The sequence below is a fragment of the Impatiens glandulifera genome, chromosome 6 (genome assembly GCF_907164915.1).
Source record: "Impatiens glandulifera chromosome 6, dImpGla2.1, whole genome shotgun sequence".
NCBI lineage: Eukaryota > Viridiplantae > Streptophyta > Magnoliopsida > Ericales > Balsaminaceae > Impatiens > Impatiens glandulifera.
The window spans coordinates 54559152-54631240 of record NC_061867.1 but is presented as its reverse complement, the minus strand read 5'-3'; the positions used below and the strand labels follow the sequence as shown (position 1 = coordinate 54631240).

The window sequence follows — 72089 nt, the reverse complement described above, 5'->3', positions numbered from 1 at the left end:
CAAAAACGTGAAAACGTGTTAAACATGTTACAAACGTATTAAACATGTTACAAACATATTAAACGTGTTAAGAATATGAAAAATATGTTAAACATGTCAAAAACGTATTAAACGTGTCAAAACGTGCCAAATACGTGTGAAACGTGTCAAAAATGTGAAAAATATGATAAAAATGTGTTTAACATGCCAAAAACGTGAAAAACATATTAAATGTGTGAAACACGTGTTAAATGTGTGAAAAACGTGTGAAAACGTGTTAAACATATCAAAAACGTGTTTAAATGTTAAAAACGTGTTAAACGTGCCAAAAACATGAATACCGTGTTAAACTTATCAAAAATATGTTAACGTGTTAGTTATGTTAAAAACGTGTTAAACGTGCCAAAAACATAAAAAAACGTGTTAGGTTTGTCAAAAACGCGTTAAACGTATTAAACATGTCAAAAACATGTTAAACATGATAAAAACGTGTTATTAGTATGAAAACATGTTAAACATGTCAAAAACTTGTTAAACGAGCCAAAAACATAAAAACGTGTTAAACGTGTGAAAAACATGTTTTAAGTGTGAAAACGTGATAAAAATATTAAAAACGTGTTAAACGTGTGAAAAACGTGTTAAACATATCAAAAACGTGTTAAAATGTCAAAAACGTGTTAAACGTGCCATAAACATGAAAATCGTGTTAAACTTATTTAAAACGTGTTAAATATGTTTAAAACGTGTTAAACGTGCCAAAAACGTGAAAATCGTGTTAAATTATCAAAAACGTGTTAACGTGTTAAATATGTTAAAACGTGTTAAACGTGTCAAAAACGTAAAAAACGTGTTAAACTTGTCAAAACGCGTTAAACGTATTAAACATGTCAAAAACATGTTCAACGTGACAAAAACGTGAAAAACGTGCTATTAGTGTGAAAATGTGTTAAATATGTCAAAAACGTGTTAAACGTGTCAAAAACGTGTTAAACGTATCAAAAACGTGAAAACGTGTAAAAAATGTGAAAACGTGTGAAAAACGTGTTAAACGTGTTAAACGTGTGAAAAACGTGTTAAACGTGTGAAAAACGTGTGAAAAACATGTTATAAGTGAAACGTGTTAGTAATATTAAAAACGTGTTAAATGTGTGCAAAACGTGTTAAACGTATGAAAAATATGTTAAACATGTCAAAAACGTGTTCGACTTAAAGTTGGAAGATGATTAGTTTATATTGGATTAATAATAGAAAATTAAACTAAATTTATATAATTTGGGTAATTTGGGTAACCCTAACCCAACCCAAATTAAACTCAACCCATACTCAACCCAACCCATACTCAACCCAACCCATATTAACCAACCCAAATTAATATTTTGGGTTTGGGTTAGGGTTGGGTTTGGGTAAACCCATATTATGCTCACCCCTAACAACAATGTCATGTTATCTTAAATGCACTGTCCTGTTATTTTCTTAATTGCATTGTCATGTTTTATGAACTGCAATGTCTTGTTAGGTGAATAATAATATCATTTAACTGAACTGTCCTGTTATTTTTCTTAACTGCATTGTCATGTTTCATTTCTGCAATGCCATGTTTCATGACTGAAATGTCATGTTACTTGAACTACTTTGTCATGTTACTTGAACTACTTTGTCATGTTACTTGAACTACTTTGTCATGTTAGTGAATAACAATGTCATATTATTTTAACTTCATTGCCCTGTTATTTTATTTTAATTGTATTGTCTTGTAATTAAATTCATTTGTCATATTTTTTTGTAGTGTGAATAAAAAAAGGAAAGCAGTTTCACCACCTCCACCTCCCGCATCTTCCATGAATAAAAAAAAAGGAAAGCAATTTCTCCACATCCACCTCCCGCAATTTCTCTACAATGTCATAACATATTAACTGCATTGTCGTGTCTTTGTTTCAGTTGTGCTACTTGGGCAGGGTATTAGATTATAGTACAAGAAGTAAATTCAAGAGACAGTTCCCTATCTTGTCATGTTGGGATGACAAGATGGTATCTGAAAGAGTACAAAAAGAAGAGGAACATGGGGGATTCGGCCAAGGGAGGGTTGTTGATAGGATTCAGTTACCTACAGTGGAGAATGTGCATGATGTGGAGAATGAAACTGATTCGGAGAATGTGGAGAATTCAAGTGTTGATGCTTGGAAGAATGTGCGTGATACAATTGAGAACTTAACAAAGATCTCAACATGCAATTCTTCAAATGTTCAATCCATACATTCAATACTTCAAATATTGAATGCATACATACAAAATCCAAGCGCTCACAATGATGGTGGAAGTGACAAGCCTGAGCATGAGCCTGAGCCTGAGCTTGAGGCTGAACATGAGCCTGAGCATGAGCCTGAACCCCCATCCACTGCGTTATCAATCCCCATGGAAATAATACAAGCTATACCGTTGAATAAGAGAACTCCCCGTCTAAGGAGGAAACCTTTGAAGTTTAGAACTCCAGTGGCGAATGATGTTGTTAAGAAGGTGGCGAAAGATGTTCTTAAGCCGACAACGAAAGATTTTGTTAAGACTGGCAAAAAATGTTGTTAAACCGGTTTTTTGAAGTCTGTGATGAAGTCTCGCATTGCTGATGCACTCTCCACCCACAAGATGAAGTTGGTCACTATGCCGTGGCAAGATAACAGCAACTATGATGATTGTGGAGTGTATCTGATACTTCATATGGAGAATTACATGGGCAAGACCCATAATTGGAAGTGTGGCATCACACATGCCAATTCAAAGGAAAAACTTATTTGGTTGAGGAATCATTACGTGAACAGAATCTTGCACTCGAAGAATAATAATATCAACCTGTCTATTGATTTTAAATTATAAACTTGATACTTGCTTGTATGCTTTTAACTTGATATTGGGTTATCATATTTATAATACAGGATTTCTTGTTCATAATTCTGAAATGTCATGTTGTTTCAACTACAATGTCATGTTGTGTCGACTACAATGTCATGTTGTTTCAACTATAATGTCATGTTATTTTTATAAGTTGCAATGTCATGTTGTTTATAAACTGTAAACTGTTTTTTATTGGTTAATACTGTAAACTGTAATGTCATGTTACTTGAACTGCAATGTCATGTTACTTGAACTACAATATCATGTTACTTGAACTGCAATGTCATGTTACAAATTCGAACAGTGCTTAATCAAAATATTTATACAATTACTATCTACGTTGAATGTTGTCCTCATATGTATCGGCAACATGGGAAAGTTGACATGACAAAAGTGATGTGAATGAAAGTTGAGTCGAGACTGGATCATTCCATTGTTCTTGAGTCGATACTTGATCATTCAATTGTTCTTGAGTAGAGACATGATCCTACATTGAAAATGCAGAAACAATGAAATGAACAATAAAAATGAAAAAAATCCAGAAAATGCAGAAAATCCTAAGAACAATACAAATTCAAAAAATGACTCAGAATCCTCACTAGATAGTAAGCCACATCCGAGCAAAATAGATTGTCCATGATGATTAACCCCGACAAAGGGAGCAAAATGCATGTCATAGCGGTTTGTCAAATATGTTGTGTCAAAAGTTATGACATCCGAAAAATACTCATAAGCAGCCCTACATCTACCATCAGCCCAAAATACATTCTTTATCCGGGATTCCTCGTCTAGATCATAAAGATAATAAAAATTTAAACATCTACTTTGCATTCGGTTGAAATATTGACAAAGAGCTTCGGCATCACCATTTCCTAACCTCAACCTTCTAGCTTTCGAAATAAAATTTCTACAACTTCTCTCATCAAAGTTCAAATTCTCATATCCTCCAGCTTCAACCACAATAGATTGAAATGTTTTTGACAAAGGTATTTCAGCTACATCGTTTACTTCCAATCTTCTCTTCGCAATTGAATCTAGAATTTTGTGAGATCTAATATGTCTAGACTTTCCCGTGCTCAATATATGGTTGTGCTCAAGGTAGACACTAGTAATCTCAAATTCACACTCATTCCTAACAGCAACGTTAATCTTAGCCTTACAATTCGTCTTGATGGAAGGTTTAAGTTGTAAAATATTTTTTTCCTTTTGAAGTAAATACACCATTTTTAGCACATGCAATGGAAAACCACTTTTGCTTTCCATCTTGTCCATTTCTTGCTCCTAACTTACAAATGCTGAAACCCTTTGATTGTGCGTAAGCATTATAATACTCACGAAGTTCATTTTCAGAATCAAAAGTCATGCCAACAATGGGGATTTGAACATTGGGAGGGGATGATGATGGTTCACCCATGAAGCTGAAGAATAAGAGAGAAATTTCAGTATTAAAAACATGACATGACATTGCAGTGTTAAAAACATAACATTGCGGTTGAAAGAACATGACATTACATTTGAAAGAACGTGACATTACAGTTGAAAGTGTAATGTAACCGAAATTCAAAATACAAAAAATGAAAAAATATTAAAAATGAAAATTGTCAATTTTAATGTTGTATTAAGCTTGAATGTCATGTTTTGAAATAATAAACATGACATTCAATTTTTTTTAAATGAACTGCAGTTTAATAGACATTTTATTTTGGTGCAAAACATGACATGACATTGTAGTGTTAAAAACATAACATTATAGTTGAAAGAACATGACATTGTAGTTAAAAGAACATGACATTTCAGTTATATATAGTTTATGAACAAAACTAAATACAGTTCATTTCTCTTATTAAAAACAGAGAAAATAACGACATTACAATATTTTCTTGAACAATTAATAATGATACTTGGACAAATCTCTCTACATTTAGGGGTTACAAACTGGAAGCGGGAGATAGGGAGCGGACAACCGAATGGAGGGAGGTCGGAAATCGTAGTCGATGGAGAACGGACGGAGGTCAGAAATCGGACGGAAATTGCAGACGATGAAGGCGCTAGAGAGCGGACAACCGAAGATGAGAATGGAGAGAGGTCGAAAATCGTATTCGACGGAGAACGGACGGAGATCGGAAATTGGACGGAAATCGTAGACGATGAAGGCGCTGGAGTTTGTAGAATCATTAGATGATGATCTTGAGTGAGAGAGTGAGCGGTAAATGTGAAATTAATGGCGGGCTTTTAGGTGCTTCTGGGTTAATTTTTTTTTTTTTTTGGCCTACCTACGTGGCCGGCCACGTAGACAGTCGCTGGGAGAATCGCTCTCCCAGTAGCTGTCTGTATCATTTCTCTTCAATAATATTCTCATTATCACTCATAAATATCAACATTAAACAACACTATAGCGGATGTGCATTTCAACAATTAAATATATAAATAAAATATTAAAATTATTTCACATATTTAATTATTATTATCATTCAATGATCTCCTCTCTTTAACTGAGTTCTTAACATTTTATTTCGTCCAACCAACATTTCATATTTTTTTTATCCACTTAGCCGTATCCCCTCTATGTATTTTAGTGATATGTTTATAAAATCCTTAATCGAATTCTTACCATTAAAATTCAGCCAACTAACATCTCATAAAAAAATATTTTTGATCCGCTAGCCTTATCCCTTATTTGGTCAAATATCTAGCCATAACTATCTCCTCATTAACTGGCCAACAAATCACTTTATTTCACCCAATCATCTCCTCCTTAATCGATTTTTTACCATTTTATTTCGGTCAACCAATATCTCATAAAAAAATTCAATTCGCCTAATTTTATCCCTCTCTAAGGGTACTTTAGTGATAGATTCTATAGCACCCTTAACCGGCGTCTTACTATTTCATTTCGGCCAATCAATATCTGATATAAACAAAATTTTGATTCGCTTAGCCTTATCCTCTATAGGGTATTTTAGTTATAGATTTTATAAAACTCGAAGATCTTATTTTTGGTCAATTTTCTAACCCCAACCATTTTCTCCATTATTGACCAACAAATCCTCTTGTTTCCCAAAATTGAACTATTATCATTTTATTTCGGCCAACCAACATCTCATAGAAAACCATTTTCGATCCGTTTAGCTTTATCCCCTATAGGGGTATTTTAGCGATAGGTATAGAACTGAACGATCCTATTTGGTCAAATGACTGGCCCCAACCATCTCCTCCTTTACTAGCCAACAAATTCCCATTGTTTTACCCAATCATCTCCTCCTTAACCGACCTTTTACCATTTCATTTCGGCAAACCAACATCTCATAAAAACTAATTTTCAACCCGTTTAGCTTCATCCCCCTTAGGGGTATTTTAGTGATATGTTCTATATTATCCTTAATCGACATATTATCATTTCATTTTGTCCAACTAACATCTCATATAAAACTCTTTTCGATATGCTTAGCTTATCCCCATATAGGGTATTTTAGTGATAAATTTTATAAGAATTGGATGATCCTATTTGGTTAGATACTTTGCCACAATCATATCCTCTTTTAATGACCAACAAATCTCATTTTCCCCAAATTAAACTAATACCATTTAATTTCGGCCAACCAATATCTCATAAAAAATTATTTTCGATCATCTTCGCCTTATCCTCCTATAGGGATATTTTAGTGATAAATTATATGGGAACTGGACGATCCTATTTGGTCAAATGTCTTTCCTCAACCATCTCATACTTTACTAACAAACAAATCCCCTTGTTTCACCCAACCATATTCTCTTTAACCGGCCTTTTACCATTTCATTTCGATCAACCACATCTCATAGTAAAAAAAATCGATTCGCTTAGTCTTATACCCCTATAAGGATATAGTGATATATTTTATAAGATTTTTAACCGACCTCTTACCATTCCATTTGGCCAATCTGTATCTCATAGAAAAAACCTTTTTTTTACCTGCTTCGCCTTATCCCCTATAGGGGTATTTGAATTATAAGTTCTATAAAAACTGGACGATCATATTTTTTCAAATGTCTGACGATAACCATCTCCTCCTTTATTGACCAACAAATTCCCGTGTTTTCCCAAATTGAACTATTACTATTTTATTTTGGTCAACCAATATCTAATAGAAAACTCTTTTCGATCTGATTAGCCTTATTCTCTATAGGTGTATTTTAGTGATAAGTTCTATAAGAACTGGACGATCTATTTAGTCAAATGTCTTGCCTCAACTATCTCCTCTTTTACTAACCAACAAATCATTTTATTTCACCCAACCATCTCCTCCTTAATTGACCTCTTACTATTTCATTTTGGTTAACCAACATCTCATTAAAATATTTTTCGATCTACTTAATATTATCCCCTATACGAGTTTAATGATAGATTATATAGGTTCCATATGATCTTTAACCGACTTCTTACCATTTGATTTCGGTCAACCAACATTTAATAGAAAACAATTTTTCAACTCGCTTAGACTTATCCCCTGTAGGGGCATTTTAATGATATATTCTATAGGACTAGACGATCATATTTTTAGTCAAATGCTTTACCATAACATTCTCCTCATTTACTGACCAACAAGTTCTCTTGTTTCCCCAAGTTGATCTATTACCATTTTATTTCGGCCAACTTACATCTCATAGAAAACTTTTTCGATCCGCTTAGCCTTATCCCAATATAAATGTATTTTAGTGATAAGCTCTATAAGAATTGGATGATACTATTTTGTCAAATGTCTTGTCTCAATTATCTCCTCCTTAATCGTACTTTTACCATTTCATTTTGATCAACCAACATCTCATAAAAAATATTTTTCGATCTGTTTAGCCTTATCCCCTCCCTCTAAGGGTTTAGTGATAAATTTTATATGATATTTAACCGACTCTTACTATTTTATTCCGGTCAACCAACATCACATATACAACCTTTTTCGATTTGCTTAGTTTATCCCCATATAGGGGTATTTTAATTATATGTTCTATAAGAACTTGACGATCCTATTTTTGGTCAAATGCTTGACCATAATCATCTCCTCCTTTACTGACCAACAAATCCCCTTGTTTTTCCCCAAATTGAATTATTATCATTTTATTTCGGCCAACCAACATCTCATAGAAAACCATTTTCGATCTGCTTAGACTTATCCTCCTATAGGGTATTTTAGTGATAGTTGCTATAGGAACTCGTCGATCCTATATGGTCAAATGCATGGCCTCAGCCTCTCTTCTAGCCTAGCGGCAACAAGAGGTAGACATCCCCAGGCCTTCCTAAGGACTTGGGTTCGAGACCGTTAGACAACAAGTTCTGCGTCTGATTAAATGGTTAAGTGTGTTTGCGGGCTAAGTGATTAACCCGCGGGGATTAATCGCACTCCAAAAGAGCAGCGAAACCCAACGTTCTAAAAAAATGTATGGCATCAACCATCTCCTTATGTACTAACCAACAAATTCTCGTGTTTCACCCAACCATCTTCTCCTTAACCAACTTCTTATCATTTCATTTCAATGAACCAACATTTAATAAGAAAATATTTTTCGATCCGCTTAGATTTATTCCTCTCTAGGGGTAGTTTGGTGATAGGTTTTATAGGATCTTTAACCGACCTCTTACCATTTCATTTCGACTAACCAATATATAATAGAAAACCCTTTTCGATCCACTTAGCATTATCCCTCTGTATGGGTATTTTAGTGATATGTTTTATCGAAACTAGACGATCCTATTTGATCAAAATGTCTAATATCATATTCTTATTTACTAACCAACATATCTCGTTTTCTCCAAATTGAACTATTATCATTTAAATTCGGCCAACCAACGACATCTTATATAAAACTATTTTCGATTCGCTTAACCTTATCCCCATATGAGTAATTGTCATTTTAGTCTTATACCACCATACCTTCCACTAATAAAAAAACCCATTAATAGTAACCAAAAATAGTAACCGTGTGTTCAGCGGTTGATATTAAAGGGGTAATACCAACCGTTTTAAAAACCGTTGATATAAAGGGGGTCAATATCAACCGCTCTTAAAACAGTTGATATTAACTCATCTATATTAATGGAATTTTAAAACGGTTGATATTGACTCCACTCTATATTAACAGTTTCAAAAACCGTTGATATAAAAGGGTCAATATCAACCGCTCTTAAAACGGATAATAATAACTCATCTATATTAACGAAATTTTAAAATGGTTGATATTGACCCACTCTATATCAACAGTTTTAAAAACCGTTAATATTAACCACATATATATCAACCACTTTAAAAACCGTTGATATTAACCAAATCTATATCAACCATTTTAAAAACCGTTGATATAAAGGGGGCAATATCAACAGGTATTATAAGATTTATTCTGATATGTATTATTTTAAATTATTTTTTTTTATTTTGCATAATTTATTATAAATTTTGTTATATTATATTTTATTATTGTAGCAAAATGTTTGAATAAATTTTATTCTTTTAGTGAAAAAGAAATTATTCAATATTTTTATTAAAAGTTGTTATGAGAATTTATTTGTAATTTTTGAGTTATTTTTATTTATTTTATATGAGTAATAAAAGTGAGATAAGATAAAAAAAAATACACGAAGGAATATTTTCGTGTATATTTTTTTTAGGAAAAGTAAAAATAAAAATATTAATAAAATTTAGTGTTTATGAAAAATATAAAATATTAATAATTTTAATATTTAATAAGAATAAAAAAATACTATTAAAAAGGAGAAATTAAAATTTAAGATTTAAAGAAAAAAATTAATAAGTGTAGAGATTAGAGAAACTAGGAAAGATATATAATCATATATTTTTATTAAATTTAAAATATAATTAATAATTATTTATATAAATATATATGAATTTATTAATAATTAATTATATGAATTATATATATAATATAAATATTAAATAATAATAATAAGTAAAAAAACTAAAAGTTTATGATAATATATTTTAAATTTAAAAACATAATATAATTTCATATTTTATGTAATAAAATAAATAAATATATATATATATAATTAAATTTGAAATATTCATATTTATTTAATAAAATATACATATAAAATATTTTAAATTTAAAAATTTTATATAAATTAATTTGATTTGTTATTTAATAGAGTAAATATATATAATATTACCATTTTAAAAATAGTTGATATTAAATATTTTTTAATAATTTGAATTTAATAATTTATATTTATATATAATATTTAATAGTTAATATATATATATATATATAATATTTAAGTAATTAAATTTGTTAAAATATAATATATATATAATTAAAATAAATAAATAAATAAAATATCATTAAAATCGTGGGTTGTTATGCAAAATAATTAATTAATTAATTCTCCATCATCTGATAACTTCTCCTTTAGCTCGATAACTTCTTCTTTCCTCAATCACCTCTCTTCCCACAACCTTTAGTTTTATGACCTCGATTACTTATTCTCTCCTCAATTTCTCTCTCATCCCTCAACCTATGCTCTCAAATCCCAGCTATAACTCTCCTCCTTTAAATCAATGCTCTTAATTCTTTCCTCCTTTAAATCAATGCTCTTAATTCTTTTCTCATTTGACGTAAAATTATCATTGTATAATCAAGTTTTTGAAGTACATTAAGAAGTTGTTAAATAGATTAGATAGATTACTCCAACAATGTTTATATTATTAACTTTAATTTTTAATTATTTATGTTGTAAATGTCTTTAGTATACTAAATTTGGACATAATTAATTATAAAAAAGAGGAGGTAGTTAATTATGAAGAAGATGAAGTTTATGCTGAAGGAAGAAGAAATATATGATAGAAGATGAAGATCGAATTATTATTTTTTATTTTTTGTATTATGAATTTTTTTTATTTAAATGTAGTATTTGTTTGTATTGGAATTAAATTGTTTTAATGTTAATTTTGGAATTATATTTAAAAATTATCTTGTCATTTGAAATTTTGTATAAAATAATTAAATTTATTTTAAAGTGATTTTTAATTAAATAATTGAAATATTTTTTTTTATAAATGCGGAATAAAAATGTCAGCAACCATTATAATTAAGAAATTACAACCCCTTTTATAGTTCTTAATAACAACAGCTCACAAAACGATTGTTATTTTTGAGGTGTTGTTATTACTCAATGCTAACAATTTTTTTGTTTAATAACCGTTGATATTGACCTTTTTTACTAGTGTTCGATTTCAAATTCTCCATCCTCCATATATATTTCACCACTCAATTGTCATTTTAGACTTGTACCACCATACCTTATTTTTTAAAGATGCATCTCAATTCAAAATTTTCATCCCCATAAATAATAGAGTAATGATAGGGGAACAAAAGATTTGTAGCAATGAGAGCTAATTAGACTTGCTGACTAAGGGCATGCTTGGTACGTGATTTTTTTACTCAGGATTGGGAAAGGGAATGAAAGATGTTTTGTTGATGGTTTTAATTCCAGGATATTGATTTGATTCTCGGATACTCATGAATCATCCAATCCTCTGTAAATTGGGAGGAATGAATCTCATTCCCGGAGCATACACTTTCTCTCCCATTATCTCCACTCTTCTATTTTCTCTCTTATAATTATAATATCATATATATTCTATAATTACATTATACGTTATTTTATAATTATATTATACGTTATTTTATAATTAACATAATAATAAATTTTATTTATTTATAAATAAATAATTTCAAATATTTAAATAATATTAAAGAATCATTTAAAATAATATTTTAATAATAATTACAATAACTAATAATAATATAATTAATTTTATATAATTAATTTTATATAATTAATTTTAAATATTATATATTAATAATAAAATTAAAATTAATTAATTAAAATATAAAAGTATAAAACTAAAAATAAAATAACAATTTTATATAAAAAATATTAAAAAATTAAATATAAAATATTTTAATAATAATTATTATTAAAAAAATTATACCATGTTATAATACATTATTAAATAAAATATTATATTTAATTTAAAGTATATAATATTTGAACCACTTTGTCTTATATTATTTATATTTAATAGATAATTATTTATTTATAATTAGTAAAAAAATGAAATATTCAACATTTTTTTTGATTGTTATAAGTATTTTTATTTTAAAAAAAATATAATTAATATGAAAAAATATTAGATGTTTATATTTTATTAATTTATGTCACTTAAATATTTTATATATTTTAAATATGTTATAAAAAAAATAATATTTTATATTTTTAATTTAATAAAATAAAAATAAAATTAATCATAATTTTAATAACAAAATTATATTTATAATTTTTATCTTATAAATCCAAACGTTATCAATGGTAATGAGAATGATTAAAACTCTTAACCAAACACTACACTTTTATCAATTATATCCATTCTTATTCCACACATCTATCAATCCCAATCCTATTCTCATTCCTTTATTTGAACCAAACACCTCCTGTATATTTATTTTTCTCTTTTATTTTCATTAATAATTTTCTATCTTTTCTCTGCTTACATTTTTTTCTCTTTATCTATTAAATAGGAGGCATTCAATTAAAAAAAATCAATTATTATTATTAAAAAAATACATAATAATTTATCTCTTTAATTTTTATTATTAAAAATATTATTTTTTTAAATTATTGTACTATAAACACGCATTTTAATTATTTCTCTCAATAATTTATTTTCTTTTAAATATTGAAAAAATTAAAATTTATTTTTAATAATAAAAATAACTCAAATTAAAATAAATAATAATTAATTGTGTTAATTAAATTTTACATATTAAAAAATAAAAAATATTTTTTTAATCATCTATTAATTTAATAATATATTTATTAATAATAAAAACATAAAATTATTAATCATTTTAATCTTAAACTCTTAATTTTGTTGTTTCTATTACGTGATGATAGAAGACTTGTAAAAACTAGTATTGCTTGATTAACAAAAGACAATTTATGAATTATATTATGTTGTTTGATTTTGTAAAAATAGATGTTAGGATACATTTTGGACATAATTTTTTGGTAAATTTATTTTATTGATACTTGTGCAATTTATTAATATAAATGATTTATTTAAATATAACACAATTAATTATTATTTATTTTAATTTGATCTTTAATGAGATTGTGCAATTTATTAATATAAAATAGTAAATTAACCAAGTAAATGTTTTTAATTAAATACAACACAATTAATTATTATTTATTTTAATTTTAGTCATTTTTATTATTAAAAATTAATTTTAATTTTTCAATAAATAAAATAAAATAAATTATCGAGAAATAAATAATTAAAATACATGTTTATAGTAGAATAATTTTTAAAAAAAATATTTATAATAATAAAAATTAAAGAGATAAATTATTATGTGTTTTTTAATATTAATTTTTTTTTTTTATTAAATACGTTTTATTTTTTATTTAAGATAGAGGGAGAAAATGTAAGTAATGAGAAGAGATATAAAATTATTAATGAAAATAAAAGAGAAAAATAAATATATACTTAGAGCATCCCCATTGGTAGGTACAAATCTGATGTGGATAGAATTTGTACCTGGATACACTAATGGGGAGATGGGTACAAATGGAGAGAGAAAGATGAGTAGCAAAGATTTGCTACCGGGTACAAATGAGAAAATGCCAAAAAAAAATGGTCCCACCCCACTTTTTATGCAAAAAAAAAATAAACATTTAAAAATTTTAAAAAATAAACATTTAAACATTTTAAAAAATAAACATTTAAAAATAAATATGACTTTTTTTTCTAAAAAGTTAACATGTGTTTTTTTTAATTTAAACAAATTAATATAATTAAAAATAAAACAAGATTACTTGAATTATTGAATTAAAAAATATTGTATGAATTAGATGATGTGGATGGTGGGACTATAATTATACTTGAGATGGTTGGGGAATAGAGGTATAAATTGAGAGGTATAATTTATTTGTGATTTGGCTGATGATGTGGCACATATTTGTACCTATGTATGGGTACAAGGATGGGATGCTCTTAGTAGCGCGACAAATCTTTTGCTCACTTGTCATTACTTTAAATAATAAATATTCAATCCAAAATAAATATTATCTCAAATTCTAACTCACACATACCACCGCTATTATCATTTTTAGTCCTACCACCATACATTCTTTTTTCAAGCACCCAAATATACATATAACTAATTCATTTATCAAATTCTCACCCACTTATATCAATATACAACCACCATTGTCATACTCACTTTATATATGGTAAGTTTTTAACCATTTTTATTTGAAATATGTTGTTATATATATATATAATACAATGATATAATTATAAAATGATTAATATAAATATAATTATTATATATATATATAATTATTTATTAATATATAGATTATAAAATAATTAATAGATAGGTGGTTAATATATATATATATATATATATTAGTTATAAAAAAATAAAAATTTAAAATAATAATAATAATAAATCTAGTAAATATTAAAAAAATTAAAAAAATATGTTAACTAAATAAAAATATAAGAGTTAATATATAAGGATAACTCACATTTATGAAAGCATTACATATTAGGGATAAACTTGGAGAGTGGATAAAGATTTATCTGAACATTTTTTTTTGCTTTATTATTTTTATTATTTTGAATGCATTTAACATTTGTATTGAGCATAACAAAGAAAATATCTCACAACAACCATAACAAAACATCACAAGCCATACTAGGGCTTCAAAGGCCGATGAACGGGAAAGTCGATATTTGATGATTCAGTTGTTAGGTTTTTTTTTTTTTTTTTTTTTTTTTGAAATCTTTAATAAAACACAATATTGCTTCTTTTTTGATTATTTTATTTCAATGTGTTTAACTTATTAATTAACTAAGTCTTTTTTCGGTATTGATTATTTAAATAACCATAATAAAAAACATCTTATTATTTATTTTATCTTTTATTACCACTCAATATATTACCCAAAATATTAAATTACTATATATTTTAAGTTATAAATTTTTATTTTATTATTATATATCAATACTTTTAAATATTTTTAATTTTTTTCTTTTTATAAATCATTATTTTTTAAATAACAGGTTATTTGAATAACCGAATAACAACTGACCTTAAATTTTGTACATTGTACTAACTAAATTGTAAGTATTGTGTAAGATATTGTTTATAAATCAAATAATTATTTATCCGACTAATTTATAGGAACTATGTGTGTAAACTTTTTCATTTTACAAAAAAAAAATTATAACAAAATAGGTAAAAATAATTAATGTAATCAATTTTTTTACTCATTTGTCAATCAAAAATATTTATCTAATTCAATAACATATTTCATATAAAATGAAAAATAATATCACTTCACTTATATTTTTTCAATTAAAAAAAATATTGTGATTGTGATAATAATTGTGACAAAATATTAATTTTAATAATTTAAAATTTTAAAATTTTAAAATATAATATTTTATTTTATTAACCCATTGAACTATTTTTTTAAATTTTTTTTATGTTCCATTATTCTTGTAAAAAGTCATAAATTTAATTGACACAAGTTGATTTGAGACTATAAATATTTATAAATCAAAAAATTGGTTAAAACAATGTTTCAGTAAATATAATTTTATTTGAGATCAGTTATTAAAAACCAGGTGATGTGGTAACCCAATTTAATCGGTAAAAAAATAAAATAATTTATCTCTTTTCTCTCCTATTTTTTTTATTCAAGATGAGTTATTAAAAGTCAGATGATGTGGTAACCCAATTTAATCGGTAAAAAAATAAAATAATTTATCTCTTCTCTCCCCCACTTTTCTTTTTTCCTGTAATGTCGCGTCATTTTCTCTTTTATCATATTCTTGTTTATTATATGATATTATAATCATACAAGTTTATTTATATGTTTAATGAAAATACATTTTTTTTTTATTACAAAATAAATAAAAAAGAGTTAAATATAAATAAAAACTTTATAAAAAAGAAAAGAAAAAGAATTTAGTATAAGTGAGGGTTGTCTGAGTTCTTCCAATCGCTCGCTTCATCTTTGCTAATTTGATTTCTCTCTCTCTTTGTCGTCTGTGTGTTCTTCTTCCGACCTTAACCCTAGAAACTCGCTTATTTCGTCAATCATGCCGGGATTACCACCGGCCTTAGCTGGTCAGATTCGATATCTGCTGCTGAGTTTGAATGGATCGAACTCCGACGCCGTCTTTCAAGATCTCCTTCAGGTCACACTGTTAAAACTTCATATTACTTTATACAGGATATGATTATCTTTAATTAGGTCTTATTATTGATAAACGAGCTGAACTGATTAACTTCGTTACATGATAGACTATGCAACCCTAAATTGTTATCATTTAGTGTTTTCGACTCTGATTTTGCTAGTTTCAGGACTAATGTGGACAAGTGAACGAACATGATCAGTTTATACTATACTTTTGGTTTATTTGGTTTAGGATCATGATTATAGGCTTCACTTTGATGCACGTGTTTTACGGAAATGAAGGGTTTTTGTTGTACTAGAAACATTTCCCATGTACTTGATCGATATATTTCACAAGCTTTTGCAAATAAGGCTTGCATCTTGTAGGCTTATGTCTGAAAGCTTGCTTGTGGATATAACTTCTAAGTGGATTATGAAGATTTGATAGCTTAAACAGTTCTTTTATCTACTGCTATGATGTGATTCGGTTATGCTGTTGTTTTTTTTTGTCTCATTTTACTGATTTGTTCTGTATTTTGCAGTATGTTGAGTATGGAACGGAGGGAGGTGTACTGGTCCTTATGTCGTTCCTGCAGTATCTAAATATTTATGAAAAAGTGTTGAAAAAAGAACCATTGGATCCAGTGTTCTGTTCAATTTTTAAGCATATCTTAGATAAGCCAAATTTCAGTACAATATTGTGTACTTCACTAAGAGGTGAAGTGATTAATGAAGATTTTCTTGAGAATTTAACCAAGGCAATAGGGTTGTCAACATCAGAGAAAATTGGAGTTGGTCTTGCTTTGTCTGATTCAGGAAATCTAGATCATCGACTAAGTGGTAAGTGTATAAAAATCTCAGGTTGATGATAACACATGTTGGATATTTATAATGTCACTGTTGCTGTATTTTTCTTTATTTTGAGGGATTATTGACTGTTAGAGTTGATTTTCCACTGTGCAGGAAATAACTTATGCATTGCACAGATTGGAGAGTTATGTGCAGAGAATATGTCTCTTGGTTCAGCTGAGCAGATCCAGAGCATCTTTATGTTCCTTCAACGATCTGAGGGCCTTTCCAAGCATTTAGACTCTTTTATGCAGTTGCTGTCTCTGATGCAGTTCAAGGAAGATGACCAATTTATTTTGACTCCTTTAATGCCACGTGAATTGCCAAAGGGAAAGTTCTCAAGGTATCTATTTGCGTCTTTTGGATCTTTGTATGTTGATTTATATAAATTGGTTAAGATTCTTAGTTGATCTTCCTGGCTGCCTTCAGGAATTTGGATTTGTTTGATGAAGATCATGAAAATGATTTTGACACTCTTTTAGCTGAAATGGAGAAGGAGATGAGCATGTCTGATATCATGAAGGAATTGGGCTATGGGTGCACCGTTAGTGTGTCACAGTGCAAGGAGATGCTGTCTTTGTTCCTACCTTTGACCGAAGTTACTGTCTCCAGAATACTTGGCACAATCATCTGCACAAATACTGGACTTGATGACCATCAAAATACATTTCCTACATTTTGTTCAGCACTTGGCAGTACAACATCATCTGATCAGACAGTGTTGAACTCGTGGAATATTGATGTTTTGATTGATTCAATCCAGCAACTTGTAGGTTCAATGTTTATCTTGTATGTTATGCCTGTTTTAGGTTACCTTTTGTTATTGATTAAAAATGCTGACTGCAGGCTCCTAGAATCAGCTGGTCCGCAGTTATTGAAAACCTTGATCATGAAGGATTTTGCATTCCTAACGAGACAGCATTTTCCTTCTTCATGTCAATTTATAGGCGTGCATGTCAGGTTGGCCTTTTTCTTTTGTAAATTGTATTTGTACAGCTAAAATCTATTTCAAAATTTATCCTAGACTTGATATCAATTTTGCAGGACCCATTCCCACTCCATGCCATTTGTGGATCACTTTGGAGGAATACAGAGGGACAACTATCTTTCCTTAAGTATGCTGTGGTTTCTCCACATGAATTATTTACCTTTGCACATAGTGGGAGACAATTGGTAAATGATCCATCCTTTACACAAATCGCATTCTTTGATCATTTGCATCATATTTAATCAGATTTCCCTCTGTTATCTTAGGCATATGCAGATGCTTTCCAGGGGCACAAACTTCCTCTAGGACCTACAAATCATGCTTGGATATGTCTTGATCTGTTGCAAACTTTATGCCAACTAGCTGAAGTGGGACATGCTAATGCTGTTCGGTCAATTCTGAAGTTCCCTCTTGAACAATGCCCTGAAGTTTTACTTCTTGGCATGGCACACATAAATGTATCCCTTTTCATTATTGATATATTTTCTATTTCCTATTTTTGTGTTCTTTTAACTTATATTGCTTTCCATACGCAGACCACATACAATCTTATTCAGCATGAGGTGTCTTCTGCAGTGTTACCAGTGATACTTAATCATAGTGCAGGGGTTGGCATGGTTTTCCATCTGTGGCATGTCAATCCTTCCACTTTGTTGCGTGGATTTGTAGATGTTTACAGCATTAATCCAGACAACATGAGTAGAATTTTTGATATATGCCAGGAGCTAAAGGTAGGAATTAGTGTGTTTCATGCCCTTCCCCTATTATTTCATTCCTCTATAATTACATTTCTTGATATATCTTGGGTTTGATATTCGATGAAGAACTGATATGCGTCCATAAGGGTTTGCGTCTGAGCAGTGATGTTCAAGATGTGTTGTTCACTACATTTGGTCTATAGCTAATTATGGGCTCTTCTTATTTAACATTGAGGGTGATGATCTACCTTGCTTAGATTGACTGCTATTGATTACTAATTGTTGTTTGATAAAATGTTGCACGTGCTCCTTCTTGTAACTGTCTTGGGCCTCACTCGTATTGGGTTATCAAAATATATTCTCAAATAACCCACAATCTTGTCATCCATCCGCTCAACAATCACATCATTCAAATTATTAACCAAAATATATATTTTTCACTATATATTTATACCCTTCAAGTATTTTTTACCAAATAACCCACTTTTTTTATAACGAAAAGGGAACAAGGTTATTTTTGAATTATTCATTGATTATTCAAATAACCGGATTTCGAACGATCTCTTGGTGTCATATGATATGTCTCTTGTGGAAGCTGGTACCTTATAATCAATGTTTTATAGCTGCCTTACATTCCCGTAACAAAGAGACCCAGTGTATGATGTTTTACTGTGTATTCTGCAACCTCATATGAGCTATGTGCTTTAAGGTGTTACTATTGAGTCGGCTTTTAAAAAACTTCTGGGAGATTAGGTGTAATGTTGAATCATTTGTGAATACTATCATGAAACATATAATTGTTGTTGAGTTGTCCAAACTAGTTCTTCCTGCAGAATTTGCATGTTGGGCTGATCTTCTCTGAGATTAATGCATACTAATATTTGCAAGTACATTTCTTTGTTCAATCACAGATAATATCACTTGTGCTAGATATGGTTCCATTCTCTTTTGGTATCCGATTGGCTGCTCTTGCTTCTCGTAAAGATCTTCTTGATATGGAGAAATGGATCAAATCTAATGTAACCACATATACAGACCCTTTATTTGAGGTGAGGGTTACTGTTTATCTCCTTCTCCCTTGTCAGTCCTCAGAATAACAAATATATTATTGCTTCCAGGAATGCATAAGATTCATAAAGGAGCAGTTCAGCTCATATCAGGATGTATCTGCTGGAAACCCTCATCAGTCTGTTTCTCTTAGTAACCTTTACTCCGAGGCAGCTTCTACCATTTTCAAGGTATCACTTGTAAAATTTGATCTGCCTATTTATTACAAAGATGAACTCATATTTATGGACTGCAAAGAAGTCTCATTTTCACCACGGTCTCCTGATTGAATGTTTTGCAGGTCCTTCAAGATCAAGTACCGTTGAATGGCACGGACCTGCTAACCGAGGAAATTGAAATGTGGCTTACATCTTCTACACATTCTAGCTCACGCTTGAAGAACTCTGCACCCTCAGATTTTTCAACTGCGGATGGATTTGCAGACGACATTGAGATAGAGGCTAACTCTTATTTCCATCAAATGTTTTCTGGTCAATTGACCATTGAAGCAATGATCCAGATGCTGGCACGATTCAAAGAGTCTTCTGAGAAAAGGTGATCATTTTTCCTGAAACATTATTGTTATGATTCTTGGTCATGGCTGGGGGGTCCTAGCTTCCAACATTAAAAGAAAATTATTGTTATGATTATTTTTTTTGGGAAAAATTTGTTATGATTATTATTGTCTCATTTCGTGTATAGAATTGTTTGTTTCTTTTAGATCTCCTTTATTTGACATGTTATAGTAAGCTGGATTCTCACCACATGTTATTTTCTTTTATATTCTACCAGTTTGGTTCTTATATCCAATTAAATACAAGGCATATATTTTGGCTACCTTATCATGATTTCTAAAATTTAGATTCTCATCGTAGTAAAACTTTCGTTACTTTTGCTTACATATTTTTGCCTTGTCTATTGTGAGTGGATTTTTTAAAATAATTTATCTCTTGTTTCCTATCCATCAAGTTTTAGTAATATGAAAGTTCTTTGGCTATTCTTATGCCAAACCTTCTCATGGTATTGTCTTGCTCTTAACAAGCTATCCAAATTACTGCCTTTTTGGGCATTGCATTATCTTATTAAAAAACATTTTCAGGATTCATTTTCTTCTGAAAGAGTTTTTTCTTCTCTGTTGTTGTTGTTCCATCTTACAAGGGTTTATGTAGACAACACTTTACAAATTTGATCTTTAAGGTTGAAAGCTTTCCTTTGAAGTTGTTCTTTCTGCTGTTAGAGTCTTATGACTAGTGTTTTGCTTTGAACTGTTGACCTACTACAACTACTGATATGGCATATTAATGTTTGACAGGGAGCAATCAATTTTTGATTGCATGATTGGCAATCTATTTGAAGAATACAAATTTTTTCCAAAGTACCCTGATAGACAACTCAAAATTGCTGCAGTCCTCTTTGGTAAACCTAATCTAATTTCTTAGATTACATATTTACTTCTAACCATAGCTTTGACGTGGATTGTACTTGTGATACTTTCAACTATTTCTAATTGTGGGTTTGAGTCTTTACCACGGACTATTTAAAAAAGAAACTAGTTCTAATTGTGTCCTGTCAAAATATCTGCATGACTGCCCCCTCGTTGTAGAATTGAAGTTTGGGTATTAAAATTTATAATTTATAGTATATAGAATAGTGGTGGTTCTTTCATCCAGGTTTGCTTGGATGCACACTTAAATTGTCTTACACTCTTATATGCCAACTGTCTTTATTTCATTGTCAGTTTTGACCCTTTTTTTTTATTTGTGGATTATCTGAATACCTCTATTGTTTATTTTGAGCTGCCAGTTCGAAGGTTTATTGTATGAATGTGCTTATAAGTCAACAGGAGCACTTGTAGTGTTTGTTTTTTGTGGTAACTTAATTTTTATATACCTTGCTTTATGTCACAGAAAATCCAAGGCAACTTTAGAGCTCAAACTAACCGTATTGTAACATATTATATTTGCATAATTTTTGGCTGAATGTTTTGTGATAGTATTATTTTTGCATTGATATCCAGTTGATTATTACGTTCCTCCTTATTCCTACTGGTGTAGCTGTTAGTGGATATTCAGTCTAGCACACATCAACCTTGATATTATTTGCTAATTGTTAATTTTATCTGGATTTACTATTTTTTCTTCTCTTCAATGCTTACTTGAGAATACATTTTGAGAAACTGAAGTCTTCTGTTATTATGTTTTCTGAAAAGTCTATGTCTGGTTCTGCTTTATTTTCCAGGTTCTCTCATCAAACATCAGCTTGTATCTCATCTCACACTTGGCATAGCGCTCCGTGCTGTTTTGGATGCATTGCGTAAACCTGGTGAATCAAAAGTTAGTATATTGTGATGTAGTAAATGATTTGTTCCTCAAGTAAAACATGTCATTACGGTCTGTTCTTCTTTCCTTGCAGATGTGTATTTTTGGAACCAAAGCTTTGGAACAGTTTGTAGATCGTTTAATTGAGTGGCCTCAGTATTGCAATCATATTTTACAAATTTCTCATCTGCGTGCTAGTCATTCTGAGCTTGTTGCATTTATTGAAAGAGCACTTGCTAGGATTTCTTCTGGCAATGCAGACTCTGGAGGAGTGAATGCATCTGATCAACATGGTTCTTTTCATTCAACTGCCGCCACTGCAGAGGTGAATATTTGTTTATGGGTTTATGAGTACCCTGTTGTCATCCAGGGATTAATAATTTTTAGTATGTATTATCAGTGGAAGGAAAGAATTTTGACTATGGATAATTAGTTAAGGATGTGGAAAACCTCTTTTGGCAATTGATTCCAAATAGTTCAGACAGTTCTGTGCCTACCATCTTCCTGAAAAAAATAGCTCATGTGATATTTGAGTAGATTTGTATATCTAAGGTTATTTCTTACATTTTTAAGTTTTATTGGATTAGCTGCACTGTTTATGTGCTTCTATTTTAGGGATTGAAGGTTCAAACTTTGTCGAGGATGTGTTGCTCATTGAGTCTATTTTATAATAAGTGACTAGAATAATGAATTTCTAGTGGTCACATTTTGGGTTTGTAGTAGTCTTACTATGACAGTTTTTTTAAGACGGTTGCGCCTTTCCCTGTATTTTTTTTTTGAAAATCCTCTTCAGTCTTCATTATAGCAATTCCAACAAATTTCTTCTTAGATCTAGGCCACCCATAAAACTTCTTCATTCTTTATGGTGGCTAGATATTGGCAGGTGTTGCTTATCATGGCTAGGTAATTTCCACAGTTTTCATGAACTCGCAATAACTTAGAATAGTGGCCATTTGCAGAGTTGGTCAGAGCATTTTATTTGTATCACATTTTATGTAAGAAAGTGTAAAATCACGTACTTTAAAGTCGGTATAATTGATCTTTTGATATAACTAATGCGTACTTACAAGTTTAGTCTTAGAATCATATGGCCTTTTGATATAACTCATGTGTACTTTCAAGTTTAGTCCTAAAATCATATGGTCTTTGTACCAGGTTAGAGGACTAATTGCCACAATACATTTACTTACAAAATTACTTCTACAGCTTTCACATACTTATCCTTGCACTTGCAATATGGAGCGTCAATATTTCCCTCTCTAAACTGTAGTAGCTATAGCATTAATCTCTCTAGATTTGTGAATGTTTTGGGATCACCGTCTGATTTTTACTTTTCTTGGTTATTTTGATATTTAGGCTGATTTTGTTTTTAACACTTTCAGATGCCAAGTTCGTCTTTCCGATTAATTGGATCTGCAAGCACACAATCTTCATTGCAAATCTCTTCTGCCCTGCAACTTCAACAAAGAGATATAATCCCTCTCGAAGAGAGTCAAAAACTTTCCCTGGCTTCCTCGAATTTTAAGTCTCTCATACCTCCTCCTGGCCAACCTTCACCTTTGCCTCCCAGTGATGCTACCACTCAGAAGGTATGAGCTTGTTCCAACATATGCTATTTCAAATTATTCCATAACTTTTTGGATGTAAATTATGATACCTTCTAATTTATATTTTCTTGTTGTTTTCTTTGCAATTACAGAATACAACTACTGCTGCCACTATAGTGCCTTCATCAGTTGGATTTACACGTCCCTCTCGAGCAATTGCCTCAGCAAGTAATTTTCTCTCATGGTTTAATTTATCTTCATGTTCTTACATAGATGAATGTTTGAAGTAGATTCTCGGTTGAATTGGCCCCAGAGAAATGTAGCCCCTAATTTTTCCTTCACGGGTATATGTTTTGATTATGGTTTAAAACTTGTTCTGTATGAAATCACCACATGGTAGTCTTAAATTAAGTGGGTCGTTTATTGGGCTCTTTATTCTAAATTGTTGTGTCGATACTTTCACAGCTCTTTTTTTTTTCAAATCGAAGTCTCATGTGTCCTATTTCTCTGACATTTTTTGGGATTTGTTTCTACAGGATTTGGATCTGCCTTGAACATTGAAACGCTTGTTGCTGCAGCAGAGAGAAGGGAAACTCCTTTAGAGGTTTGATTCAGTTTTAGGGCGTGATGCACATATCCATTTATCTTTTTGTCTTCTTCAGAAAATCTACAAATGTCATTAACTGATTTATAATCGTCAAGTGCAGTATATTGTGTCAGCTATGTCATCTTTTTCCATTTATCATAATGTTTTCATCTTCAAATTAAGCTAACAAAAATAAGTGCTGTATTGTCCATCCACTTGTCTGTTCTATCTGTTAAACAGTCTGAGGGATTTATCCTTCTAGAACATTGACCTGTCTATGTACATCATTACAATCTTAAAAAGAGTTTATGGAAAGGTGTTAACAATAATCTAGGGAAGTTGCTTTCATGTCTGCGTGACGAACTGACAGTTATCAGTAATGTGGGAAATTAACTAGAAGGCAAGGTTATCACGATATTAGCATGTTTACCTCATTATCTTCTGTTAATTATCATCTCTGTTGTGAGAAATTTGTTTACTTCTTTAGGTATTTGTCTTCTGTTGGTTTAATAATTTCAAGTTTTTTTTCTACAGGCTCCAGCATCAGAAGTTCAGGATAAAATTTCATTTATTATCAATAATTTGTCTGTAGCAAATTTTGAATCAAAAGCGAAGGAGTTTACTGAATTTTTGAAAGATCAATATTATCCTTGGTTTGCCCAATACATGGTTATGAAGAGGTGAGAATGCACCTATGAATAATCGATTCTTTTGTTTATGAATTTCTTCTTCATGCATAAACATAAATGCATCATCATCTCACTTTTTCCAAAAAAATAAATGCATCATCATCTATTGTAATAACTTTAAGATTAGGGATTCTGATGAAGGCCTGGAAGACCTTAGACAAGGAATCTGATGATGAAAAGAGATTATTATAATGTTTAAAGAAACTGGATCAACACCTTTTTGCTGAGTAGATGTCCTAATACTACTTTTAGATTATATATATGCATAAAGGTAGGTTAGTTTTCATGGAGATAAAATTATGGTTGATTTTGAATGCAATAATTACTGATAGGTCTAATGTTGAAAATCTTAAGTCATGCAATCAAGTTGATTCTATTTTAAAGATTAATTAAGAAATCATGCAAGGAGGTGTCATATAGCAGTTTAGTATTTTGTGTTTTGCATGGTTTTATGGAAGGGTTGATATTACCTGGAAAAGTGATGAAATATCATTAGGAATGAACTAGTGCAAAAATTGTGAAACAGCCTGTATCAGTTAAATAAATTGGAATTCTTTGCTATTATTTTTATTTGAAGAATAATTGGAAAATAAGACAGCAAGTGCAAAATGAATAATAACCAAATGTTTTTTTTGCACTTTTCATAAATGAATTGGAGTATTTTAGTATTGAGAAATGTCATTTCATATCAATATGGAGATGGTTTTTGATTTGTTGAAGTTTCCACAAACAGTTCTATTGCAAACAAGATAATTTTCAGTTCTCACTAAGTTTATGAATGTAGGTAAAAGATTAAATATTTAACAAGCATTCAAATTGAATTTAAGTTGATGATCTCTTACAACTCAGATTTTAGGTAGTAATAAAGACCTAATCGCTTAGTTTAGAGCTCAGGAATGGGTTCCAGTAGGACACTGTTTCCATTGTGTCTTGAGTTGGTAAAGGCTGAGTATGATGCATATGGAAGCTAGTTAAGGACGGAAGATGTAGAATAGAAGTGCAAACATTAAGCTTATGGAGATTTTGTGAACATTGTTGTAGAAGTAGTAGAAGGGATTTACTGAGAGTTTACCTAGCTTTGTTTTAGAATCGTATCATTATACATTGACATTGAAGTGAAAATATTTATAAAAAATGGCCACTGTTTCCATTGTTGCGGTGAGCTGGTAAAGTCTGACTATGATAAATATGGAAACTGGTTATGGACTGAAGCTGTAGAATAGAAGTGCAAATATTTAAGGCTATGGAGATTTTGTGAACATTGTAGTAGAAGTAGTTGAAGAGGTTTGCTGATAGTGTACCTGCTTTGTGTTAGAATCATATACATTGAAGTGAAAGTATTTATAGAGAAATTTAAGTTGCAAGTCCAGTAAAACCTAAGCCACTTAGGAGGGGTTTTAGAATCATATACGTTGTGACAGACTTTTCCATTTCCTGGATCTGCTATTGTGAAATGGTGTGAACAAATTAGCTCAGAGAACAAGTTCAGAACTGGCCTGAGTTTTGTCCAATGCTTTACCAATTGGAAATAAAAAGTTTTTGTACAACTACACCATTTTGTTTATTTCAATTTAGTCGAGGTGCACGCAGCTAGCCTAGCCTGAACATTCTGGTGTTACAAAATATTGTGGAAGGGTAAAAGGAGTCCACAGTTAGGATCGAAGACATTCATTCAATTGTAGCAATCATGGATAATTGAGTGGACTTTTTGTTTGAACATAAGGCAGTCAATTATTGCTTTGGTATATTAGCTTTATTTTCTGTTGAATATCTTTGTAGGGCAAGTATCGAGCCCAATTTTCATGACTTGTACTTAAAGTTCCTGGAGAAAGTGAGCTCACCCTCTTTGAACAAAGAGATTCTTCAGGCTACATATGAAAACTGCAAGGTCTGTTCTATAAATTTATCATAAAGTACCTTGGTCAGTTTTTATGAAGGTTGCATTTAACCTGAATGAGTTTTTTCAGGTTCTATTGGGCTCAGAACTTATAAAATCCAGTTCGGAAGAGCGATCCTTATTAAAGAATCTTGGAAGTTGGCTTGGAAAATTCACAATTGGAAGGAATAAGGCCCTGAGGGCATGCCATATTGATCCAAAGTCTTTGATCATTGAGGTAATTCTTTCATTTATCTATTTATATTAAACTCATTGACATATGATTTAATTAAATTTAAATCTCTATTTTCTTTTGGTTATCTTAATTTGCCGTTCTTATGCAGGCATATGAGAAAGGTTTGATGATTGCAGTTATACCATTCACCTCCAAGGTCTGTTTAAATGAAGTTTTGAATTTACAGTTCTAGATAGTGCAGCATATAATTCTTCTTCTCTTGTTGCAGGTTCTTGAACCATGTCAAAACAGTGCAGCCTATCAGCCCCCCAATCCATATACTATGGGTATTCTTAAGTTACTTGCTGAGATTTATGCTATGCCTAATCTGAAAATGAATCTGAAGTTTGACATTGAGGTATCTATTTCATAATTTAGTGTTTGTTTGTCTTTGTGTGTCCTGCTTTTGTGACATGTGTGTCTAGCTATTTGTTAATGTGTTTTTCCATTTAAGGTGTTGTTCAAGAATCTTAGTGTGGATCTGAAGGGGGTGACTCCTACCTCTCTTCTCAAGGACATAGTTAGGCAAATTGAGGGGAATCCTGACTTCTCTACCAAAGATGTTGTAGCTCCACCACAATCGATTGTGAGTGAAGTCAAATCTAATGCTGTCTCTGCCTTGAATCAAGTTGAGCTACCTCTTGAGGTAGCAACGCCAGCTCACCCTGGTGGGCACTCTCACATGCTATCTCAGGTTAGTGCTACTGTTTTCATTGCTAACTGGCATATTCTATTGCATTGCTTGCGATCTCATATTCACACTCCAATATAGTTTGCTGCTCCTCCCCTCCATCTTACTGCTGGTGCTTTGATCGAGGATGAAAAGATGGCAGCATTAGGTTTGTCTGATCAGCTGTCATCTGCTCAAGGACTAGTACCACGTCAATCATCATTTTCAGTTAATCAGGTATGATTATGTTGCTCACCCTCGTCTACTAGATTACTCTATCTGAGCCCTTCAATGAGAATGCTATATTTTTTCAGCTTTCTACGCCAGCATCTAATATTGAGCAGCAAGTCATCGTCAACCCAAAGCTTCATACCCTTGGACTTTATTTACATTTCCAGAGGTTTAAACTACTCCAGTTCTCTTTGCTGTCTCTGTAGAAATTATGAAGTTTGTGTTACAATTGTATGTTTGTTGTTATAGTGTTGTTCCGCTCGCTATGGATAGAGCTATAAAGGAGATAGTATCTGGTATCGTGCAGCGTAGTGTCTCCATAGCCACTCAGACAACCAAAGAACTTGTTCTTAAGGTTTCTTCATGCTCCTTACTGTTGTTTGCAAGTTTGTTGGAATTTATTTCATGCTATTTTACTGTTGTTTGCAAGTTTGTGGAATTTATTTCATGCTATTTTACTGACAAATAACAAATGTTTATAGGATTACGCAATGGAATATGATGAAAATAGAATACGTAGTGCAGCTCATCTAATGGTTGCTAGTCTTGCTGGCAGTTTAGCTCATGTGACCTGCAAGGTTTGTCTAGAGATATGTTTTTACCTTCTTGTCTGATTAGATTATTATATGACTTTACTTTGAATTTCAAAGTTTCTGCCTCCCAACTGATTTCATTCTGTATCTTGCAATAGGAGCCTCTACGTGGTTCAATATCAAGTCAGCTGAGGAGTACACTTCAGGGTTCAAGTATCGGAAATGAACTTCTTGAGCAAGCTGTACAGCTTGTTACTAATGATAATCTCGACCTTGGATGTGCTTTGATCGAACAGGCAGCCACAGAGAAGGTTGCAACCGTTTCCTTTCTTATATGAGTATTTATGCTTATGGTTTTGTGTTCTATATTTAAATTGATTCTGAACTGCAGCCTGTATATATGACCACACATGACATTTTACATAATAAAAATATGTTAAAAAAATGAATTCAGCAATATTCAGAAGCAACAATTAGTAAAGTTCTGCCTTCTTTTGACTGAAAATCACATGCTCGTAATTCTCTGTTTCCTTACCAACCCAGTATATTCCCTCGCTAGCATAGAAACATCAAGGAATAAACTTTATTAGATATGTCTATGTTCACATAAATAAATTATCATTTCTCCAGATAGTTCGTTCTTGAGTTGATGTTGGTCCAAATATTAACTTTTCTTCTTCAAGACATTTTCTCCTCTCAAAGCCACTGTTTTTTTCATTACCTAATAACGTCAAATAGGTTAATCCCATACCTTATGACCATCACTGGAGATCTAATTGACAACCTACAATAAGGATCAATGAAGTAAACGATTCTGGGGAGTAGCTAGGAAGAGGGAGACTTTATGAATAGCTTTCATGGGTAAAATGTGATTTAAGCAGTAGACCACTGATGGCAAGGCATAATTCTTCACAGCAGTTCCTTCCAGACTTTAAAATGTGTCAACTATTAAACCTTGACTTGACCCAATTCATGTGAACATATCCTATATGACTAATGCAGGCAGTACTGACAATAATTGGACAGAAACTGGGCTTAAAATTGTAAGAACATCCTAATAAGTTGACAGAAAATGATTGCACCATTTCATGTATGGTTTGGTCATTTATTGGGTTTTTGTTTTTTTAACATAATGCAATTACTGTTGATCGTTTTGGAAAAAAAAAAACTGGCATAAAGGAGAAAATATTCATGAGAAGTGGCCAAAGTATAGTCATTTTATGGGTAATTAGGTTAAGTGATTTTTTTTATTTTACATTCTTGTACATAAGAGAAGTGTTCACCAAAAAAAGGACAAACATGCTTATATCAATTGGTACTGGGGTGCTTCTCTCTAACCCTATGAGAATGTTTGTGGTTGAATGGCTGTTTGTTTGCTAGAGTTATACTGATAGAAATATTTACATTAAGCAATATGGATTTTCCAATATGAAACTGTCTTTAACAAGATGCTTAAATCAATTTAAGTCCACTGGAGGATTATGGTTACTATGTTTTGTGATACCTGTTTTTTGCAACTTTGAAAATATACTTATATTCAGTTATGTAGCCTTTCCTACATGTTGGTCATAAACTTATCGATAAGGTCTGCTAAATTATCTTTTTTTTTGTTGGCGATGGTTTCTTCTCTTTTATAGGCAATTCAAACCATTGATGGGGAAATAGCTCAACAGCTTTCTATTAGAAGGAAGCATAGAGATGGTGTTGGTCCTGCATTTTATGATTCTGGTCTTTATACTCAAGGTCATACAGGTGGTTTGCCTGAAGCTCTCCGCCCTAAACCTGGCCGCTTGTCCCATTCTCAACAGCGGGTTTATGAGGTGACCCTAAAACTATCACTTTCTCCATATCACGGCTCTTGTTTATGCTGCTTAGTAAGTATATATATTTTTACCAATAGGACTTTGTGAAGCTACCGTGGCAGAACCAGTCATCCCATAACTCTAATACCCTACCAGTTGGTTCTTCAGCACCATCTAGCAGTGCTTCCATGTCCAAGTTATACAGTTCCGTATCAGGACAACTAAATCCAGGAATTTACTCATCTGGCCTGGGTAACTCTGGAGTTAGTTCACTTGTGCAGCCTCTAGATATTACCTCTGAGGAGATGGACTCCAGTGCAGTTCAGCTGCATAGGTTTGCTCCTAAATAATTATAGATCTTAATCTCACTTTGTGTTCCTCCTTTACCAATAGCGAATTCTGAACTTGTTAAATTTCGGCAGTGTTGCTAATATTGTATCCACCGATGGAGTTAATCAGAGTGATTTTGATGGTGATTCTGTCGTTGCTTCTTTCCCTTCAGCATCAGCTGCTGAATTGCATCCTATTGAACCTCCCATCATTGCGAAAGTAAAGATCAAATATGTTGCTTGACATGCTGCCATATATATTTTCTCTGTTTAATCTATAATCTGTTTTTTGACAGGACTCCGGAGCTCCTTTACAGATTTTGTCATCAACTACTGCATCTGACCGTGTTGTGAGCAGCTCCTCGGAACAGCTGTTGACTACTGGCGATGCATTGGAGAAGTACCAAATTATCTCAGAGAAGGTCTGAACATATATTCTTCCTTGTTATCACTGCGTTAGTTTTTCTGTCATCATTAATCAAAATTATATTTGCTTGGTTGTTTTTTCTTAATTTTAATGCCAGTGACAATCTAACATTATATCTTTATGGGTGAAAACTGCATACACCATATATAGAGTAGATATAACTTGATGAATGTCGCCCATATTTGTGTTAAATTTTTAGTACTTATGGGTTGAGCGGCGTAGGTGTTTTGAGTGTCCTTCGTTCTACCTAAGAATACTATATTTGGATTTATCTGTTATATATTTTACATCTTTGTATGTACATTGAGCAATAAAGTTTCCTCAATATGTTTTCAGCTTGAAGATATGGTGGCTAATGATGCTACAGAAGCAGAAACTCAGGTTATTTGTGCTGAACATTTTCTAATATTTTTCCTGGACTCATGAATTCCATGGTATATGAAAATTCATTTTATATATTCTCAGGGTATAATTGGCGAGGTTCCTGGAATTATTCTCAGATGTGTTAGCCGAGATGAAGCTGCATTGGCTGTGGCGCAGAAGGTGTCATTTTCGTTTCTGAAGATATGATTATTTATAGATGTTAAACTTCTGGAATTCTTTGTTACATATCTTTCCATGCTACAGGTTTTCAAGGGTCTGTATGAAAATGCATCTAATAGTGCCCATGTTGCTGCTCATCTAGCCATTCTTGCTGCCATTCGTGATGTCAGCAAGCTTGTGGTTAAGGAGCTCACTAGTTGGGTATGTGCTTGTTATTCTTAATTCTGCTTCTGTGTTTTTGTTACTGCTGCAAGGTATCTGGCATGTTCTGATAAAAAAACACAAAATTTAAAAAACAAAATGATAATAACATCTATTATTTAAAATTTTATAAAATTTGATAAAAAAATGTAAATCAGTAGAAATAGGTACTTTTGTGTTGAAGACTTGTGAGATTGGTGTGTTCTAGAGTTATGGACTGGAAGAAGTATGTAGTCTCTGTAAAACTAGTGTTTTGGTGGAACTTGTTTTCATAAGTTCAGTTTTACAGGTGATATATTCTGACGAGGACAGGAAATTGAACAAGGACATAACTGTGGGACTTATTCGCAGCGAGCTACTGAACCTTGCGGAGTATAATCTCCATATGGCTAAGCTTCTTGATGCGGGAAGGAATAGTATGCAGATCTTTTCAATCAAACTTTTCTCCAATTGTTATGTTTATAAATAAATACTTATGGCCGACTCCCTGTGATAATGTGCAGAGGCCGCTACCGAATTTGCAATTTCTCTTATCCAGACACTGGTGCATAGTGATCCTAGAATTATTTCTGAACTTCATAACCTTGTTGATGCCTTGGCTAAGGTATGTTTTTATTATGTGTGAAACATAGGGCTCAGGGCCTTGTTTGATGTGGGTTATGTGGTATTAATTTTATATAACCTACTATCCAATTAATAATCTACTCATCAATCACGTCATTCAAATTATAAACCAAAATACCCTCTATTTAAAATTAATATTTATACCCCTCTTTTTAACCAAAAAACCTGATTTTCTTTGTAACCTATATCAAACAAGTTTATTTGAAAAGAATCACTTGGTTTTTCAAATAACCCTATATCAAACACGGGATAGATGTTGTTGCTGTTAGGTCTGATTAATCATCCGTTTGCAGCTTGCGGCCAGACCTGGATCTCCTGAATCTCTACAGCAGCTGGTTGAGGTAGCTAGAAACCCTTCTCCAAATGCTCCTGCTATTTCTGCCTTCGGAAAGGAGGACAATGGCAGACAGATGCCTAGAGATAAAAAGGTATCTAGAATTCCGTCTAGAAATTTTCTTCAAGGTGTTGTCCAAATGTATGTAATGCATAACTGATTATATCAATCAGGCACTAGTGCATATCGTAGCAAACAGAGAAGATTACAGTGTTACAGAATTGTCTGAACCCGACCCTGCTGGTTTTCGTGATCAGGTGATCCCTTATTTGCATCTTACTTCTTTAATAAACATTTGTTAGCTGCTTGCATTTTTATTTCTGACACTTTAATTGCAGGCTTCTATGTTCTTTGCTGAGTGGTACAAGATATGCGAGCTTCCGGTTGTAAATGACGCAGTATCTTCACATTATGTTTTGCAATTACATCAAAGTGGACTTCTTAAGGGAGATGACATGTCTGATCGATTTTTTCGCTGTCTCACGGTATGTTGATTGAGATTTATTATACTTTTAGGGTGCACTCGATAAAATTAAAGATTTTGTATGTAAATTGATTTAATAAAATGTGGAACAGTGTAGGCTCAGTAGTTAGAGTGTCACCTTCCTTGCTTCCTATGCAGAAGGTTTACCGAATTAAGTAAAAATATTTAGCTTAATTTGAGATTTTAATAATAGTTATCAATAAATTTAATTATAATAAGCACCTAATCATGTAGATTAAGTGATAAATTGTCTTAACAAGCACTACCTTAATTTCTGATATTAATGATCTTTTTTTTCTTTTTCAAAATTGATTCAGGAGATCTCGGTATCACATTGTTTATCTTCTTCTGAAACAATGAGCTCTGCTCCACTGCAATCCCAGCAAGTCCAACCACTTTCGTTCCTTGCAATTGATATATATGCAAAACTCGTGTTCTCTATTCTTAAGGTTGGTGCATATGTCATTATGTCAGTTGTGTGCACAAGTTCAAGACCTTTTTGTTTTTCTAAGGCTAACTCATTCGCTTTCTGTAATTTTCTAGTTTTGCCCTGTGGACCAGGGATCAAATAATAAACTCTATCTTCTTCCAAAGGTATGTATCCTAAACCTGAAGCTCTTGTAGCATGGAGATGTAATTTATTTGGCTCTTTTTCTATCAAAAAATCCATTAATCATGAACTGGAAAATATTATGTTAAAATGAAATCACTTCCAATTTTACTTTCTACAACTTTCTAATGAGTCTGAAAAAATACTTGTTTTCAAATAGGCTCATTAAGTATGTTACTCCAATTTTACAGATCCTCTTAGTGACGGTGAGGATTATTCATAAGGATGCTGAGGAGAAGAAATCATCTTTCAATCCGAGACCATATTTTAGATTGTTTATCAATTGGCTGCTAGATTTAAGTTCAATGGAGCCTGTATTTGATGGTGCAAATCTTCAGGTGTGTTCTTTTTCTATTAACCTCTTATCCATTACTTTTATTAATTATTTTCAGTCTAAAGCTAAAGATTTCTCTTAAAGGTCTTGACTGCTTTTGCAAACACTTTCCATGCACTCCAACCCCTTAAAGTTCCTGGGTTCAGGTTTGTCAGTTATATTTGGAAACAGCAATTTAAGAGTGGATTATTTTTTTTGTCAAATTAATGGTCTTGTTTCTTTTTCAGTTTTGCATGGCTTGAACTTATCAGTCAGAGAAGCTTTTTGCCGAAGTTACTCACTGGAAATTCCCAGAAGGGGTGGCCTTACATGCAACGTTTGCTGGTTGATTTGTTTCAGTTCCTAGAGCCATTTCTAAGGACTGCCGAGCTTGGAGATCCGGTTTACCTCTTTTTCTTTCTTTTTGTTTAGGGGGTCAATTTGGTTGTGACAGCTGGTTTTAATGTTTTTTGATTTGTTTTATACAGGTACATGTTCTGTATAAAGGAACTTTGAGGGTATTGCTAGTTCTCCTCCATGATTACCCAGAATTTCTCTGCGATTATCACTTTAGCTTCTGTGATGTAATCCCTTCAAGCTGCATTCAAATGCGGAATATAATCTTAAGTGCATTTCCACGCAATATGAGGCTACCTGATCCTTCTACTCCAAACTTAAAGGTAGTTATACTTTCTGTTGCATTTTATCTTTTTGTTTTAGAAAAATATTTTAAGATCAAAAGCATGCCAATGACTGCAAATTAAGTGTTGAATGTTCACTGCTGAATGAGTTTAAGTACGTGAAAAATGAATGTTCGAGAAAACCAAATAAAATATCTAAAAGATGTAGAACTATTTTTTATTTATTTTTAGGAAGTTTGCATGATCCCCAATTCCTACTCCTTCCATTTAATAAAAGATGTAGAACTAATGTTGGAATGTACTTAAAAGATCATTTTACTTTGACACAAGTTGATTAATTTCTTGGGTTTAGGATGTCCTGGATTCTCTTATTAGATTACTGATTTAAGCCGAAATTGAATTGAATCTAAATATTTTACTGATTTGTAAGAAAGTTATAAAATTTGAATAAGATAAGTTGTGTTTATAATCCAATTGTCGTTTTTTGCCAGATTGATTTACTTGCAGAAATCAGTCAATCTCCCAGAATTCTTTCAGAAGTTGACGCCGCTCTTAAGGCAAAGCAAATGAAGTCCGAAGTAGATGAATATCTGAAGGTATCATCAACTTCACTTTCCAAACTTCTTCATCTGTTTGTTTGTTTTCCTTTTAATATTTTTTTGTCAAATCCTTACAGATAAGGCAACAAGGCTCCACATTTCTATCTGATCTAAAGCAGAAACTTCTTCTCCCTCCAAACGAAGCCCTTCGATCAGGGACCCGCTACAATATACCCCTTATCAATTCCCTTGTTCTTTATGTTGGCATGCAGGTATAAATAATTATACAATTTTTATATCCATCTATTTTTTCTTTTACGTTTTGATGCAACCCTTATGTCTGGTTCTCGTTTTTTTGGTGTGTGTAGGCTATACAACAGTTGCAGGCGAGGACTCCACCTCATACACAGGCAATACCTAGTAGTGCTCCTCTTGCAGTTTTCTTAGTTGGTGCTGCTTTAGACATATTCCAGATGTTGATGATGGATTTGGATACTGAAGGCAGATATTTATTTCTTAACGTCGTTGCTAACCAACTTCGATATCCCAACAATCACACCCATTACTTCTCCTTCATTCTTCTCTACTTGTTCAATGAATCAAACCAGGTAAATATTTATTATATAGGTTTTGAAACACTTTTATGTGAGGTATCTGATATAACCTTGAACTAGAATTAAGTTTAATATCTAGAATCAAAGAGTATATTTCATGAATCAAAGAGAATTGTACTGAGATGAGAAGAGAATAATTAATTGGGAAATATAGAACCCTAAATGTTAGGAAGAATACAATTGTGATAAGAGAGACAAGTGTTTTCAACTAATTCATTTCCTAGCTACTAATCTATTTATACTATTTATTTATAACCACTACTATCCCCTATTCAACCCTAGGGCATAAGACCTAATCCTTCCCCTTGTAACAATATTTCATTTGGAAACATAACTTTGGCCTTCTTCGGATTGGTTTGTGTTGGGGTTATGAAATAGTTGGTAACAATATCTCATTTGGATTACGATCACAATTGGAAACATAACTTTGGCCTTCTTCGGATTGGTTCGTGTTGGGGTTATGAAATAGTTGGTAACAATATCTCATTTGGATTACGATCACAATTGGAAACATAACTTTGGTCTTCTTCGGATTGGCTCGTGTTGGGTTATGAAAAAGTTGGTTATTTGGATAAAATGACTTAATGGGTATTTTGGTTGTCGATTTGATTGAAATGATTTGAATATTTGAGGATTATTCAAATAACTTAATCCGAAGATGAACAAAGTGTTTCTTAGGGTCTAATTCAAAACACTTGTTGTTTCGATTATTTGGCTAGGTTTTGATAAAATGTTTTGAAACGCAGGAAATTATTCAGGAGCAAATCACGAGAGTATTATTGGAACGTCTGATTGTTAACCGTCCACATCCATGGGGGCTTTTGATTACATTTATAGAGCTGATCAAGGTAATAATTATAATTGATCTGTTATTCTTGTTCAAAGTCAGGAAACATCTTAATATATTTTTTAAAACAGAATCCGCGATACAACTTTTGGAGTAAATCTTTCACGAGGTGTGCACCTGAGATTGAGAAACTTTTTGAATCGGTTTCTAGATCGTGTGGTGGTCCTAAACCCGTAGATGATAGTTTAGTTGCGAGTGGAATATCCGATCCAATGCATTAAGTTACAAAACTCTTGATTTATTTATATATATTTATATTGTACTGTAATGTAATGGTATTTATTATTTTAGAAAGATTTTTGCCAAATGTAAAAAACATGTAGTATTATTTATATTTACTACATTTGTTTTGTATCATTGCATAATGACTGGTACTTGCTTATTGACTGCATTATTGATGTTTAAATACACTTTCAGTATATTATTATTGACTACAAATTTTAAATGTTCTAGAATTTTTTATTAAATGTTATAGATTTTTCCTATGCTGGTTTCTCAATTTGATTTGAATTATGTTTGTTTTAAACTAAGTTCTCTTAAAATTTAATTGGATTTTCACAAAAAAGATGTTTTTGGAATTACTTGCAAATGTTTTATGATTTGAAATTAGGCTCTTTTTGTGTTCTTTTCTTGAGTTTTATTTTTGTTATAACTTATGCTTATTCAAGATTTTCAAGTCATAAAAACTTGTTTTTAAAATAATTTTGATTAATGAAATGATTCCATCTATAAAAAGTGAAGTTTGACATTCCAATGCAAACACAATAATGGAGTCTAATTAGTTTATAGCGATGAATAAATACATTCGTTATATATGTTCAATTCTTTGACTTTCTTCATTAAGAAAATTGCTGTAATTCGTTGCTAAATATTTAGATGGAAAAAGTGTTGAAATACCAATGTGGATAATATAATTTTGTAGTTATACTAGCTTGAAAATGTCTTTTATGGACATTTTTTAAATCTCTAGTAAAAAAAATAGATTAAAGTGGCAAACTATTTCTGCCTCACATCTAATCAAAATCTCCTTAAATAGATGACTCTTTATCGAAGAATAGATTAGAGAGTTGATATTTTTATCAATGTTTCGATTTCACTTGGAAACTGACGACAAATTTATATCTCCCGATTTTAAGACTAGCTACATTTACTTTGTGTTGATCCTAAAGATTCCATTAAAAATATCGTTTTTTTTGAAACAGGCGTAAATTTTTTTTTTTTATCAAGAATCTAATTTTTGGTTATGATGTTATCAATGGAAGAGTCTTTAACATCTAACATACTAAAAAATGATTTTATCTAACGAATTAATTAATCATAATTTTCTTCATTGTGACCAACATGTGGACTCATTTGCAGAATATCCTTTATTTTTAGTGGGATCATCAACATTTCATTTTTAGTGGGATCATCAACAAATGTTTAACTTTTGGGTGAAATGTATTATCTAGAGTTAGAGCCGAATTTTGGGTAAGATCAGCTAGACAGTCGCGTAGTATCCCCTCCCACAAGGGTATCCAAAATCAGAAAAATAAAAATTAATAACACCTAACCAGGTTTGATCATATTCTTCTTCTTCATTGTAACCTGTCGAAGAGCATGTTACTCTTCTGCCCAACAAAGGTCCCTGACTTTTGGTTCAAATGGATTAACTAGAGTCAGGACCGACCTTAGGGTAAGGTCAGTTATGCGGCCTCCTAGTGCACCGTTCACACAAGGCACCCAAAATCTGAAAAATAAAATTGATAGCACCAAACAAAGTTTGATCTCTAGGTCACGAACCTATTTTATTTTTATTAAAAATAATACAAACTTATTATATTTATTTAATAGAAGACAAAACAGACTACTATATTAAAATAGAAGAATAAATTTTTATTTTTCGTTTAGGGCACCCACTCCTGACTATCGCTATTTACTAGAGCTCTAACAACAACATTGGGACGATTGAAAACAAATTATCCTCATCACAATATGGAAAAAATAAATAAAAGAGTTTTCAAAATAAAAAATATGGAATGATCATCTCAAAGAGAATTAATGTTATATGCATTCGTTTCCATTAAAAAAAATGGGACTGTCGATATTATTAGCATTTAAAATTCTTATATTATTATTTTTTATTTTACTTTTTTCCTTTATAACGTTTCAAAGCTTCTTGTATTATTTTTAATAAAAGAGTTAAAAAAAATTAAAAGATTGGTTGGAATTAAGTTGCAATTTTAAAACATTTTTCTTTGGGTCTTTGTTTGGAAATACCACTTGATCTAAGGTTTTAATAAAAAGGAATTATAAACAAAATATAAATTGATTTAAACATTATTAGAATAAAATATAAATTGATTTAAACATTATTAGAATAAATTTAAACGACTTTAAAAAATACCTTGATCAACAAATTATTAGCATTATAAAAATAAATTGAGTAAAATTTTTATAAAAGTTCAAATTGCGTCAATAGCTTATCAGAATTACAAATTGAGGTTAATTGTAATTTCGAACCTTTTATTTAAAATTTTACAAAATGGTTTCACATTGTCAATTTGTACACCTTTTGTTAAAAAATTATTTACGAAATAAAAAAAATACATGTGTTAAAAACAAATAAATTAATTATGAGACTTTTCTTTGAATAAATGTTAAAATCATTGGTCAAATATTACTTGTTAAAACAAAAAAATAAACATAAATCTTCTCATTTCAAAATAGCTTTCGCGATTCACCTTCACCTTCTCCCTTTTTTCTCTATGTTGTCGCCCAGCTGTCTATTCTTCTTTCTTACAGCATCCGCAAAGTAAACCATCATCTCTACACTTCCTTTATTCAATCTTTTAACCGCAAAAGATCACGTTGACGTATCCATGTTTAAACACTAATTCTGTTTTGATAAGTTCTCCCCAATTCTATGATTCATGTTTAATTTTCTTATTAATTTTGGCCATACAATACAATGACCAAATGTTTTTCTCATTTTTTTCATTAGGACTTAACATAAATATGAATTTCAAAATTCATAATAAGAGGAAGAATGTATGGCCATAATTAATAATCAGAAGAATGAGACGTGAATCATAGAATTAGAGTTAAAACATTCGTCAATGTGATCTTTTGTGGTTAAGAAATTAAAAAATATGTAAAGAAATGAGGGTTTACCTTTGCTGATGGTGAAAGGTGAAAGAAAAAAGAATAGACAGCGGCACGCAGACGTAAAGAAAGAAGGGAGAAGATGAAGGATAGTTGTGCTGTGTTGAAATGAGAAGATTTTGAATTTTTGTTTTAATGAATTATATTTGGCCAATAATTTTAACCTTTATTATTAAAAAAGAGGTGTTTTTCCCACCCATCCTGACATTTCCACCTTTTAGCTCCACTCCTCGTCCACCTCTCAAAATGGGAAATTGGACTAAATGACCCTAAAAATTGGGGCATTTGCGTCCGTGGTCACCGATAATTAAAATTGATCTGGTGATCACATTATTTTTTTTTTTTACGAAATTACTTTTTTCGCGTAACGCGAAGGGAGTTCGCGTTTCGCGAAGTGAAATAGTGTGAATATATATACTCAAATTTTTTCATTTCCCTCATTTTATTTCTCTCAAGGTTTCCTATCTATCATTTTGTCGGCGGCGGCGAAAACTTCGGCGACGGCGACTACGGGGACGACGACTATCACCTGAATCTACAAAGATAAGAAACCTCATCCCTGAATCGATGTTTATAATACAGATTTATGTTCTTATTTGTAGATCTTGATTCGAAACCCTAACCCAAATCGTTTTATTTTCATGTTTCCAGTATCTTCATCTAAAAACCCTAAATAAATTTATATTCTTATTGTCTATTATCTTCATTTTAAACGATTTATCTTTTTCTTAATGAAACCCTAACCCTAAATCTGTTCATATTGGTTAATATTGGTTCATTAGTTTCCGCTAGTTACTTAGCGTTTCGCTAGGCACTTAGCGTTTCGCTAGGCACTTAGCGTTTCGCTAGGCACTTAGCGTTTCGCTAGGCACTTAGCGTTTCGCTAGGCACTTAGCGTTTCGCTAGGTACTTAGCGTTTCTGTACGCGCGCGTAGGAAGTCGAAGAGGCGCTTGTATGAAGTCGAAGAAGGGTGCGTTTCTGCACGCGCTATACCTCTCGAGTCCTCTCTGCATTCATTTCTTTCATTTTCCCTCTTCTATCCTCTCGAGTCCTCTCTCTCTATAACCGTCTCTTCGTCTCTTCACTGAACTCCTCTTTGCCAAGGCCGATCTGCCCGTCTTCTATCCCCTCGTGTCCTCTCTCTCTAACCGTCTCTTCATTAATCTCAGGTATGATTATTTTTTGGTTGTTGCATGTCTTTTTTTGGTTATGAGTTTTCATATTTGCATGTTAAGTTTTAGGGTTTTGGCTGTTTCTGTTTATTTGTTTAGGTTTAGGGTTTTCGCTTGTTTCTGGTTATTGGTTATTGCTTTAGGTTTAGGTTTTTTTCCAAGTTTAATGATCATGGTTTATCAATGGGCATATCCCATATTAGGGTTTCGCGAAGTACTTAACGAAATGCTAAGTATTTAATGAAACGCTAAGTACTTAACGAAACGCTAAGTACTTAACGAAGCTAAGTACTTAACGAAAGTTTCCTCCGATTTCCTTGGGGGAAGGTGACCTTTAGAGCCACCTTCAAGGGTTTGAACAAGAACATGAGACATCTGAGTCATAAATATTATCAGAAGAAGAAAATTAGTGATGATCCTTATGCTCCTTTTGCTTATAATATTTATAGGTTTGCACTAGCATTTCAAGTGTGGACATATGAGGTCATCAAAGGCGTTGTCCCTAAATTTGCCAGAAAGAATGAGTTTAATGATCCTCTACGCCCAAGGTTGTTAGTCTATCATTCCAACAGGAAGAACACCTTGATCGAGATAAAGTCTGCCCTTGAGACCACGGATCTGACTGAGATGGAAGAGTCCTCCATGGAGAAGTGGTTATACAGTGGTGTGGACTTTGAACAAATAGACGAGTCAACTGATGAATTTTTTGAGGGATTTACAGAAGGGAAGTTAGTGAAAGAGGATTATGATGAAGAGGAAAGTGAACATGACGGTGAACATGAAGAACCTACTTCCAAACCAAACACCCGGAAGAGAAAGGCTGTAGTTAATCTCAAAGAAGCAGTAAACCTGAAGAGGAAGCTTGCTTATGAATCGAGTCCTGCCAACATTCCTAGTCCCCCATCCGCGACTAGTCCTGGATTACCTCCAACATCTTCTGTTGGATGTAAATGTGAAGAGCTGAAGGAGGAGGTAAAAGCGCTGAAGGAGGAACTCATCAAAGAGGTGAAGGAGGAGCTAAAAGAGATGAAAACAGCTTACGAAGAAACTCAATCACGTCACAAGGCTTATATTAAAAAGTTGGTTGTTAGTATGTCCGAACAGTTATTAGCTAAATCCAACCAAAGGATGGCCATGTTAATAGCCAAATTAGATAATATGGAGGAGAAGAAGAAGAAGAAGAGCAAATTGGACAAGAAGGACAAGACTGATGTAAGATAATAAAACTTAACGATTCGTTAAGTACTTAGCGTTTTATTAAGTACTTAACGAAACGATAAGTACTTAGCGTTTCGTTAAGTACTTAACGATTGTTGTTAATAACTGACCACAATGTTGTTCTATTTTTGCAGGAAGGGAAGGTGGAGGAGATGAAGACGAATGAGATGGAGATGAAGGATGGGAAGGTGGAGGAGAGTATGGATGCAAAGGATAAAACTGAGGTAATTTATACTTATCGAAGTCAAATGTTGTTTTGGGAAGTAAACGTTGACCACAATGTTGTTCTATTTTTGTAGGAAATGGAGTTGAAGGATGGGAAGGTGGAAGATAGTGTGGATGTAAATGTGGAAGATGGTGTGGATGCTGTGAAGGTGGAGGAGAGTGTGGATGTTGTGAAGGTGGAGGAGAGTGTGGATGTAAAGGTGGAGGAGAGTGTGGATGATGTGAAGGTGGAGGAGAGTGTGGATGTAAAGGTGGAGGAGAGTGTGGTAAAGGTGGAGGAGAGTGTGGATGCTGTGAAGGTGGATGGTGGGGAGATTGAGAATGATGTGAAAGTGGATGGTGGTGAGATTGAGAATGATGTGAAGGTGGATGGTGGGGAGATGTTGCTATCCGATATGATGCAAGAAATAATTGAGAAAAAGAAGGATAAGGTCAAGGTCAAGGTTGAGAAGGTTGAGAAAGATGTCAAGGATGAGAAGGATAAAGTCAAGGTCAAGGTTAAGAAGGTTAAGAAGGATTCGAAGGATGGGAAGGATAAGAAGGATAAGGTCAAGGATGGGAATGATGATGATGATTTCCAATTATACAACACTCCACCTAAAGGAGTAGTTCCAAAAAAAATAGTGAGGAAGCAAAAGAAAGATGAAGACTACACCAACCCTTCTTTGTCAAAACAGTCAAAGACAAATGATCCATTAACTATCAATCCCCTTCAAAAATTTGATGATGAGCTGTTGGTTCAATTAGAGAATTGGTTGAAAGATGTAGCCACCAATGATCAGACAAAGACTGTGTATACTTACGAAGCACCAAAGAAGTTGTTTGTTAGAGTTCTAACAAAGTGCACATGACTTAAAGATCCTGTAAGTCTTGCAATTCATAATAATTCTTTAACTTATTCTAAGGTGTTTGATATATACTGCATTTTCCCTCATTTTGCAGGAAGTCGACGCATTCTGCCACTTGTTGCGAAAAAGGATTGCGTAGTATCCCAAGACATATAAACATTGTAAAGTATCAATAGGGGATTGCTTATTAGGAGATTTGATGAGGCGAGAGCACCCGAACTTTAAAAAAGATCCTAAAAATTATCCAATAGCAGAGGTATTTGATCAGTACTTTCTGGGTGTGGACCATAGACATATGCCAGAATGGCCATCAGTAGACGATATTTACGTGCCTTTGAACATTGGAAACAAGCACTGGGTATTGTGCGTCGTTCGTCTACAAGATAATCACATTGACGTTTATGACTACGACTCGAGTATTTATAGGAATCTCGATCCATACCTGAGACCTTTGTGTGAGATGATTCCACGATTATTTGCAATGGGAGCCACTAATGCTGAGCTATAAAGGTTTCCTAAGTTCAATTTCCAGAAACTGACATATAAAAGGTTGCCACACCCAGCCAAAAATGAAGTCGCTAAAGTAGGGGAAGTCCCTAGAGCAGCAGAAAGTGGGGATTGTGGTGTATTTATGCTTATGTACATGGAATACTTGACTGCTGGTTTAGGTGTAGAGAAGGTGACCTCCAATGAAATGGAGTTTTTTAGACAAAAGATGGCGGTCCGGTTATTTCATCAAATTATAGAACCTTAGTTTGTATTGTAATCTTGTATTTATTTTTGGATAGAACTTGACTGGTGCTTATGTATTCTAATCTTGTATTGCTTTTTGGATAGAACTTGAACTTGAACTTAAGTTCCATTTCATGTTAATTCTAATCTTGTATTGCTTTTTGGATAGAACTTGAACTTGAACTTAAGTTCCATTTCATGTTATAATATTTGTAGTTTTAATTTAGTCCAGTTGGTTGGTTGGTAGTCTGATATTTACATACCAAATAATTGAACATATAATTCAATGTACATAAATCATACCAAGTAACTTTAACTAACTTTAACTTTAACTTAACGAAACGCTAAGTACTTCGCGAAACGGGAAGTATTTAACGAAACGCTTAGTACTTAACGAAACGCTAAGTACTTAACGAAATGCTAAGTAGTGATTAGTAAACATATAAACTAGATACAACAAACAAAGTACAACATATCCGAGTACAACTTATCCCAAACATAATACAACTTATCCCAAACATAATACCACTTATTCAAAACATAATACAACTTATCTAAAACATAATACAACTTATCCCAATCAATCTAAAGGCTCATATTGTTGAGATGATGGCTCGTGTTGTTGAGAAGATGAGTCATGATGCTTAGATGATGATGCTTTTGCAGTAGATGGTGCAGGCATGACTGCTTTGCATGTGGCCCTATTATGTCCTAGTCCAGCACATGAGCTGCATCGTCTCGGGGCCTTACGTATCTCACCTTGAGATGACATACGCTTTGTTTGTGGGCGCCCTTTCTTAACCTTAACAGGTGGTTTTAGACATACGCGTTCCTTGATCATTTCGGGAATATCCCAATCGTCTTCATCACCAGCAGGGTAACATGTCTCCGTATATGCATTCATCCAAGATTCAGTTGTGTAATACCTGTCAGAATGGAAAATAAAACGATTAAACAATTGGTTAAATAGATTGAACATGTGAGCTGAATAATACCTTGAACAAAAGTCATAACAAACCAAAGTACATAAACTTACCAAGTGGTACAGTGCTTGTGCTCGTCGTGGAGCTCATTGTGTGTATCGTCGCCGCTTACCGCCGCCGCCGACGAGTTTAGAGAGAAGGAGGAGAAAAGCGGAAGGGAAGAGAGAGAAGGGAAGAAAAGAAATGAAAAAAAGATGGCCGGGTTATATTATATAGTAAGGGTATTCTGGATTTTTCACAGTGTTTCACTTCGCGAAACGCGAAGTCCCTTCGCGTTACGCGAAAAGGGTAATTTCGTCCAAAAAAAATAAAGTGGTCACCAGATCAATTTCAATTAATGGGTGACCACAGAGACAAATGACCCTATCTTCAGGGTCATTTAGTCCAAAATTACTTATTTATTTCTACCACTTTTATATATATTATTTTTCTTATTTTATTTATTTTATTTTATTTAATTATTAAGTTTTTTTATCATTAAATATAATTCATTAATTAATTTTTAATATACTTTTTCTACTTTATTTATTTAATTAAAAATACAAAATATAATTTATATTATAATTGTTTAAAATATATAAAATATTGAAGTGGTCTTAATTTAATAAAATATAAATATTTAATACTTTATTATATTAATTATATATATATATTTTAATATTTATATAAAAAATAGTTGAATGATTCAATTTTTTTTATTTATAAATAAAATTATTTATCAAATAACATACTTTAAAATATTATTTATTAATAATTAATCAAATTAAATATAATAAATTTATATTTTTTTAAATAAAAATTTTTTTAATCAAAATAAGAAAACAAAAATAAATATTCTAAAACGGATATAGAGAATATTAAATAAATAAAATAAAAGATATTAAAAAATAATGAATTAAATTTAATGAATAAAAAATATAATAATTAAATTAAATTATAAAAATAAAAATAAATAAATAAATAAAATTAATTTAAATAAATAAATTAAATAAAATAAGAAAAATAAATATATAAAAATAGCCAGATAAATAAATAATTTTGAGTTTGAATAATGGGAAGGTGAAAAGGAGAGAAAGAAACAATCTGCTTAAAAAAACCAATTGAATTTGTATAAAGTGACGAAGCCTCAATTTTACATGAGAGGAATGAAAAAGCCTGAATTTGTAATTCTGATCATAAAAATAACTTTACTTTTCTTGACAACCTCTATACTATATTAATAAAAATATTTTTTTATATAATAAATTTATTTTAAATATTTATTTATAGTATAAATAATCTAATACAAATTTATATTTATCCTCAAAAAATAAGTTTTAAAGAACTCTATAATATATGATAAATCAATATCCTAGTAATAATATATTTTACACTCTTTATTAGTATTTGAGGGCAATTGTACAAATAACATTCCCAGTTTAAACTAATTGGAGATTAAAATTGTCATATCTCTTAATAAGAATGTCAATTTTTAATTTCTAATAGTCCAAATTGCTATATGAATCGAATTATTTTCAATAACGTTTATAATATTTTTTTGTGTAGGTTTCAACAAAAATATAATGAAACACCGAAAACTAACAAATATTTTTTTATTACAACTATGCAACCTGGACAATTAGACATTCAACCCGTAATCGCAACAACCCAATTGCACCAACTGAGCTATAATATAGCCATATGGATAAACAGGCTGATCTAGTGAAGATTTGACACCTCGAAGTCGGATTAAGAATAAAGATCAATCTTGATCTCTCAAAAGACTCTTAGGTTTCTCCTTAGAAATTCTTGAGATTTTTTTAAGAAATCCGTAAACCTATAAATGATCATTATTATTTGTAACAATATAGCTCAATTAAAACTTAAATCTCTCTAATTTTCATATTCAACTATTAATAATTTTCATTTACTCTAACTTAGCTACATAAGTATAAGGAAAACAAAATAAACAATATATAGATAGATAGATAAAGTCATGATTATTTATTTCTTCATGTAAATATGTTCTTTAAATCTATGATCTAACTTCATGCATTCAAAACAGTTCAGTAATGAAGTTGTTTCATATCCTTATTCTTCATCTTCTTCATTTATGCTTCTCTGCGAGCAAAGTAAAGCTTACCCATAACATGAAGAACAGCCACAAAAGCTATGAAACCAATGCTCATAGCCATAACAACATTTGGAGATATCTTCAATCCTGGTGCATCATCTGTATAGAATTGTAGCATTGTTCCACCTGCACCACCTCCATTTGCTCCACCCCCTCCGGCTGTTGTTCTTCTCCTCCTCAAATTAGCTGTTGCTGCTGCACTTCCTCTCGCCGGAGCTGATCCTAAAGCCATTTCGAGAAGATCTGCAACGATAATAAAGTCAATACACCATTGATATTGATCTGAGAGCACTAGTAATAATGGCAATGTACACTGTAAATTACAGCAAGATAGGATTTGAATAGATTTACAAGGATTCAAACTAAAGCAGGATCAGATCTCAAACAACGAATTGACATTGTCGAGAACAATTTACACTGTAAGTTCCAGTAAAACAGAATTTGAGGAGATGTGAAATGATTCTTACAGAAAATTACAGTAGGATTGGATCTCAAGCAACAAAGTGACAATGTCAAGAATAAGAAAGAATTTGAGAAGATTTACAGCTATTTAAGCAGAAAATATGTTCAATAAACTACAGCATGATTGTATCCTCAAGCAACGAGTGACAGTGTCAAGAACAATTGAGGACACTGCATAGTCTAGTAACAAGAAAGAATTTGAGAAGATTTACAGCGATTTAAGCAGAAAATATGTTCGATAAATTACAGCATGATTGGATCTCAAGCCACGAGTGAACAATTGCGTACAAAGTATATTCCAGAAACGCAGGATTTACAAACGATTCAAACATAAAATAAGTCTAACAAACTACAGCATGATCAGATCTCAAGCAACAATGTCAAGAACAGTTACGTACAATGTATATTCCATAAACGCAGGATTTACAAACGATTCAAACATAAAATAAGTCTAACAAACTACAGCATGATCAGATCTCAAGCAACAATGTCAAGAACAGTTACGTACAATGTATATTCCATAAACGCAGGATTTACAAACGATTCAAACATAAAATAAGTCTAACAAACTACAGCATGATCAGATCTCAAGCAACAATGTCAAGAACAGTTGCGTACAATGTATATTCCATAAACGCAGGATTTACAAACGATTCAAACAGAAAATAAGTCCAAAAAACTACAGCGTGATCGGATCTGAAGCAACGAGTTGAAAAATATCAAGAACAATTGCGTACAATGTATATTCCAGAAATCGTATTCAAACAAATTACAGCATGATCAAAACTCAAACAAAACTCCGATTGAATCTGGAGTAGAATCAATCAATGTATATATATATATATATACTACAGCAACAAATTAGAAGAGGATGAAGAAGAGGAAGCATACCTTAGTTATGATCAGGAGCAAATGCAGAGAGAGAAAGTGAGAGGTTTTTGCGTTTGTAAGAGAAACCTCTGCCCAAATATATATATATATATATGACGCGTCATGAAGAAATAGTCCACGTAGGAGACGGTTAGTCAAAGACATCCAATTGTACTTCTCCACGTCAGCTTCATGACGACTGAAATGACGACTCTCAAAAATTAGTCCTCAAAAATTATTTCATTTTTTTAATTAAGAAAAAAATTCTACTTTTTTATAAAAAAAAAAATTATTAATAATATTGCATAAAATAGGAAAATGGAGATTTTATAGCACTATTAAAATCTATGGATTTTCTTTTTTGGATATAGAGATTCTCTTAATGTAGTTCAATTTCATTTGAAAATTAAAAAACACTCAAATTATAATTTTTTTATATAGTGAGAATTTACTAAAATTTGAAACTTAAATTATCTTTGAAATATAATATTCACCTTCTATTTTTTTATTTTAATGAAAAGATAGATAGATAATTAAGTTATATTCTAGTATATTATTTTAATTAAATTAATATTATAATTAAATATTTGGATAAAAAATATTGGTTCAAACCCCGGATATTATTTAATTCTTTAAAAATCAATATTAAAATGAAATATAGGCTTTCTTTTCTTTTTCTTTTTTTAAGTGAAATAATATTTTAAGAGACTAAATTTAATTTAATTTTTTATTAATAACACTCTAAATAAAAGTGGAGATTTTACGTGTCTTCCTAAATAATAAACTCATTAAAAAATACTTTTTCTTTTTTTATGCTAAACTATTTTTGTTTATTTTTTTCTTTAAATAAAGTTTTTTTTTTAAGAAAACCATATCCTCTTATTTCCATTTATGACATTCTTAATATAAATCAAACATCAAATATTTGTTATTTTATAAAATATTGTTTTCAATTAAAAATTAAAAGCATATCTTGAATCAAGATTTAGCTATGTAGTTTTATTTTATTTTATTTTTTAAAATAGTAGCTTCAAAGTTTTTGAAATAAAGTATTTTGAACTTAATAAAGGTCGGATCAACAAAACCAATTAATGCCCAAGCAAGAAGGAAGGATAAATAATAATAATAATAATAATCTAGCTAAAAATTATAATAATATTAAAATTACCATTCCTACTTTAAATTAAAATTTAATTGTTTGGAATTCGTTTATCAAATTCAGATAATATCTATTCAATCTGCTAACTGTAATAATTTTAAGATTCACATTTTATTCATATATAAACTTAATTTAAATGTTGTTTTCCAGGATTAGGAATTTTATTAGTTCTATTTAGTAACATAAATATTATTTTAAATTTATGTGTTTCTTTAATTCTTAACTTTTAAGTTGGAAGATCATATCTATCTATCAAGACTGCGAAGTGTGTTTTTATTAAAAAAATAAAATAAAAAATCTTTAACTTAAAATATTTTAAGTTAAAATTCAACTCACTCTTTAAACTTTTATTATCCAAATTAATTTAGTTATAAAACTAATTTAATAAAAATCAGGTACACCAATTCAACTTTAGTTGGTATAGAACATAATCAATACATATAATTATATATTAATTCTTTCTTGTTATTTGGATGTAATATTATTTACGATAAAATTCTTATTAATGATATTTGTATATAAAAAATTTGTATTATGATAAATCGATGTCGAATGTGTTACGAGAATGTTGAATTGACAACTCAATTATTTTTGCATTCTCGATGAGTGGTTAGTATATAAATTCTTTTGCGGAGTATTAATGTGATTCATTTAGTGAACACTAGTAGAAATAAGGTTTCGATAACGAAGCTTAGTAACGGCGTTGTACCAACCTTACTGATAATTTTTATCAGTAATGGGTATAGAAAAAAACCGTTACAAATGCCTTCGTTTTAATCTTATTTTTTGAAGGAAGAGTATCAGTAACCGTGATTCTTTAAACAGTTATTAATATGTCTTCGTTTTTTATTTTATTCAAGAAGTGTCAGTGACGGTTTTAAGGGAAACCGTTAGTGATGTTGGTATTGGTAACAGTTTATATGAAAATCGTTACTGATACGTAGTATGTCGCTTCGTCTTCACAAGAGGTATCAGCAACGGTTATTCGAATTTTGAGTTTGAAAGTTATTGAGAAATTTGAATTAATGTGCATGATATTACATTCATATATATTTTGGTTACAATTTCAATTATTTTCTAGTGGAATATCTGGTTGAAAAGAATCGTTGAACCTTGAATTACCGTAGTCGTCTAATGTATATCATTCATAATCTATTATTATGACATTTTATCATATTTGTTTCGAAAAACCGGTAGAGTCGGAAGTTAATCGTTCATCTCGAGTATCTATGAACTCAATATTTTTTTTTTAATCGGTGGATATATTTTATAATATATTATTTTAAAATCATTATATATTAATTTTTTCTAATATTCAGTCTTGTTTGATTTGCTTCAATAAATGGGCCTGATCCAAGAATACAATAAAATTCTGAACTCCTAAAATATAAGCCCAATAATACAATAATTGAATTTATATTATAGTAAATAATAATATACATTTAGATGCTTCACGAAATAATTATAGAGAAAAAGACAAGTTATCTACAAATGGATTGGGATGAAATTTAGATGCTTCACGAATATAGAATATCCAAGTAACAAAAATTTATTTATTTATTTATTTATTTATCTAATTCTAATTATAATTTGAATTATATTTCTTCATATGTGAATTTTAGGATAGAGAAAGCTAAGAAAAATACAAAAAAACAATTCAAAGGATAAGAGGCCGACCTCACTAAAAGCACGAGATCGCTCAGTGTCAGACGCCTTGAATCACGACCAAATTTTGTTTCTTACAATTTAAAAAAAATACATTATATTAGATTAAATCAAATCATAATTATGCTTAAAAACAAGTCTTTTAATTCATCAAATTATTTTACGTTCGATTCTCATATAAAACATTAATTGAAACGATTATACCGATGAAAAAATCAATCAAAACGAATAAACCGTTAACAATTAAAAAAAACGTAAAAAATAACTACTTACATAGCATAACCGTAAAATAATTATATTGAAACTTATTTAGCGAGAAGTATCTTTGTCGTGACAACTAAATTTCTCAAATGGATCATAGAGTACACATCTAGAGCAAACTAAAATAAAAACCCTAGCCCTGAAAATGAAAATTATAATCAATTTTGCGATTTTCGGTCTCAATTTTTCCGTTTTGAGATTCACTCCGAACACTAATAAACACAATTAAATTTATGTTAGTACTTTATATGATATGTGAAACACACAAATAAATAAATAAATAAATAAACAAAATTTAATTTTAAGTATAATTTAAGAAGAAAAAAGTAATTACAATATTTATTTATTTTTACAGATAAATCTATATCAAACCTGATCTATTAATCTATTTAAGAAAAAAAACTCAATTTTCTAGTAAGTTCTGTTCTAAGGATATCTATAAGGTAGCAATATTTAGAAAAAATATAATAATTATAAACATTAATATATCAAAACATATCCAAAGTTCAATTTTCTTTTTCCTTTAATATTATAGATATGTAAAATGAAGTATGTAATTTTAACTAGAAGATTATGAATGAAAATATTATATAGATAAGTTCATAAACAAAATTTTCTAAAAGTGTAATTTCCACTACATGTAATAACTATTTGTTTTAAAAAAAAAATTAATTATAAATTTTTTAAATTGAGAAATAAAAGTAATATTAATGGGACTGACTACATTAAAAATAAAATTATAAAATAAGATTCGAGAGAATTCTTGTTTTATAATTAAATGTTAAAATAAATAAAAATAAAAATAAAGAAATGGCAATGATGAGTAAGGGTGATGACGTGGCAGGGTTTTCAAGCTGAGTCACCATAATTTGTTTTTGAGCATTCTAACGGCCACACGTGTATGTTATGTCCGGATAGTAATAGGCTAATAAAGAGGTGATTTTTAGCTGTATTATAAATTTTTTTTATTATTTTTTGAGAAATTAAAACTTATATCTTTTAATTAAAAATAGTTATATGAGTTTATATAATGACGCAACAAAGGAATATTTATACGTATACATGATGTAATGTGGTATAGGATGATTAATTTTGCGTTATAAATATTTAAAATTATGATTATAAATAAAAAATAATTGTAATTTAGTATTGTAATTTAAATGATTTAATTGATATTTTAAATAAGTCAAATCAAACTAAACGAAATTATATGAAATACTTTGTTTTAATTATATATGTATTATTTACTCCAAAATATATTTTATTCTTTTAAAATAGTTAATTTACAATTATTAAAAAATATTTAGATACAACATGGGTCACTAAACTAAAAAAAGAAAGGTATAAAATAAAATTTAAAAGAAAAAATATTACTAAATAAAATATTTTACATTAAAAATAAAAAATAAAAAGAAGATTGTACAGATAATTAAATACAAGATATGTTAACAAATAATACAAATTTGCTTAAAAAGAAATGATTAATAATAATTTATTATATTTTAGTATTTTAGTTAATTTAGTATATATAAATAAAGTTAACATATTAATTATCAAACAAAATTTTATTATTTTTAAATCATCTGTTTTTTAATTATTTTAATTATACAAAGAAGAAAGAGAAAATTTGTTATACATTTATTTTAAATATTAAATAAAACATTACATGTTGTAAAGAAACAAATATTATTATTTTTTATTTTTAATTATTAAAAATAAATTATATATATACATGAAAATAACTTATTAAAAAATTATAAAAATAATTTAAATAATCCAAGATAAGAAAAAATAAAAAAATTAGAGAATATTAATATATATATATATATATATATATATATATATATATGCAAACTTAACTTGTTAAAAATATCAAAAGAAAAAATACTATTTAATAAAAAAAAGTAACAATGTTATTTTTATATCTTTATTATTTCTTAATTTATAATTATTACAAATACTTTATTATTATGGGGTAAGGATCTGCTGTCCCAAAATATGTTTCACTTGCTGTCTCATTCATCAAAACAACATAATTTTGATAAATTAGACAAATAAAAAATTATATATATGAAATAAACCTTAAATTCTAAACTCTAAACCCTAAATTCTAAATTCTAAACCCTAAATCTTAAATCGTAAATTCTAAACACTAAAAAATTATATACATATGACATTTTATTTTAATATTTAATTTTCTTTTTCCTCTTTCCACACTCTTCTCTCTCCTATGAGACAGCAAGTGAAACATTATTTTGGGACAGCAGATCCGAAGCCATTATTATTATTATATATAAATAACTTATTAAATATTAAACAAATATAATCCAATTAGTTTAGAAAAGCGCAAGCACCAATTACCTTGAGTTCTTTTAATTACTCTAATAGCTCATTTTTTGAGGCATTGAAACAAATTATCTCTTCAACTTTTATGAAGGACACTAATTACCAGTCAACTTTTTAATTAAATATAACTGCTTAAGCTTAAAATATTTTTTTTTATATATTATCTTTAATCTTATATTTTATATTTATATATATAATTATAAAATCGCTTATATATAATATTATATATATATTATTATTAAACTTTTTATTTATATAATTGTTAAATCTTTTATATATATATATATATTATTTATTTTTATCTATATCTATATAAAATAAAGTTTAAAATAATTTATATAATAAATATATATATATATATATATATAATTTATATATATATTATCTTTAATTAATTTATATACAATATTTATATAATATATATTTAAAAAAATAATTTGAGAGCTAAAAGTAATTGACTAGTTGAAAGGTTACTATTACTTTTAACCTTCAAATTATTTTTTAGAATATATATTCTATAAATTATATAAATTTATTTATATATATATATATATAATTAATGATTAAAGATAATACATATAATTTATTTTTAAACTTTATTTTATATATATATATATATATAAGATTTAATAATTATATAAATATAAAAATTAATAATAAAAGATATATATATATATATATATATAATATTATATATAACTGATTTAATAATTATATATATAAATATAAAAAATAAGATTAAAGTTAAAGATAATATATATAAAAAAAAATTATTTTTATGTTTAACCAAAAAGTTACGAAACTATTAGTGACCTTTCTAAAATTTATAGGGACTATTTGTTTCAAAAATTAATTTGAGGGCTAAAAGTGAGCGATCAGAATAATAATTAGAAAGCTCGCCCAAAATTTTCTTTAAAAAATAGATAAAAAGATTGTAAGAATAGTTTAAAATTATTATTATGTCGTTAAATAAAAAGTAAGATTTATAATTTACACCTTTGTAATGAATTACTAGACTATTTATAAAATAAATATGATTTATAAAAAATTATTACCAGTAAAAGAAGTCAACCAATTCCATGAATAAATGGGGGTATATTGCTCAAAATTATTAATTATAAAAACATACTTATATAATTTATTTTATTTACTTATAAATACATTAATTTTTGACTATTTAAAATAAATTATATATATTATTTAATTATAATTGGATCATTTTTTATTTATTTAAAATGATATATATATATATATATATATATATATATATATATATATATATATATATATATATATATATATATATATATATAACTATTACAATTAATAAGACATTTATTTATTTACTAGAATGAAAAATATACTTAATAAGAATTGTAAAATTAATAATAAAATGATCAATAAAATGAGAGAAATATAAATTAATATATATATATATATATTAATTCAAACTTAATAAAAAAAATATGACCAATAAAACAGTTACACGAGTTTAACGACAACTCTTTCAGATATATTATTAATAAAATAAAAACATTTGGTTTAACCAGATATATCATCAATAAAATAAAAACATATTGTTAAACGACAAATTATAACCGACAAATTATAACTAAGATATACAATGATTGGAAATATGATAAAATTTTAATTTATTAAAAAGTAAAACACGACAAAATTTTATACTTCTATCTTATTAAATAAAAAATATATTATTCTTAATTACTTTTACTTTTCAAATTATAATATATATATATATATATATATATATATATATATATATATATATATATATATATATATATATATATATAAAAGTTAACATTATTAAATATCAAACAATTTTTTTTATTCAATTTTAACTCAATTATTAAAAAATGATTATTTACTTATATATATATATATAAAGTATTTAAATTATTAATTTATCTTAAATATTAAATAAAATTTTAGTTTTTAAATAATTTGTTTAGAAAGTAACAATTTAAATAATAAAAAAAAACATAAAATTTATAAAGATAAGAAAAAATGAAAAACAATAGAATATTAAAATGATTATAAATATCAATTCCAACAAAATAAAATATTATAACCGCTTGTTATAATATAGAACACAATTAAATTATATTTTTTTTATTCATTTTTAAATTTATTATGTTTTTTTTTAATAAACACTATATTATAATATATGAAAAAAATATTAATTCTAAACAAAAGAATATTATAATATAGAACACTATTAAAATATTAATTTTACAAGTATATATATTTTATTTACATGTAAATAATTATTTTTTCAATTATTTAAAATGATATATATATATATATATATATATATATATTTATATATTGATTTAGTAAATGTTTGAATTAATTTCACAATTTTTATGTTAAATGTATTTTGTAATAATCATATAAAATATTTTGTAATATATATATATATATATATATATATATATATTATATATATATATATATAACATATTAATCATCAAACAAAATTTTAATCACTTTTAAATCAAATATATGTGTATTAATAAAAGTGATTATTTAAATATAAAGTATTTAATAAATTAATATTAAATATTAAATAAAACTTTACATGTTTTAAAGAAAAAAATATTAATATAATTTTTTAATTATTAAAAATAAATTATATATATTTACATCAAAATAAGTTATTAAAAAATTGTAAGAATAATTTAAATAACCAAGGATAACAAAAATTGAAAAACTAGATTATATTAATAATATATATATATATATATGCAAACTTATTAAATATCAAAAGAAAAAAAAGAATATTATTTAATAAAACAGTGACAATATTATTTTTTATATTTATTATTTCTTAATTTATATTGTTACAAATACTTTATAATTATATATATGTATACATAACTTATTAAATATTAAACAAATATAATCCAATTAGCTTAGAAAATAAATAAAAGAGATTGTGAGAATAATTTAAAATTACTATGTCACAAAATAAAAATTATAATTTATAATTTACATATTAATTACTAAAACTAGTTATAAAATATATATGGTTTCTATATAAAAAAATATGACTAATAAAAGAAGTCCACCAGTTCGATGAATAAATAGAGAATAAATAGAGTATATTGTCCAAAATTATTATTTTAAAAACATACTTATATAAAATATTTTATTTACGTGTAAATATATTATGTTTTCAATTATTTATAATTAATTATATATTATTTATTTATAATTCAATTATTTTAATTATTCAAAATAATATATACATATATTTATACAATTAAAGACATTTATTTATTTAATTACTTAATAAAAATGATTAAATAAATTGAAACATTTGAATAAGTAAAATGACAAATAAAGTAGAAGAAATATATATTAATATATTTATATATACCGTGAATTCAAACCTAATAAAGATACTGTCAATAAAAAAACAGTTCTAACATAAATATGACTAATCAAATAAAAACATGTGTTAAACGATAAATTCTAGCTGAAATATGCAATGATTAAAAATACGACAAAATTTAATTTATTAAAAAGTAAACGACAAAATTTTAATTTATTATAAAAGTAAACGACAAAATTTTAATTTATTATAAAAGTAAACGACAAAATTTTATACTTCTATCTTAATTAAATAAAAAAGAAATATTATTATTAATTACTTTTACTTTTTTAATAATATACATATTAAACATTACACAATTTTGTTCATTCACTTTTAAATCAATTACTAAAAATTATTATTTACTTATATAAATATATAAATATATATATATAAAGTATTTAAATTATATATTTATCTTAAATATTAAATAAAACTTTAGTGTTTTGAAGAAAAAATATTATTTTATTTTGTTTTAATTATTAAAAATAAATTATATATATACATGAAAATAACTTATTAAAAAATTGTAAGAATAATTTAAATACAAAACATGTTAGTAAAGAAATATATGATTTATAAATTAAAAGATTAAATAAATAATATATTTTTTTAGAAAATTAGATATAATTTGTTTTAAAATAACGTGATTAAATAATATGTAAAATAAAATAAGAAAGTACCAATTTAAATGAAAATATAAAGCATAAAATTTGAAAAGATAAGAAAAATGAAAAACTATAGAATATTACAATGATTATAAATATCAATTCCAACAAAATAAAATATTATAACGAATTGGTTATAAAATTAAATATTAATTTCAACAAAATAAAATATTATAACGATTGATTATAACATAGAACAAGATTAAATTTTATTTTTTTTTATTCATTTTTAAATTTTTATGATTTTTTTTAATAAATACTATATTATAATAAAATGAAAAATATAAATTCTAAACAATAAAATATTGAAATGATAGTTAGAAATTCTAATTTAATTAATTTTTAATTATTACAATTATTTATATATATACATATATATATATATATATTGTAACTATATATTTATCTTAATTATCAAATAAATAAACTGCATGTATTTTAAAATAAAACATTTTATTTTTAATTATTTTGTTTTGATATTTATTAAAAATTATATATATAAACTTACCTTATTAAATATCAAAAAAAAAAAAATTATTTTCTTTACTTTTATCATATTATTTCTAAATTTATAATTCTCATATATATATATATATATATGAACATAACTTATTAAATATAATCGAATTAGTCTAAAAAATAGATAAAAGAGATTGTGATAATAAGTTAAAAGATTATTATGTCACTAAATATAAAGTATGATTTATAATTTACACTTTTAATTTTATTAATTTTAAAATATAAAATATGTGACCAATTAAAAAAATAACAATTCAACCAATAAAAAAACACAAGTAACCTTTATCAAATAATTTTTTTAATAAAAATCATAAATAACCCAACATCAAACATGCTCTAAACAAATAAATTAGTACCCTCAATAATAACTTTTATCCATCCTTAAATCAATTATGCATTTCTTACTTACAACTTTATTTTTTTTATCAACCATCATTTTTTTAACATCTCCCTTAATGTAATATGATATTTAACCAATTATACTAAACGAACTTTTTAATTTTTAAAATAAAAATATCATATTTCTCAAATTTACTCAAAACAATATTTTTTTTTTTAAATCTCTTAAAGTAGTGTCCTTTCCTTCCTTCAATAGAGGAAATCAAATAAAAAATATAAACAATCACCAAACAACTAAAAAAAGACTCATCTAGTGCTTGTTTGATGTTATTTACGTTTTTTTTTTTAATTTTTAATATATATGAGTTATTTGAGTTTTTAATTCTTTTAATAATTTTTTTTGGAATTAAACTAAAATCATATCCCTCGTTAAAATTTAAAGCGCTTCCAAATTGAATTGAACCCGTGACCTAATTTTTTTAATATTTCAAATTAGAAAAAAGTAAAATATTTTGGCATCTAGTCGATAAATAAAATATTTAATAGTTGAAAAGAAATAAATACAATAATTAAAAAAACAAACATCAAACAAGCTCTATAGATAATGCCGAACACAATTACAATTAGACACCGATCACAATAACTATTTTGATTAAGAAAAAATTACTTTCACCCTCTGCCCACAATTTACATTGAATAAAATAATAAAAATATCTTTCCCTATAAATAGATGTTTACCTTTCATTTGTTTACCATCAATCATCAAACCAAAAACAAGTCTCTCTCTATCCTTATATGATAGTTTAAAAGCTTTCTTTTCACTTTCTCTTTCCTTAACACAAAAATCATGCTTTCCTAGTTGGAAAATAATGAATCCAAATAATCCTTATTCTTGTACTTGTCATGTTTCTGTTTACAAAACCATGTATGTTAATTTCCTGTTTTTTTGATCTTTTTTGTTCTATTTTTGTTCTTTTCTCTAGTTTAATTTAATCCTTACAAGTTTCTGTCTTCAATATATATATATACATAACCTATGATATTTGATTAATTAAAATCTTATTAATTCAGACGATATCGTTGCACAAATGGTGATATAATTAAGGAACTTGTGTGGAGAAAAGGAAGCTCATCCATGCAGTCTCATTGCCCATATCATTCCAGAGTCGGCGCCGGCGGCAGAGGCAGCACCGGCAGAACCGGAACCGGCGGCAGAGGCAGAACTGGCACCGGAACCGGCGGCAGAGGCAGAACCGGCACCGGAACAGGCGGCAGAGGAAGCATCGGCACCGGCGGCAACACCCTGTTTCAGTATGGGTATGCTGATCCTAGTTCTGGAACACTACAATCTATTGTTAATCAAGCTACAAGACCGACCGTAAACATACCACCTTCAAACACCATGACTTATGAAGCTGTTGTTCCATGTTCTTGTGGAACTGGTTTAGTTGCTTGTCCATCTCATTTCGGGTCATACCGTGGTTTGGATTATATCGAACCATTGACTGCTAAAACTATGGTGACTGGAGATGATTGGATTAATAATATTCAAGTTTCACTTGACCCCTCTGAATCAATAACCGGGTCACTTTTGGGTTCACCGGAAAAGTTCATCTTCGCCGGTGAAAGTTCTAGCAAGACCATCATCATCATCTCCGACGACGACGATGATGATCCTGAATTTAAACCACAAGAGGTAATAATTAATTATACCCTTTGGTTAATTTATTAATTTTATGAAGTGGGTTAGTTTTAATTTTATGTAAATATTGTTTTTTTTTTTTTTAAAGATAATTCAAGGTGAGAAGAACAAGAAGATGAAAAAGAAAGAGAAAATCGGATATGGGAAATTGATGCCGACCAAAAATAGTCCTAGAACCTCGGTTTATCGTGATGAGTTTGAGACTGTAAGTTCTATTTTTCTTATTTATTAGTTTACATAAAATTTTTTTTTACAAAAGTAATGATTTTATATGGACTTGATTGATTATGGGTTAAGGTTATTTAATTTTTTTTAAACAAAACCCATGTATATAGGTAAGTAATTAATTTAATTTTGATTTGATTTGGAAATTTTGGGAGGCAGAGAAAAAAGGATAAGGTTGATGGAAAGATAACGGAGGTGGAGAATTTGAGCCCTAACGGCGATGAGGTATACCATTTTTTTTATTATTAAATTTGTATTTGTAAATTTATAAATTTGTAACAAATTAATTGTTGTGTAGAAACACAAAGAACTTGATGAAGTGATTGATCATTTGAAAATAATGCAATCTCAACTTCATAACACAATGAATACAACCGACACTCCTCCTCCGACGCCACCTTCACCACCTCCGCCGTCAGCCGTGATGACCATCACCGGCGCAACCGCCACCCCTACTCCGATCGATACGAACAATATTTTCATCACGACGAATCTAAACGTGAGGGCGACAGTTCGAGTTCCTTCTCAACATATAACTAATCCTACTCCCTTCAACGTCCACATTCCCTACACTGCCACCATCGACGAAAGTTTAAGTACGACTGAAATCATTGCTAGAATCTTATCTGTGACATCTCCAACCACCAATACTACGATGTCGGATCACTTCTACCGTTTTCTCTCTTGCCAATCATGGGTACTTATCAAGATTTTCATTATAGATTACGATTTTTATTATCGATTATAACCATAATTTATTTTTTGGTTTCAGCCCACGACATATGAGAAGTTCGAACAAATGGTTGATTTTTACCTTGGAATGCAAGCAAATGGATTTTGAACTGGTTTTGGACGGACTACTACTTGAGGAAAAGGAAATATAATGAAGAAAGTTCAATAAAGTTTCTTTAATAAACTTGTTTTCGTGCAATATTATTATAAGTTAAGTTTGTAACAAATGTTTTTCCAAGTCGATTTGTTATATGTCTTTTCTATTTCAATGTAAATATAAAAGTAAAAGTTATATGTAATGAATAAAAGTTTGTACAGTTCCTTTTCTTGCTAAAAACTCTTGTACCATGTCACATTTAATTTAAATACATCTTAATTAAAACAAATAAAATAAGATTGATTAAAATTAAAAAAAAATAGAAAATTTATTATTTTTTCAGGAAGAGAGAAGTAAGTTAACTAAGGGGTGGCCTTTGGAGAGAGGGGTGGCCGAATTATTATAATATTATATTTTATGGATATACATTAACTTTTATTAAAATTTATAATTATATTTTTTTGTTTTGGGGTATATAGAATTTTTATTTTTGAGTATGGGGTGATACTTATCATGAAGAGAATATATAATAAATGATGGTTTGATCATTTTTTTTAATATTTAAAAAAAAAAATTTGATGACAAGCTGCTTGTTAAGAGTTGAAGATAATGTAAAAATTTAATTCTATTTATTAGAAAAAAAAATATTAAATTAAATGTGAAAAAAGGCAGGGCGGTTCCATTAGCAAACAAAAATAAAAAAAAAACGGCTCTGTCCCTAATAAATACAGAAACAGTGTTACAGTATAATATTTTAATACTTATTATATAAAACAAGTTAATTTTTTAAATCATCAAGTTTAATTTGATACATTTGTTTTAAAACAAATTTGTTTCCTTAATATGTGATACATTTGTTTTGTTTACTATCAAACCAAAAAAAAAAATTGTTTTCTGAATTTTTTAAAAAAATGAGGTTAATTATGTTAAATGTTAAATGTTTAAGTTAAGAAATCCGATTAAACATATATAAAAGTTGTGTATAAATGATGACTCGCTATAACAATTTTTATATATATAAAACTTGAGTTTAATTTTTATAAGTAATTGAATTATTTCAACGATATATACGGAGAATGAATATTTTGCGCATTATAAAATGTTATGTTGGATCTTTAAACCTAAATTAAGATATTGGATATATGAACATGTTTAAATTTAACATTATGCTAAATATTATTATTATTATTATTATTATTTTGGTCAACTAATAAATAAAGATGTTTGGGGGACCATATCTAACTAAGGAATGTTCCTACTGAACAATAATTAGTCTATATTCTCTAACATTCAATCATTAACACAGAACTATGTTATTTTTATATTGTTTATACATTTGTTTTATCAACTCTAATATTGATTTTAATTTGGATGTTTTATGTGAAAATTTAAACAAATTACTCAACAAATTGAAATCATTTAATATAAGCCTATTATGTACTATATTATAGATGCTTACACACCTCAAATAAAATATGGAAATTTTATTTATTAATTATTATTATTAATATATTTTATGTAATGAACCGGACTGAAAATAATTTGGGGTCGGAATTGATCGGTTCCGAAAAACCTCTACCGTGTATGTCATTTTTTAAACTAAAGCATGTCACTTTTTCTTTTAATCATAGTCTGAAAGAGAGAGTGTCTGAATTGAATAAAGAGGTAAATGTAGATGTGAATAATGATTGAGCTCGGAGAGAAAATGTGGATATACCCATTTATTCGGAAGTAGTTCGAGACTGTTCGAACCCAGAAATTTGCCATGTCTAGTCTTAGATCTCCCCTGATCTGTAATTAAGTAATCTTTATAAATTGTTTGATCATGAGGATTAGATTTTGATTTCAACCATATATCAATAAATGTTGATTATTTTTAAAGGTGAACAAATTTATTCCTTTAATACAATTAGATATACTTAATAGGTATATTATTTATATGAGTTGTGATATATATATATTTGCTATTCAGTCCATTAACCAAAATATAATCCCAATTAAAAATGGGCCTAGATTCATAAGTTGTAAAAGTGCATAGTAACATATGGGCTTTCAGCTAAATAATGCATAACTAAAATATATACAATAATCTTATCTTTTTAATATTAATGGATCATTTTAAAAAATAATAAATTTGAACCTAATCTCATAAATCCAGACTAACATATTAAATTAACAAAGGCCATCCATATATTTATATTACTTATTAATTTATTTTTGAAACAAAAAATAGAGAGAGAGTGTGGTTAAATTAAATTAATAATATATATATATATTAAATTGTAAATAAATAAATATAAAGATAGAATAAAAATTAATTATTTTCGTAGATTTTGACAAATGTTTTTTTTCTTTTACTCTCCACCATCAGATGTTTCTCCATTTTTGATTCGAGTTCGGTCAAAATCGAGTTAAAGTCGAGCTTGAGTAAGCTCGTTTAAGATTCTAGTAGAAGAATAAAGATTTGTTCTTTGTAGATTTTTTACCATTAACCATATTCTCTGATAAATAATTTTTTAATCTTACAATAAATTGAAAAAATAAGTTAAAAAAATAAGAAAGAAATAATTAATAATTTATTTATTTAATTTATATATATAACCTTATAAAATTATAAAAACATATATATATATATATATATATATATATATATATATATATATATATATATAAACATATTTCAATTTATTATATATATAATATTTCAATATTTTGAAAAGATTATATATATATATATTTAATTTAATTATATAAATAAATACCTTAGTAAAATATTTTAGAAATAATAAACTAAACAAATAGAAATTGTTTTATATGATGCACTCGTATATGACAATATTAAATTATGATATAAGGATTAATTTTCTTTATTAGTTAATATTTTACAAATATGATTATAAATAAAAATAATGTGTAATTTATATGTTATAATTTAAATTATTTAATATATATATATAGATTAATATATATATATATATAATTGAAATGTGTAATAAAAATATAATTAATAAAACAATTACAAATAAAAATTTAAAATAATACGACAAATAAAAATTAAAACATTTAAATTAGGTTAAATGATAGTAGAAATATGTAATGATTAAGGATTAAAACACGAAAAAATTTTAATTTATTAAAAAGTGAAACACCACAAAAAAAGAAAAAAATTTATAGAAAATGAAACCTGACAAAATTTTAATTTAATAAAAAATAAACATATTAATTTAATTTTACTTTTTTATTATATATATAAAGTAAACATATTAAACATCAAACTAATTTTTTTTTTCAAATTTAAATTAATTATTAAAAATAATTATATATAGGATTTAAATTACACATTTATTTTAAATATTAAATAAAACTTTACGTGTTTTATATAAATAAAAGCTGATTTATTTATTCAATGATCTTTAAAAGTAAAACCATTTTATATTTTATTTGTACTTTATAATATATATATATATATATATATATATATATATATATATATTTATATAAAAGATTATTAAATATCAAACCAATAATTTAAAATTATTATGTTAATAAATAAAAAGTATGATTTATAATTTACATTTTTATAATAAACTACTTACACTATATAATATAAACATGTTTTCTAAAATTTATGACTAATAAAAGAAGTGAACTAATTCTATATGAATAAAGGGAATATATTAACATTGTATATTGACATAAGTTATTAATTATAAAAACATACCAATAAAATAGGATATATATATATATATAATTAAAACTTGTAATAAAAATACAACTAATAAAATAGTAAAAAAAGTACCTTAGAATAAAAATTTAAAATAATACGACAAATAAAAATAAAAACATCAGGTTAAATGATAGTAAAGATATGCAACACAAAATTTTAATTTATTAAAAAGTGAAACACGATAAAAAAAAAATTAATTTATTAAAAAGTGAAACTTGACAAAATTTTAATTTATTAAAAAATAAAACATGACAAAAAAATTCTGAATTAAATGAAAAATATATTATTCTTAATTATTTTACTTTTTGATTATATATATAAAGTATACATATTAAACATCAAACCAAGTTTTTTTATTCAAATTTAAATTAATTATTAAAAATGATTATATATATAAATATATTTATATATAGTATTTAAATTACACATTTATTTTAAATATTAAATAAAATTTACCTGTTATATATATATATATATAAAAGCTTAGTTTTGATGATCATTAAAAGTAAAAACATTTTATATTTTAGTTGTACTTTAATATATATATATATATATATATATATATATATATATATATATATATATATAATATATATATATATATGTATATATATATATATAAATTATTAAATATCAAACCAATAATTATAGATTATTATGTTAATAAATAAAAAGTATGATTTTTAATTTACATTTTTATAATAAAATACTTACAATATATAATATAAACATGTTTTCTGAAAAAAATATGACTAATAAAAAAGTCAACTAATCCTATGAATAAAAGGAGTATATTGACATAAGTTATTAATTATAAAAACATACTTATAATAAAAATGTTTAAATTAATTCCAATAGAACTAAATAAAATGATCAATAAAATAGGAGATTCATAGATTAATATATATATATATATATATATAATTAAAACTTGTAATAAAAATATAATTAATAAAACATTTACAAAAGTATCCCTCAATAAATATTTAAAATAATACGACAAATAAAAATTAAAACATTAGATTAAATGATAGTAAAGATATATAATGATTTAAAACATTAGATTAAATGATAGTAGAGATATGTAATGATTAATAATTAGAAACACGACAATTTTTTTTTTTTTTATTAAAAATTAAACCCGACAAAATTTTAATTTAATAAAAAATAAAACATGACTAAAAAAAATTCTGAATTAAATGAAAAAATATATTATTCTTAATTATTTTACTTTTTTATTATATATATAAAGTAAACATATTAAACATTCAACCAATGTTTTTTCAAATTTAAATTAATTATTAAAAATAATTATATATATAAATATATTTATATATAGTATTTAAATTACACATTTATTTTAAATATTAAATAAGTGTGCGACTCCATGAGGACCTCCTTCCCTTCTGCCCACTCTCCGTTCCCTTGGTTCTCAAACCAGAGGAGGAAAGGTGCAGGTACCACGAGCCCTCTGTCCCACACATCTATCCAGAGTGGATGGTTGACCGTCGCCTCCTTATCCTGGAGGCTCTCCGGCCGGGGAGGGGCTTGCTATCGTAACCTTTTCTCTCGGTGTATGTGAAAAAGAGTGACAAACTCCATTTTGTTTAGTTATTTTATAGGCTCCCCTTAATTAAGACTAGAAAGAAAGATGATTTCTCACTTCACTGGCTGACTAGGAAACTACAAAGTGCTTTATGCGTACCTTCATACTTAGTTTCAATCTATTACACTACATGATCTTTCTACTATTACCGGTTTTCTTAGCTTCTTGTCTTTTACCGAAGAGGGACGACACAAAGCCCTCGAAAGAACTAGGCATCTTCTCAAACAAGTAGCCTGAGAGAGGAATGATCTGGTAACCTAGATTTTTCGCACACTTTAACTCTTCGCTATAATACACACCCACGAAATGACCGGTAGGGAAGAGTAGAGTATTATCTTTATCATCCCGATAGGGTAGGAATGGGTGATTTATTGTACGAGGACATACAACATAGGCCTCAATAAAGCCAAATAAGTTGTCTAATTCCTGACCTTCTAAATGGCCATGCCAGACAGGCTTACCACCAAGCATAGGATAGGACTTCATGATATGTGGATACAAGGAGTTCACGTCATAATAGTATAGATTCGTACCTTTTGATTTATATACATCAATATGGCCACCATAGTAACCACTACGAATGAAAGTGTCTTCGTTACTATTTTATATTTAAATAAAAGCTGACTTATTAATTTGATGATCTTTAAAAATAAAACCATTTTATATTTTATTTGTACTTCATAATATAAATATATATATATATATATATATAAGATTATTAAATATCAAACCAATAATTTAAGATTATTATGTTAATAAATAAAAAGTATGATTTATAATTTACATTTTTATAATAAACTACTTACACTATATAATATAAACATGGTTTCTAAAATTTATGACTAATAAAAGAAGTCAACTAATTCTATGAATAAAGGGAGTATATTAACCGAGTATATTGACATAAGTAATTAATTATAAAAACATACCAATAAAATAGGATATATATATATATATATATATATATATATAATTGAAACGTGTAATAAAAATACAACTAATAAAACAGTAAAAAAAGTACCTTAGAATAAAATTTTAAAATAATACGACAAATAAAAATAAAAACATCAGGTTAAATGATAGTAGAGATATACAAGACAAAATTTTAATTTATTAAAAATTGAAACACGACAAAAAAAATTAATTTATTAAAAAGTGAAACTCGACAAAATTTTAATTTATTAAAAATTAAAAATGACAAAAAAATTTTTTGAATTAAATGAAAAATATATTATTCTTAATTATTTTACTTTTTGATTATATATATAAAGTATACATATTAAACATCAAACCAATTTTTTTATTCAAATTTAAATTAATTATTAAAAATGATTATATATATATAAATATATTTATATATAGTATTTAAATTACACATTTATTTTAAATATTAAATAAAAAATTTACTTGTTAAATATATATAAAAGCTTAGTGTTGATGATCTTTAAAAATAAAAACATTTTATATTTTATTTGTACTTTAATATATATATATATAACATATAAATTATTAAATATCAAACCAATAATTTAAGATTATTATGTTAATAAATAAAAAGTATGATTTTTAATTTATATTTTTATAATAAAATACTTACAATATATAATATAAACATGTTTTCTGAAAAATATGACTAATAAAAAAAGTCAACTAATTCTATAAAAACAAAAGGAGTATATTGACATAAGTTATTAATTATAAAAATATACTTATAATAAAAATGTTTAAATTATTTCTAATTTTGAACTAAATAAAATGACCACTAAAATAGGAGATATATAGATTAATATATATATATAATTAAAACGTGTAATAAAAATATAATTAATAAAACATTTACAATAGTATTCCTGAATAAATATTTAAAATAATACGACAAATAAAAATTAAAACATTAGGTTAAATGATAGTAGAGATATGTAATGATTAATGATTATAAACACGACAAAATTTTAATTTGTTAAAAAGTGAAACACGACAAAAAAATTTTTTATTAAAAATGAAACCTGACAAAATTTTAATTTAATAAAAAATAAAACATGACTAAAAAAAATTCTGATTTAAATGAAAAAATATATTATTCTTAATTATTTTACTTTTTTTATTATATATATAAAGTAAACATATTAAACATCAAACCAATTTTTTTTTTCAAATTTATATTAATTATTACAAATGATTATATATATAAATATATTTATATATAATATTTAAATTACACATTTATTTTAAATATTAAATAAAACTTTAAGTGTTTTTATATAAATAAAAGCTGACTTATTAATTCGATAATAACCATTTTATATTTTATTTTACTTAATAAAATATATATATATATATATATAACTTATTAAATATTAAACCAATAATTTAAGATTATTATGTTAATAAATAAAAAGTATGATTTATAATTTACATTGTTATAATAAACTACTTAAACTATATAATATAAACATGTTTTCTAAAGCTTATGACTAATAAAAGAAGTGAACTAATTCTATGAATAAAGGGAGTATATTAATAGAGTATATTGACATAAGTTATTAATTATAAAAACATACTTATAATAAAATATATTTAATAAAAATATTTAAATTAATTTCAATATTGAACTAAATAAAATAACCAATAAAATAGGATATATATATATATATATATATATATATATATATATATATATATATATATATATATATATATATATATATATATATATATATAATTTAAACGTGTAATAAAACAACGACTAATAAAAAAGTTACAACAGTACCTCAGATTAAAAATTTAAAATAATACGAAAAATAAAAATAAAACACCAGGTCAAATGATAGTAGAGATATGCAGACAAAATTTTAATTTATTAAAAAGTGTAACAAGAAAAAAAACATTAATTTATTAAAAAGTGAAACTCAACGAAATTTTAATTTATTAAAAAAAAACATGACAAAAAAAATTATTAATTAAATGAAAAATATATTATTCTTAATTATTTTACTTTTTGATTATATATATAAAGTATACATGTTAAACATCAAACCAATTTTTTTATTCAAATTTAAATTAATTATTAAAAATGATTATATATATAAATATATTTATATTTAGTATTTAAATTACACATTTATTTTAAATATTAAATAAAAATTTACGTGTTATATATATATAACAGATTAGTTTTTATGATCTTTAAAAGTAAAAACATTTTATATTTTATTTGTACTTTAAAATATATATATATATATATATAAATTATTAAATATCAAACCAATAATTTAAGATTATTATGTTAATAAATAAAAAAGTATGATTTTTAATTTACATTTTTATAATAAAATACTTACAATATATAATATAAACATGTTTTCTGAAAAATATGACTAATAAAAGAAGTCAACTAATTCTATGAATAAAGGGAATATATTGACATAAGTTATTAATTATAAAAACATACTTATAATAAAAATGTTTAAATTAATTTGAACTAAATAATATGACCAATAAAATAGGAGATATATAGATTAATATACATATAATTGAAATGTGTAATAAAAATATAATTAATAAAACAGTTACAACAGTATCAATAAAAATTTAAAATAATACGACAAATAAAAATTAAAACATTAGGTTAAAGGATAGTAGAGATATCTGATGATTAGAGATTAGAAACACGACAAAATTTTAATTTATTAAAAAGTAAAACACGACCAAAAAAAATAATTTATTAAAAATGAAACCTGGCAAAATTTTAATTTAATAAAAAATAAAACATGACTAAAAAAATTATGAATTAAATAAAAAAATATATTATTCTTAATTATTTTACTTTTTTATTATATATAAAAAGTAAACATATTAAACATCAAACTATTTTTTTTTTCAAATTTAAATTAATTATTAAAAATGATTATATATATAAATATATAGAGAAATGATTAGGTGAGGGAATTTGGTGAGGGAATAACTTGGTATAATTTTATTCGCTGAAAAAATCAAATAATTTCTCTCTTTTCTCCCACTTTTACATTTTTCAACCAATGAAAAATGATGCCAAGTCATTCCCTCACCAAATTCCCTCTCTCTATCACTCCTCATAAATATATTTATATATAGTATTTAAATTACACATTTATTTTAAATATTAAATAAACTTTACGTGTTTTATATAAATAAAAACTGACTTATTAATTAGATTATCTTTAAAAATTTAAAAGTAAAATCATTTTATATTTTATTTGTACTTTATAAAATAAATAAATAAAAATATATATATATAACTTATTAAATATTAAACCAATAATTTAAGATTATTATGTTAATAAATAAAAAGTATAATTTATAATTTACATTTTTATAATAAACTATTTACACTATATAATATAAACATGTTTTCTAAACTTATGACTAATAAAAAAAATTCAACTAATTCTATGAATAAATCGAGTATATTAACTGAGTATATTGACATAAGTTATTAATTATAAAAACATACTTATAATAAAATATATTTAATAAAAATGTTTAAATTAATTTTAATATTGAACTAAATAAAATAACCAATAAAATAGGATATATATAATTGAAACGTGGAATAAAAATATGACCAATAAAACAGTTACAACAGTACCTCATACCTCAGAATAAAAATAAAAATTTAAAATAATACTACAAATAAAAATAAAAACATCAGCTTAAATATAGATATGCAATGACGACAAAATTTTAAACACGACACAAAAATTTAATTTATTAAAAAGTGAAACATAATACGACAAATAAAAATAAAAACATCAGTTAAATGACAGTAGAGATACCGACTAAATTTTAATTTATTAAAAAGTGAAACACGACAAAAAAAATTAATTTATTAAAAAGTGAAACTAGACAAAATTTTAATTTATTAAAAAATAAAACATGACAAGAAATTTGAATTAAATGAAAAATATATTATTCTTATTTATTTTACTTTTTCATTATATATATATAAAGTATACATATTAAACATCAAACCAAATTTTTTATTCAAATTTAAATTAATTATTAAAAATGATTATATATATAATTAGCGATGGGACGGATGAGAATCCGTTCTTGGTTTTGGTGGTATAGCCCGTTACTTTATATATAGTATTTAAATTACACATTTATTTTAAATATTAAATATAAATTTACGTGTTATATATATATATAAATATATA

At 27.8% G+C, this 72089-nt stretch overlaps 2 protein-coding genes across 2 annotated transcripts; one reads left to right on the top strand and one right to left on the bottom strand.

Moving 5' to 3' along the window:
- The first annotated feature begins 15933 nt into the window (after positions 1 to 15933).
- LOC124941215 (CCR4-NOT transcription complex subunit 1) lies at positions 15934 to 37101 on the top strand. The gene is made up of 51 exons (XM_047481501.1): positions 15934 to 16127; positions 16648 to 16945; positions 17069 to 17297; positions 17384 to 17723; positions 17801 to 17914; positions 17999 to 18127; positions 18209 to 18400; positions 18479 to 18673; positions 19552 to 19689; positions 19759 to 19878; positions 19989 to 20242; positions 21000 to 21103; positions 21926 to 22020; positions 22100 to 22330; positions 23388 to 23594; positions 23705 to 23780; positions 24089 to 24156; positions 24673 to 24818; positions 26607 to 26715; positions 26795 to 26941; positions 27048 to 27095; positions 27168 to 27296; positions 27393 to 27632; positions 27711 to 27845; positions 27923 to 28008; positions 28089 to 28194; positions 28322 to 28417; positions 28531 to 28683; positions 30010 to 30192; positions 30273 to 30508; positions 30597 to 30723; positions 30800 to 30925; positions 31267 to 31311; positions 31396 to 31473; positions 31558 to 31674; positions 31964 to 32090; positions 32178 to 32278; positions 32592 to 32726; positions 32806 to 32889; positions 32971 to 33117; positions 33434 to 33565; positions 33660 to 33710; positions 33918 to 34064; positions 34145 to 34206; positions 34288 to 34441; positions 34528 to 34719; positions 35172 to 35276; positions 35357 to 35491; positions 35588 to 35827; positions 36580 to 36681; positions 36752 to 37101. The coding sequence occupies exons 1-51, from the start codon at positions 16029 to 16031 to the stop codon at positions 36899 to 36901; spliced, it is 7260 nt and encodes a 2419-aa protein (XP_047337457.1). The 5' UTR covers positions 15934 to 16028; the 3' UTR covers positions 36902 to 37101.
- A 9916-nt stretch (positions 37102 to 47017) lies between these two features.
- On the bottom strand, positions 47018 to 48540 carry LOC124942473 (protein transport protein Sec61 subunit beta). The gene is made up of 2 exons (XM_047482988.1): positions 48470 to 48540; positions 47018 to 47359 (listed from the first exon to the last, which is right to left on the bottom strand). Exon 2 carries the CDS (start codon positions 47346 to 47348, stop codon positions 47094 to 47096), a length of 255 nt encoding a protein of 84 aa, XP_047338944.1. The 5' UTR covers positions 47349 to 47359; positions 48470 to 48540; the 3' UTR covers positions 47018 to 47093.
- Between the last annotated feature and the right edge of the window lie 23549 nt (positions 48541 to 72089).

Bases quoted from the DNA above. Each gene is read 5' to 3' on its own strand.
- LOC124941215 (XM_047481501.1), top strand. From the start codon at position 16,029: ATGCCGGGATTACCACCGGCCTTAGCTGGTCAGATTCGATATCTGCTG. The intron at 32,091-32,177 runs GTATGCAGATCT...GATAATGTGCAG, and splicing joins TCTTGATGCGGGAAGGAATA to AGGCCGCTACCGAATTTGCA. The intron at 34,720-35,171 runs GTAGTTATACTT...GTTTTTTGCCAG, and splicing joins CTTCTACTCCAAACTTAAAG to ATTGATTTACTTGCAGAAAT.
- LOC124942473 (XM_047482988.1), bottom strand. From the start codon at position 47,348: ATGGCTTTAGGATCAGCTCCGGCGAGAGGAAGTGCAGCAGCAACAGCT.